The sequence below is a fragment of the Ascidiella aspersa genome, chromosome 6 (assembly GCF_963924565.1).
Source record: "Ascidiella aspersa chromosome 6, kaAscAspe10.2, whole genome shotgun sequence".
NCBI classification, from domain to species: domain Eukaryota; kingdom Metazoa; phylum Chordata; class Ascidiacea; order Phlebobranchia; family Ascidiidae; genus Ascidiella; species Ascidiella aspersa.
In genome coordinates, this window is record NC_139452.1 from 656,042 (window position 1) to 728,130 (window position 72,089).

Here is a 72,089-nt window from a genome sequence, read left to right on the forward strand (position 1 = left end):
GATTGCAACGACAATAGCGACGAGTCCAACTGCACAACTTGTCCCAATGATCGGCCTTTGAAATGTAAAACTGGAAGTGGATGTATTTATCTAAGTGATGTTTGCGACGGATGGAAGGATTGCAACGACAATAGCGACGAGTGGGATTGTGTAACAACTTGCCCCGACCACCAGTGGAAGTGTAAAGATGGAAGTAAATGTATTCAGCAAAGTTGGGTTTGCGACGGATGGAATAGCTGCAACGACAATAGCGACGAGTCCAACTGCACAACTTGTACCGACGAACGACCTTGGAAATGTAAAGCTGGGAGTGGATGTATTCAGCAAATTTTGGTTTGCGATGGAACAATGCAATGCTCAGGTGGATACATTTCCACGAGCGGCATGTGGAATCCCTATCATGAAAATAGCGAAGAGTTAAACTGCACAACTTGCAAAGATGGCGCGGTTATGTGTGGTTGTTCGTTTAACCAAACCACATGCAAACCGACTGGAAAATGTATAAAGGAAAACGAAGTTTTAGATGGAATAAAGGATTGCAAAGATGGAGAAGATGAACCATGTTTGAGATTCGATACCAGAACTCCCGATGTTAACTATTTGTGGCATTGTTTGAACGAGATTAGAAAAAACACCCTAATGTCTTATATAGATGATTTAACTTGCGTCGAGAAGTTTGGACCTTGTGGGAATCGAAGAAATGAACGTTGTGAGACAGGAGAGTGGCTTTGTATTGATAGATTATTTGAAAATTTTTACCAACTCGAGGATGGGCGATATGAGCCTGAATATATTCGCTGTTTCTATGAAACATCTGGATTTGGATTAAAATGTGCGAAATTAAAAATATATATATCACAACATTTTTTATCACAAAGACATAAATCATGCATCTTACCGCAAGCGAATCTTTACGACGATGTTGCTCAATGTGGAGACGAGTCGGATGTGTGCTTCGTTGAAGGTGAATTTAAGTGCTTTTTGTGCTTGGATGAACGACTGGTGATATCTCAACGGCAAGTCTGCGACGGAATTGTGGACTGCTACGATCTTTCCGATGAATGTTTATGTGGAAACCAGACTGTTTGTGAGGCAATATTGGGCGACGCTAGAGACACTTGTCCTCCAAACCAAATGCATTGCCGCAATCTAACGGACTGTGTGGATATGGACAAAGTACTTTGTAACCCAGAAGTCAGTTGTGTGAGACAAAGAACCATTCCGTGCAGTAGTTTACAAAAACAAAACTCGCAAGCTCAAAACACAACCGAATGTGGTGTACGTGGATTGATTGGAGTAGTTACTAGTTCAACGGTCGCTAAATGCGATGGAATACCAGAATGTGTTAATTTCCAGGACGAATGTTGGGACTGCGAAGACCGTCCTCCATTTTGTGACGACCCGTGTTCAAATAATAATGCAAATTATGTAACAGTTTGCGCAGGATTGATTGATCCCAACACTGGTGAAGCATTTTGCAACGAGACTAGAAAGAACCTCTGTCCAAAGCGCCACAATTGTCGCAACAACAAAGTGTACACTAGCATCGACGTCGACCAAGTTTGTGACGGCATAATCCACTGCGACGATGGATCAGATGAACTAGAGTCTCGATGCAAGGACACAAGGTATTACTGCGACAACAAACAACCATTGTCTGTCGACATCAGCTTGGTTGAAGATGGACTGAAGCAGTGTTCGGACGGAAGTGACGAATGCCCGGATGTTAGCAAGTATGACACCGTGTTCTCAAGTGCGAAAGAAATGATTGCAAACCCTTTTTTCAGAGCCATGTTTTGGGTAATGGGTTTTCTAGCTGGGGGTGGAAACTTTATAGTTTTTGTCACCACCATAAAGGAAATGGTCACTGATAAAAAAGCTAAAGTCATTAAAAAAATGAACAATTTGTTTATAATAAATTTATCATGTGCCGATTTTTTGATGGGTGTTTATTTGCTTGGTATAGCTGCTAAAGGTGTCCAACTTTCAGGTAATTATTGCTTAAATGATGCCGCTTGGCGAACCAGTGATACTTGTAATATATTCGGTTTCATTGCTTTATTTGCTTCTGAAGCTAGTGCTTTAATATTGGCCACAATGACTGCTTGTAGACTTTATACCGTCTGTAATCCATTTGCAACTAGAACCTTAAAACTAAAGTGGGCTTACTTGTCTTGTATAACTGTGTGGGCTTCTAGTTTCTTACTGGGTGCTGTACCCTTGTTTTATTACCCATCTGGATACTTTACCTCCCATGTGTGGTTTCCAAACTTGTTTTATAAAACCGACAGAGTTCCCCGAAACGAAACTTTGCTTCTTGCAAAACGAATAATGAAGGAGAATTTTACCGATTTACCCTGGTATGAAGTCAAGCAACTAATAAGCTCGACATTCCCACAATTTCCTATTAAAGGTGAATTTGGTTACTTTGGTGAAACTAGTGTTTGCATGCCGAGGTTATTTGCTTCTGTAAATGAAGCTTCTTGGCAATATTCTATTTTTCTTATCTCTCTTAACTTTGTGTTGTTCATTGTCATGCTTATATCGTATGTTGCCATTTACATTAAAAGCAACAAAATGTCTAAAGCTAAAAAGAAACAAGCTAACACCAAAATGCAAAGGCGTATTTCTCGCTTGCTTATCACTGACTTCTGTTGCTGGATTCCTTTGTGTACTTGTGGCTTTTTAGCTGTTTCTGGTGTTCCCCTTACTAATGATATTTACATTGTCAGTGCTGCTATTTTGCTTCCCATTAACAGTGCTTTGAACCCCTTGCTTTACTCAAATCTGTTTGACAACTTTTACATTCGATGCAAGAGACTTGTAATTGCAAAAACTCAAAACCCTAAAAGTGAAGTCGAAGCTAATGTGAAATAAGTTTCATAAATCAATTTAAAACTTTGTAAAAGTCTTAACTATAACATCATCGGATACGAAAGCATCTTTGTTTTCCATTTTATTGTCTGCGGGAGATTTCTTACTTTCGAAAATGTTTCAGCTTAATTTAATTATTATTATTATTCTTTCACTGCTTAATGTATGCGAACGAAGTCGTTTGCTGATTGCTTTCTTGTTTGTTCTTTTTATCGCGCTTTTTGTTGTTGAATTATACTCAAGAATATTGCATTGCCTGTTTTTATGTTTGCGTATAACTAGATTACTAAATTAAGTCAGACAAGCGAAACCACGAAAGAAATATTTCAGCATTGACCTATTTTTTTTAACGAAACAACAAACTTAAATTAGTGTGCGAAAAGTGATTTTAGAAGTTCCAGGTTATTTAGTGGTTATTATCCTTTACGAGTATTACTGCTAAAAAACATTATTTAAATATAACATGTTTAAAATTGGTGTTACACTGAGTGGTGCAAAACGCATGACTCGACGAGGTTGCCTTTAAGGGATTATTAACATCTTTCAGGGGTTATTCAACCACCATCTTCAACTTTCTTGTTATTTAAATTTCTCATTAGCGAGGGTCAAGCTATTTTTTTTTTTGCTATATGCCTTCACAAGGGAATGGTAATTTAGAATTTTAACATCGTTACTGCGGTTTTATACTAACATAAATTTTTGGTCAACCCTTTAATCATCGGTTCATAACCTTTTTGTGTCGTTAACCCGGAAACTAACCTGATTAACTTTCTTTTGTAAAATAAAAACAACAAGAATGCATAAAGTGTAGGCTACTTGTGGATTCAACCTTCAAAGCATTTCCATATTGAGAGGGAATGTATTCAACAATGTAGTTTGTCGCTGAATGACTTACCAGGTTCCCTATTGCAAAAGTTGAAATAGATAGAAATCGCTCTTCTGGTGTAAACGAAGTATAAACCGACGTTTCGGCAGCACATACCAGCTGACCTCATCAGGGTTAATAATTAAAACAAGAGTGCGTTAGCCATCTTATATACGGAGAAGTAAAAAATTGAAAAAACGTAGATTAATAATTCTAGACGTCGCTGAAGTATGCGATAAGCTGTGACGCGACGGAGTCATCCGGTGCAGAACTGCGCCGTCGGACAACGAGCGTTTATCAGCTATTGCGTATAGCTACAACGATGAGTAGATTGCCGGATACCATGAATCCTTTTTATTCATGGTGTTAGGGCATTTGTCAATCCGGAACGATTCAATGAACCGTCTTTTGTAATAGTGCGGTTCCCAGTCTAGAATTATCCCAACAAATTTCGAAGTTTAACCGCATGCTCTGCCAGAGCTGACCGGGATGCCCTTTCGTGGCGGACATCACGCATATGTTCGACTTTTCCGGTTTATACTTCGTTTACACCAGAAGAGCGATTTGTATCTATTGATATGTTTACTGGTAGAGCTAACTCTATTTCAAAGTTGAAATTTATATTAATATTGGAGTTTTGGAATATATACTGGGCACTTGCCCCACTCTGAAATCAAAAAAGTATAAACTATAAACCAAAACTGGTTTTGTCAAAGAGACCTTTTAAAAATGTTTTAAATCAATTTTACTGCGGAGCATAATGGCTGGAGGTTGTAGTAAGACGTAATAAGAATATCAAAGCCCATTCAGAAGTAGGTATCATTTTGGACGTTTCGAATAACTCTTTATTTATTTTCAACATCAATTTTACTGCCGTTTTAAACACAAAATCATAATGGCGACAGAAAAAATTTAAACAAACGATAAAATTTACAAATTGCAAAACCATCCCACCTAACTAAAAAACAAACAATAATGGTATAAAGTTTGTAGCATGAATGACTAAATATCACTCCATTCTGAATGACCTCAATATAAGTTTTTTGTCCTGGATGAAAGTGGAATAACTTGGCCACCGGAACTATAAAGTTTTTTAAGAAATAACGTTTCAAAGCTACGTCATCACGTGACGTCACGAATCAAGTAACCTTACAAAATTTGCTGATCTCGGACCAGAACGCAATTAATTCAACGGAAATCTTAGGCTGAATAGGCGTACATACATACAAAATGGCGAGCAATGATTTGCGTTTTTTGCAATTAAATTTAATTAAATTGGCGGAATATAATTTTGGCACATAGTCCAATGAAAAACTAAAATCTCTTTGACCGGTATAAACTGGTAGGGCAAATAATAACTGGAAGGTCGCTTACTCTCACCACTATAGGTTTAGGTCCAAATCTAAGTGGAAATAATAGTATTTTCTAGCATTCTAAACTTTATTTCGCTGCTGTGATTGTCTTAACTTTACTTTTGCGAATATTTTGCGATTTTCTAGTCTTTTTTTCATTATGGTGTGCTAATGTTTTTAGCATAAAGAAATATTTTCACCTTGCCTATGTTTCCACCCCAAGGTTAAGCGCTGTCCACAAATTAAGTCAAATTTTTACAAACTTGTCAAAGAACCAAACGTTAACAACCACTTTCTGGTTAATTCAATTTTCTGTCCAGCTTTGCAATTATATTTCTGTTTTTTTGAGCTTCGTACGAATTTTTTACGTATTGCGGTGCAGCCATTCAGCTGTGGGGATAATATAGCGCTAGTTTTTATGCGACAATTATAATGTAAACCTTTTGCCAACTGAAACCAAATAGATGCAATTGTTGTCAATAAACTTGGTTTAGTTGCATGATAGTTTTAGATTTTCCTATTATTTTTTCCATTATGGCCAATGTTTTCAGCATGAAAGCACCTTGTAATATTTTAACCTTTCTTCTTGTCTGCAGAAAAACGCTTTTTGGACATAGATCTTTATGAAAATACAATTTCTGCCAAATTGTTTAGGTAAATTAATTTTCTATACAGCATTGCAAAATGCCTAGTGTATCGTAAGTAACAGTTATTCAACTTTTAAACAACAATGTGTGAAATTTTGCGCTTCGTAAAAACGGTGCGCGTGGTTTTGGTGCGGCCATTAAGCTGCAGAGATATATAATTCTAAGGTAAACGTTTTGTAAACTGAAGTCTATTAGTCGTATTTTTCGCCTCCCGTCTATGCATTGCTTTCTAAAATAGTAAGTCACCTTTGTAATTGTTGATATCATGTATTTCAGTACAATTAAGCATAATTACAGGAGCATTTTTTGGCCGAAAACGCTTTTCTGGTTCAACTCTGTAATCGTTGTTGTTCATAATTAAATCCTGCAAAAGAAAAGCAAAGAACATATTTTTTTGAAGTAACAACTATTTTCATTAACAAATAATTTATTTATTGCAGGACAATTTAAAAACTTAGTTCCGTATAAGTTGACGTCATTTTTTACTAATTTTATTTCAAATTTTTAGTTTTATTGTAAAATTTATAATATTAAATAACTAATATTGTGAAGTCTATTTCTTAAAGATTAAAAAAATAAACATATATATTCAAATTTAAGCTCATTTTTAGGCAAATAATTTATATTTTGAAGCTTTCTGCATTTTCAAAATGTGTTTTATCTAACCTTAATCACTCCTTTTCACCGATAACAACATCATGAAACTCTTGCTCCAACTTTTCGTGATCCAAGTTTTCCCTAAGATCGTTATAAAAACCTGAAAACAGAAATTTCAGGTCACACTGGACTTTTTGTTCTTCACCGAAAAACAACTTGAGGACGTAGTAAGAATATCAAAGCCAGCTAATACAGAAGTATAATTGGAAGCATGTTGAGCGTTCCGAGCAAATCTTAAAATAATGGCTGAATGTTGAAGTTAGATGTATAATGAATATTAAAGCCCATACAGAAGTAGGAAGCATTTTGAAGGTTTCCAATAACTCTTAAGATAATGGATGGAGGTTGTAGCTAGACCAGGGGTTCTTAAACTTTTTTTACCGCGGACCCCTAAAATTTTCTTTTATCACACGTGGACCACTGAAGGCCGAAAAATACGTCACAGTACAAATAGACTTCACCAACTTGCTGATTTTGGTCCAAAAATGTGAAAGTGAAATGGAGTCTAACTACATTTAGTTCAAAACCTTTTTATTTTTAAATAAATTATTTTCTTTGATAAATTGATTACCGCTTAAATATACACTAATGTTTCAATTAGACCTTCATGGACCCCCTAGAACTAGTTTACGGACCCCCAAGGGGTCCATGGAACCCAGTTTAAGAACCCCTGACCTAGACGAAGAATAACTATATAGAAGTAGGAAGCATTTTTAAGTGTTTGCCTTATAAAAATGCATCTAGTTCTTGCGCAGGAAAGCAAATAAACCTTACCCATGCTTTTAAGTTCCATCTCAAGTTGCTTCATGTCTTCATCTCTATAAACAAGAATAAATAATTTAGTAAGTTCATAGCAATATGTATCTATGTAACTAGTATCTTACCAAGCGTTATTAAAGACAGGATTACTTTTGGTAAGACACCTATTAAGATCTGTGGTGCATGAGGCACAATACATTTCAAGGTGAAAATTTTGAAAATTCTTAATTCCCATTGAGGTCTTTAAAAAAATATACGTTCAACTCAAGTACTTTGCAAAATCTAAGTAAAAAAATAACAAAACCAAGCACTTCATTAGTCATTAAACTCATTAAAAAAACTTGATTTAATTATATTTAGGACAAAACATTACTTTTAAAATCTAAGAAAACGTTTAATTTCTTTAAAACTCCAAAAAAGTCTTATTTGAGGTTCCGATTTAATTCTTATCACTTTTTAAACCTAAACCGATGTTTTCCTTACGCGGATGTCAAGAATGACGTAATAACTTACGTCATTTCCTGTGTTTCGTCACCGCGATGACGTCGCGCTCTTCGTCTTTTGACCCATCGTTTAATCCCCTTCACAAGCCCCTTTATTGCCCCCCCAATCAACCTAAAGAAACCCTCACTCTCATCGATGGCCGCCAGTAGTACGCATAACGTCAGGAGCACAGCGATTCGCATGCTTGACTGATTCTAAAGGTTCAAGTGAAAAAATCTGAAAAGTAGCTTCAGTAATTAGGCGGATAAGTTTTTGAGGCTTTTTAGTGGTTCTGAACAGTTGTAGGTTATTTGGCTGTTTCTTATCAGTTATTCTGTAGAATAAATATCAAAGCCCATATAGAAAAATATGTAGGCCCTATGTGAGATGGAAAAAAGTTATTTAATAATTAAAGTTAAATTTTAACTTTTGGAAGAATTATTGCTCACACTTGCATATTTTGTAGTTTCAGAAAAAACGAAAAGTCGTAAATAAAAGGTTTTGTTAAAACTTTTTTAAGTGAACAGTGAATTTCCAACAATATCTTAGTAAATTGAAGGTCAAAACTTGGGTTCATTAGCAAAAGTCTAAATTCGTCTTTTAAAATGCGTAGCGAAAATTTTCATAAATTTGTTAATTTGAATGAAAAACATAAAACCACGGTTGTACAATGGTTCTAGGCGCAAGAGACGCCACAAAATCCTCTCTGCTTTCCATTTATATACACACAAGAGCTTTATTGTTTCTCGTCACCTCGTTTAACCTCTTTGCTTCCACTCTAAAACTTCCGCATTGGTTTCATAGTTTGAAGGGTTAAAATGCCACACTATTCAAAAGGGTCAATAACTACCATTCCTATCGAAACAAACACAATATAATTGTATATCCTATTACTTCAAGAAAAGTCCACACTAGCTATTGATATTTATATAATAAATCCATTTTTAAAACAATCATTGGAAGGATTATGGCTAAAGATATATACCAGGACAATACGCTTGGCCCCGTTAAAGAAAATGCGAAGAATCGTTAAACTATGGTTTAGAATTATAGAGGGTCATACATTTTCATACTTAAGGGGTGAAACAATGTTAACCGCTGTGTGATCTTTACATTATGCTAATTATGGAACCGAAGTAAGTTAAAGAATGAGTAGAGTGGATTTAGATCAGTGGTTCCCGAACTTTTTGGCTCGCGGCACACTAAAAAAATTTCACGGCACACTTTTAACAGAACAACAATAGAATAATTTTACGGTAGCCGTTAACACACGACAAACTATATAAAAATGTCTTAAAACTATTAAAATTGTAACGAATAGTGCGTATTTCGAGCTAAAATGCTTGCGTGTGTATGCCTATTTGTAATACAAATACCGGCACTATGTTTTCCGATATTACAAAAAGTTTCGCGGCACACTTGACAATCTCTCGAGGCACACTTGAGTGCAGCGGCACACAGTTTGGGAAATACTAGTATACATAATCGATTCATTCTTCAAAACTTTCGATGTTCAGTGGGTGAATGTAGTTTCCATATTGAATGGGTGAAACAAAGTTGTTGAACGTTAAGTGATCTTAATAGACGCATTATTGAACAGAAGTAATTAAGTTAAAGAACGCGTACATGTATTTAGATATTGGGTTAACCTTCAAAACATTTGCATGATCAATGAGTGAATGTATAGTTTTCATATTAAATAGGTGAAACAAAGTTGTTGACCGATGTGTGATCTTAACAGGCACCTTTTTAAAAATAACTAAGTTAAAAAATGCTTAAAATATATTTAGGTTGTGTATTAAACTTCGATTTGAATGTGGAGTGAGTAAATGTGTTCAACAAAGTTGTTTACCTCTGTATAATCTTAATACATAATTTTCATTAATAAAACTTTAAGTTTAAATGTTTATATTTATGATGTTCGTATTTATTCACTTGCTTAGAGGGGAGACCATTGTTGCGTCATACCTACAATAGTATGACAACATCGTAAATGAAGAACGACCGAGTTTTGGAATGTATAATCGAGAAGAGATAGCAATAATATTGTGACGTTGCGGTGCCGCCAATAAACGAGCAACTTTAAAGACGAAATTAACTTTTTCTAGTAAAAAAGTAAATGAAATAGCGAAAAGCTGACGTTGCTGAATATAACTGGGCCGAAATATTAATAACAGTTTTTATTAAACCTATAAGTTTCAATTAAGCAAAATTAAACATTTTTTTAAAATACCGATATTTTTTTATATTTCGTTTATCAGCCTTACCTTAATTTGTTAGTTAATGCTCATACTTCAACATGAAACAAATGTTTGTGTTCACACTTCAGTGTTGCTTCCTAAGTGTCAAGTTTTCAACAAACGGATGCAGCTGCAATGATCCACCAACATTATTATCGATAGTGAGTTGCGCCTTCAATAAGAAGCAAAAATTAATAACATTTAAGCATATGTTAAAAAAGTACACATGTTTAAATGGTATTTTATCGAGTAAACACAAAACAAGGTCAGAAAGCGAAGTGGTCGATCAAGTTTGTTTTAAAACGCAATGCAATCTCCCCATCTTTTAATTTCTTGATTATCTTGTGGTATCAACAAATGTTTTGTCATAAAAAAACCCATTCTCCAAAAATCCATAGCAATACACTGTTTTACCAGCAGGAATTAGGGTAAAACTTATCAAATTTTACCAAAAGTATTAAAAACACACATTTCGTAGTACACCGGGAGTCTTTAAAGGATATAAACGAAATCTGTTTACAAAATTTTCCTTGAAAATTAAAATTATTTAACATATCAAGTTGAAAAAAAGATTAGTACCCCATATTGCTTTTTTTTAAATAATAATTGAAATTCCGTTTTTGGCTTAAAATCTGGTTAAAATAACGTTTATGCTTTTCTTGAGAAACTACCTATCATAAAAGTAACAGTGAAAAATGATAAAAGCAACACTAAAAAATGTCAGCTTTTCTCAAAAAGTCAGTCAACTGTTTATTATCCAAAGAATTACAAAGTTTACAGATGAAGAACCAAATAAAGCTAAAGGTAGTAATCTAGTAAAAATATGTTGAAGAAATATCAAATAATATATACAGAAATAATAACATTGTTTTAAAGTTCCAATAGAACAAAGTGCATTATTGACGTCATAATATTCAAGTAAAGCAATAAACAAATCTCGAAGGTGCAGAAAGAAGTGAAATTGTGTGAACTTGTCTATTCACCTTAGAACAGTGGTTCTTAACCTATTTGCAGCCGCGCCCACTATGGTAAATTTCCTATGCTTTGCGGCCCCCTACGAAATGTAATTCGGCTTTTTTAACAACGTGAAAATAGTTAAGTTTATTGTGTCGGTCTAAAAAAATTGAGTTTTATTTTGTTTAATTGGCAAAACTCTAGTTCAGGAGGCTTTTGGCATTGGACACACAACAAATTACTCGAGCTGATTTGACAAACTAGTTGTGAGGGCATGGACTCCACAGTGGTAAGGCTGTGATGTCGAGCGCAAACATAAACATTGCATTATCGTGTTTCAAAAGGTGTGACGACACACAATTCAACGGCAATATTGCAAAACCATTATCGATTCGCGCAAAAATGAGAACCCCTGTTGCTGGCCTGTTATCATATATAAAATATGAATAAAAAATAGTTCGAAAGGGGAATACCTTTTATCGTTTATAAACCTTCGATAATAGACAGAAAACTTGCAATGACCTTCAAAAGTGTAAAAGAAAATAGCCGCGCCAAGCGCGAAATTTTTTGTTCCAATGTTGAAGTTGACAAAAAACAGAGTTTATATAGCTGTAGAAGTGGTGCTTAACCCAAACGAAACCATTAAAATTATAGCAAAACATTTAAATATTGAAGTAGAGCTCGCGCCCCCCTAATAATTGCTTGGCGCCCCCCTCCGGTTAAGAACCGCTGTTTTAGAATGATAAAGAAAGAACAAATAAGAGAAAACAGCGGGTAAATAATTGTAGTAAACAGCGTTTAGGAAATAGTAATAATACAGACACAAGCAGAAAAATAAAAACACATTTAAAATTAACTTCAAACGGATAAACACCTATGTTAAAAACTCTAGTAAAAATGCTATATCATAATCAAGCAAAGAAAACATTTACTTTTACAACGGTGTTTATTACGTTTTTTCTATTTTATGAAATGTTGACTACAAGTAATGCACAAGACAATAACATATTGTTTTCTACATTTCAACTTACTGATTACACTTTTGATTTGGATAATATACTATAACACGAAATTGTCTTAATCACCTGAAATCTTTGTTTTAACTAACGAAGCAGCACAGCAAAAGTTTTCCATTTTCCAAATTAATTCATTGTTTAAACTGAGAATATGAGATATCTAATTAAGCTTGTTTTTATTGAGTTATATGCTTCGTTATATTTTAAAGTTTTATTTTTAGCATAATTGCATTTTCTGGAAGGCGAATTCGGTTGATAAAATTAAATAAAGGCCTTATACAAAAGCACTCCATTTCAAATCCGTTACTATAATACATACGTAGATTGAACAAGGATTAGAAGCATGTCATAACTTAGTAGAACAACATTAAAACGGTGAAGTAAGCAACTTGCTTTCAAAGCAAAAAGAATTCCACTTTCGCTGCAATTGGCCTTAAAAGTATTAAAAGAAAGAATCAACATTTGGTAAGAATATCAAAGCCCATACAGAAGTGGGAAGCAATTTGAACGTTTCGATCAAATCTTAGCATAATGGCTGAAAGTTGTAGTTGGACGTAGAATGAATATCACAGCCGATAAATAAGTAAGCAGCATTTCTAAAGTTTCGAATAAATCTTTATTCATTTTCAATATAGTGAGAAGGCACTGATTCTAAGTGTATACTGTAGAAAACATTTTTTTCAGCAGTTTATATAAACTTAGAAATCAGATATTTGAAAACGAAATCTATATTGAAAATAAACAAAGATTTATTCGAAATGATAAACATGCTGTTTACTCCAACCTTTCACCATTATGTTCCAAAGTTACGACATAATCTTGTACGTTGCTATGTTTTTCCATTATTTGCTCAATTATTGCTTTTATATCGTTTTTGGAAACTTTAAACGTTAACTCGGAAGAAAAAAATACACTTTTTAATTTATTGCAACGTTTTTAAAACACACTTGTTTGTTTCCACTCACCATTTTCACTCTTCCAAGTCAGAGAAGACACATCGAATTGTAGGCAGCCGCAATCATGCCTTTAAACCAAATAAAAGAAGCTATATTTGAAACGTTTTGTGTAATTTCGTTAATATTACGGAACAATTAAAACGCTGAAAACCACTTACGTGTCGCTAAATAGTATAATATTATCTCTGTAGTAAACCGCTGACGCGAAACGTCTATATAAATTCGTGGGCGAAACCAACTTTGTCCAAACCCCACCCGAGCCCATCACTTCACACTGGTCTGCTACTCGACCTGCACCACCTAACATCATAGAATAGAAAAACAACATGGAGAATGCATGAACCCTTATGTTTTATACGTGGCTTCTAGTTTTAGTATTTAATATACATACAACGCTCGATCAATATTAAAGGTGGGTTTAAAAATATGAGCCTACATTTTCTATTTCATAAGAATGCCCAGTGATAGATAGTATTGATATTATCATAACACGCCAATTATTTCAGAGATTTCAGCTATAATTTGACACGCAGTGGAAAAAGGTGAATTTTGTCAGAAAATAGAAAATGACAATTTAAAGCTAAATCAAATTATTTTTTTGCAATTGAGTCTTCATATTTAACCATAGCAAAGGCGTAAGTTGGAATCGGATCAGGCGGTGGTATTTTTTCTACAAAATAACACGTATCTCAATAAAATTTATGGTACACTGCTAATGAGCAAGTCGTGTTTCTAATAAGTTTGCGCGATTGATTAGATAAAGTAACTCATCAATAAACTGTTGATGCAATGGATTGTCTCAATATGATCTTCAGGAAAAATTATTGCAACGTTTTGCCGGGAAAACATTTTTACAATTGAAAGCAACTAAGGGTATTAAGCAATCAATTATGAATAATTCCTTAAAAATGTAATGTTAAATATATTTATTGGATTAAAACAAATTTCCATCTATGTTTACCAAAGACGTAGATTTTTCCAAAAGCTGTAGCAGCTCCAAAATCATTTCTTGCCGTTAAAAGCTTCAATACTTGCAGTATTCGCTAAAAATAAAATCTATTTTCACATTATTTAAAAAATCCTTTAGAATAAAAAAATACTCGCTAGTAGTTCTACTAACTAAATAAAGCAAAATTAATATTTTAAGCTAGTTTGTACATGTTTAGACTTACTACATGTTTTCCTGATAAACTTAAGCTGGTTTCATAACATACTTTTAAATCATTTGACATTTTTACCTGCGCTTATTAAATTGTTGGTACCGGTACTTAAGATTTTTCCTCCCAATATGTAAATTATGCCTGTGAATAAATTACAATCAAATGACATTAAACACATCATTCGTAAAAGATAACCACAGCAGAGTGTGCAACTTTAATCATATATATCTATATATATATAAATTATAAATATCCCAACAACAGCATTTACACAAACCTTCAAAGATGACAATAGAAGCACAGGATCTTGCTTTTCTTAAATCCATCCCAGGAACAGCCACGTTATCTTTTGCATTTGTTCTCTCAGTTTGAGCAACAAAGTTAAGATTCCCAACTTCTCCTCCGAAAATGTAAACCTCATCTGAAGGGTTTTCAAAAAAAAAATTATGGATTAAAAGAAAAGCATATAGTGGTTCAGGTTTACAAATCAAACTTAAATATAATAGTCATAGATATATAAACTATTGCTACCAGGCATAGTATTTAAATAAAAAACAGCTGCTCTGGTAGCAACCTATTCAAGTTGCCTTCATCACTAAACACTCGTACAATGAATGGAAAACACACCTTGGCGAAGGCGACTTGAATAGGCTGCCAAAACATTGGTAAAGAATTATAACTATCAGAGGAGCTGTTTTTTTTATTTATAATAGCCATAGATGTTTGTTTTCTCCAAATTAAAAAAATTAATCGCTTTTATCTGGAAATAGTTTTCTTAAACTGTGAGATATTTTAGCCCAAATAATGAGGCAATATTATAAAAAATATACAATGTGACCAGTGATTGAAAATAAATACTAAAATAAATACTGAAATAAATACTGGGCTAAAAAAACGAAAATCACTTAGTTCAAAAAAATGAATCTATTTTATTCCAAAAAGAGTATCATCAATTGAATAAATCAAAATCTTTCTAACTACTATAATTAGTAAAAAAACCTACCTTTCCAAAATATCGCAGCTGCTTTAAATCGAGGAAACTTTAATTCATTTCCTCTGAACCATTCTGTGCCATTATAACGAAACGTAGACTTCAAAGCCACGCTAGTTTGATTGGTTCCTTTGCATCCACCACAAAAATAAACATCATTTTCTCTCACAGCAACTGCATATGTATGGAGATCTGGTATTGCCATTAATTCCTAAAAACAAAATAGATTTAAGTTTTTTTTTAGTTTTGGTAATCACAAAAAAAGTCGCAAAGACCTGCTTTAAGACAATTTTTTTATTCTCGACTGTAGTTACATAAAGAGATTTTATTTTAAAGGACCATTGGACAAATTTGAGAAACCTTTTTTGTTTCTTAAACACTTTTATTGTGTGTGTGCACATTACAAACAAAAAAAAATAAAAAGTGTAATAGAAAAAGTACTAAAAATGAAAATCACGATTAAAGTTAAAGTTTATGGTGTTTTTAAATGATCTCAAAAAAACTCACAGGTTTAAAAATATATCATTAGTACTGCTTAAAATATGCAAAGACACATTTTGCTATGGTTAAACCTGGTACAGTGGTACTGTAGTAAATAAAAGCAAGAACAACTATGATGAACAAAAGTTAGGTCTTAAACATGTAAACCTTAAAAGAGTATTATTATTTTACCAATTGTTCTTACATGAAGAGGAATCGGTGTTACAACTTCTGTTTGTGCGTTCAGCAAATCAACTGTAGCTTTATGGACAGCAACAATATTTATGCCTGTAGCTAAATAAATCACAAGAGATAAGGTTGTGTGTATTTACTATGAAAATATTTATTAACACTAAAATACCTCGGTTAGTTTGTGATTTAAACATGAAAGGCTGAAAATGAAAGTGAAAAGCATCATCAACAAAGTCTCTGCATTCAACATTGTTTCTCACAAGCTCCTATGACAAAAACACTTTTAGACTAATAAATCGTTTGAAAATATAATGGCTTGAGGCTGTAGTTAGACGTAATAAGAATATCAAAGCCCATACAGAAGTAGGTAGCATTTTGGACGTTTCGAATAAATATTCAAATAATGGCTGAAGAAACATGATATGTTGTATGCTACTTATATGAATGGAGTTTTCGAAGATAGTTTTATATTTTACAATACAGCAGCAAAAGTTTTTTTCAAACCTCATTTTTTATTTCGTTTGTCAAACATTCCTGGGAAACATGTTGTAACCTTATGAGAGAGAAAAGTTTGGGAAAATATTCTTGTCGAACTTCTGGGTCTTTGTTAATCCATTTTAACATCGCATGAAAAACATCATCTTCAGTTCTTGGCTGAAAACAATGTTGTTTTAAATATATGTTTGCCAGTGGAAACATCTAATTGCAAAATGATAAGAAAATTAAGCTTAAATGTTTTACGAAAAAATACAAAGAAAATTTGAGGTAATTTTATTATTTAGAAGTATTAAAAATTAATATATTTTTTATGTATCATTAAAATAGTTCTTTTTAATGTGGCATATTGTTAGCGAGGTAAAAATCAAAAATGTAATTCTAATTGATAAAAACCAAAATTTACCTTCAAATCATCAGATGACAGAAAGTCTGTGATGTCTTCATTTGCCAGATCAAGAAATTTTTGCTGTTTATACAACTTCTGGAAGTTTGACAAAATATATTTCTTTGTGGCTTGCTTTAGAAGAGTCAACGAGTATGTCTTGCTTATTTCCAATAACTCAACAAAAGTTGTTTCGTTCACTTTATAAACCAACATTTCGTCTATTGCTTGAAGCAAGTCTGAGGATAAAAACAATCTAAATGAACTTCAACATTTAAAGTGAACCTGCATCTACACCCTATACCATCATGGTATAGCAGTAAGTTATTTTACTAAGATACCTGGCACTTCAAAATTAATTTTATAGGTAAATTTTTTTTAGTAATTAAAAACGATTGGCCTTTTAAGTTAGTAGCACATATACAAAACTACCATACTATATAGCCAATTGATCCTTAATACATTTTTTTTAAACAACCGGTAAATGAATCCAGATAACCTGTAGTTTTTTCAATCCTCACTTCACAATTTGTTTTTTGATTAGCTTATGAAAATAAAATATGAAATGTTAAAAAACAACTTCTGTCTTACTTTGTATTTGCATCATGGTGACTGCTTTAAGAATTTCAGAAACATGAATTCCATTGAGATCAATTTTACCAGTATACATAAAATCCAGTATTGTTGAGAATACATTAGAAGATATTTCCTTTAACTCAACAGAACTTGCATATTTTTCTTGCATCTAAACATTATATAATTATACTAAAACATCTACTCATAGGATAAGTTCAGCAATCAATATTTGTAAGTACAAATGCTTTTAAAATGAACTTTTTAAGGTTTCGATGAGCACTGTTTGACCTAATTGACTGTTAGCAATTTAATTGTTTAAAATTGATGATTTTTATAATAATCTATAGTGGCAAGGTAAAAAAAAATTTAACTTTAGGTTGTAGCCATATTAACTAATTTTGAAAAAGCTGCGAAAGTAGGGTATACAGTTAACATATATGGATAAATTAGATTTACATTTTTTTATATATTTTGATTTATATTTTTATATAAACATTGCATACATTGTTTATATATGCTATATATCAGTGGTTCTCAACCGCCGGTCCGCGGACCGGCACCAACTTTTCTGCCGGTCCACCAAATATATTACAATTTTATATCTCAATTGCAAAATGCAAGATGTTAAAAGCTTGTTCACCAAATTAAGAACTTCGCTAGTTCCGTAATTGGCAGCATTGTGACGTAACATAAAGTTAATGGTCTACTTTGGACTTATCGTACCTTAACAATGCTCAAGCGTTGCGCCCAACTGTTTAAAAGCTACAAGTCGTTGAAGTCTTCAACTTTAAGACCAGTTGTATGTGAAAAACTTTCGTATACCACGTATGATATAAAAAATACTGCAGAAAATTGCCAGTTAAATTGAAGTTTCCATTCTTTGCTTTTAAGTTGCATACTTTTGTCGTAATTACATTTTGGGTTGATTTTGATTTTCAAGGTCCACCGGTCTGCAAAATTTGTTTTAAAATTTCACCGGTCCGTAAGCTAAAAAAGGTTGAGAACCACTGCTATATATGTTTATTATCTGTGGGTTTACTAAGTAGATCCTATTGTATTTACGTTGGTTTCAAACATGGCTGTGAAATAATCGCTGCTCGCCACCAAAACAACTCTGTGAGCTGGAAATTCATCTTCTCCAACTATAATTGTGATGTCACACAATGATTTATCCTTCTGAAGCCTGGAAATTTAACAAAAAAGTAGAAACTAAATAAAAAGTGTGAATTAGGGCATCATTTGGTAACGAACACCTTTAAAAATGTCATTAAATACTGTTTATATGGTTGATATTTGTCTATTTTGATTTTATTTGCAAAAAATAAAATATGTAAGAAAAACATTACATGCCAAATGTTTTCTATTTGTTTATTATTTGCAAGGTTCCTAAATTTATAAAACTTTACCTGTTTAGCTTTTCGAAACATGTTTCAGCATGCTGACTTACATTTAATGGCTCAAGGTAATCCATCAAAAACTCTTAAACATACACTATTACACTATAACAAAAAATAATCACAAGTTCACTAGTTAGCCCAATTATTTATGACACATTGCTTTAATAGATCTTAAATAAAATTCAACCAACCAAACAAAATTAACAAAAAATCTATTTACTTTGTTAGCTGTGTAAATAATCCCAGGAGGATCTATAGGCTATTTGACCGAATCGCCCTTTGACGGTTGCACCCGCTAGTGAATGACAATTCAAACTAACTTACTTTACAACCTGGAATTCTGTAATAGAATTTCCTCGCAAATAAGAAGTACATTCTTGTACTGTGCCACCAAAGCGTTGAAACAAACATAGGTGGCGCTGGTCTAGAATCCTACCACAATTATTAAATCAACGCACAATATTTGGGTTAGGGTGCGAGTTAGCATTTATGTGTTGATGGGTCAAATGTTAGGCGCTCTCTCACTATTGTACGTGAAAAGTTGTGCAAAAAAAAATAATAATAATACTGCATACCACAACGCATCATGTTTGGGTTAGGGTTAGCGTTTGGGTGAGGGTGGGTCAAGTAATATTATGTTTATTATTAATAATAACTTGACCCACCCTCAACCAAACGCTAACCCGCACCCTAACCCAAACAATATGTGTTGTGGTATGCGGCATTTTAAGAAAAAAAATTTTTATTAATTTTTACGTACAATAGTGAAAGAGCGCCAAATGTTATTATATTTATTATTTATTAACAATACTTGACCAACCCTAACCAAAACGCTAACCCGCATCCTAACCAAAATAACAGGGCTTGTGGTAGGATTCTAGACGAGCGCCCAAAAGTATTTTACCAAGTTTAAGGTATATTTCTTGAATCTGTGTAAACAAAATTAAAAAGCTCCTAACACAACAGTTAACTATCTGTTAACAAATTCAATCAAACAAAATGTGGAAATTAAGAAAAAAAATAAAACCTTTGACAAATTTCTTTGGAGCAAGCTATTCACCCAGACACCAAAGTAGTTTAAATCGACATATAATCACTAACGGGTGCAAGCGTAAAATAGCGATCCGGTCAAATAGCTACTTCCCGTTTCTTTTCTGTGTGGGAAATAAGGGGAAGTACCTATAAGCTGCACTACAACAGCACTATGGGTATCTCCCTAATATTTAGTGGCGCGGTAACTAAAATGGGTGCATCTAAAATATACAAAATATACAGGATCGCAAGTATCGCAAGGGTCACAAGGATCGCCAGGATAGCCGGGATCGCCGGGATCGCCGGGATCGCCGGGATCGCAAGGATCGCTAGGATCGCTAGGATCGCAAGGATCGCTAGGATCGCTAGGATCGCTAGGATCGCCAGGGTCGCTAGGATCGCAAGGATCGCTCGCAAGGCTAAGGATCGCAAGGGTCGCAAGGATCGCCAGGAGGATCGCAAGGATCGCCAGGATCGCCAGGATCGCTAGAATCGCTTTTAGGGCGGCCAATTATTACTTGCCAATACCCTTCACCTATAATCATTAAGTGTTCGACGAATGACGTTAGGCGAGAAACTAGTGTGTGAGGGTGCAACGGTTTGCAACTTCTTTTAAGAGCGTTCAGTTGCAAAAGAAACATTTCATCATAAAACGCATAAAGTAACCTATACCGAGGTATTCAAAAGGTCATTTTTAGGACAACATTCAGCGGTTTATTTAACGGGTTTATAAAACTTAAATCGAGTATAATCATCTCGACGAATGTAGTGTCATCGCTTGGCTCAAAGCAGATCCGTATATAAAAAATACCTTGTCGGCGTCGAAGAACAAGATTTGTCCTTGCGATCCTTGCGATCCTGTATACTTTAGATGTACCGACTAAAATAACTTCAATGTGAATAAGGATAAAAACATTTCCATTTCTGATAATTTTGATGTTTATTAAGTAATGTTAAATATTTTACATAATAAATGCTTTATTTTTCCCCAAATTTGGCATTTTACACTTTTCGTGGCATCCTAGACGCGCTTAGTTTTTAACCTCAAATGTATATATATTCAAAATTATTAAACATGCTTATAGAAGTTTAATTTCGATTTGTTGTCCAATTAGTTTTCACCTTTGGAAAAGGTTACCCAATATGCACTTTTAAGTAACTATGCAAATTTCTCCCAGAATCATCCCTATTGTTATATTTAACTGAAATAAATACTTCATTTGAGTTTCAAAATTGAGGATATCCGTATTTAGCAATAGCTGGAAAGCTCTGACAAGAAGCTGAAAAATATTTAAACCTGTGGTTCTCAGAATTATTTCACCTGAAGGCTCTGTTTCTTTAATAGTAGGGAAAATTCACGGCAAAACTATTACTCCGACATGAAAGACAGTAGGCTATCTATATTGTTTACTTACTGTAAAAGTCGTGATTTGGTAATTAGAACTATCCCTAAATGTATTTTAAATGTTGTATAAACTTCCTCACGGAATCCCCTGATTACACCAATGTCAAAAAAGGCTTTTCCACCGTCGTACAAAGTAAGCGCACTTGTTACTCAACTTTGATATTAAGCAGCATTTGTTTATAACAACACACAATCATTTATGAACCAACAAACAGCAAACGGTTGCACAAATTCGGAAGTAGTGTTATGGTGCAAAAAGCATAAATGCAAAACATTCATAGATAGGCAGCTAATACAGCGAAATGACTTTAGTAATCATACAAAAAAATAGCAGTTTCTGTTTCTCACATCTTGCCAAACAACGCAGTAGATGGAGCGTAAAGCTTAAATAATTGCAAAACATTCATGGATATGCAATTCAAAGAAAAAAATACTTGCAAACAATTATACAAAGAAGCAGCACTTGTGATATATGTTTGCCAGCAGCGCAGTTAATGGCTTGTAGAAGGTAATTGACCGAAGTCCAACCTTTTTGGGGTGAAGCAAGTACTAGAAGAAATAAGTTAGTACGCAGTAATAGTTATATTTTAGACTGAACTTTGTCGGCCCAAACAAAACACAAATCCGAGAACAACATAAAGAAAAAAAAAGTTTTGTAAATGTGAGCATTGTTTTTATATTAACGCACATTTTAGTCAAGTTTTAAAGCAATATTTGTGTTGAAACAATCGTAATGAACTATGCACAGATCTGTAATGTAGCTTGATAATGAATTGCCAAGCTAAGAGGTTAAGTAGAATCAAGAAGATCGACATCGTTTTGATAAAAACAAAAAGATGATACAAGTTCGTATCGAAACGACTTTATTAAGATGATGTCGATCTACTCGACCTTTTTGGCGTTGTTATTTATTAGAATCAATAGTAACGGCAACAACAATTCTTGACTAAATGCAAAGTGTCTTTACACTATTTGGTAAGTCATGGAACGAAATATCGAAGTTACACAAACTAAAAGTTTCGTCTGTAGTGTTACTTTGGTTTCCGTTTTAAACCATTCCTTAACTCCAGGTGATTGATGTCATTTCACTAATTTTACCAACCACCAATGCAATGAATAAATATAAAAGTCGGTTTGGTAAACAAGGGTTGTAACTTTAAAGAAAAAGTACATAGGAAATGATATACAACAATATTAACCATTAAAACAAATTATATCGTGATTTACGTAAAAAGCAGAAACACCCCATAGTTCGGTAGCAGAAAATTATAAGGTTTTTTCACAAAACTTTCAGGGATTTTAAACAAGAATAATAATTGCAACAAACTTAGAAGTTGTACCAAAGGGAATCGAAATATTTTCACGAAATAAAACTCATCATTTATACTTAATCACAGTTACAATTTGAAATATTTGTCAGCGTATAATGTTAATATGGAACTTGATGATAAAAACCTTAATGTGCAAAATACCATTTCAATAAACCTAGGTAAAAAATTACAAAAAAATAGGAAAAAAATTAGTTGAATTTAAACTCTTATAAAAAAAAAGGTTTTAGGTCTGATCAACTAGGTTTGCAAAATGACAAAAAATAAATAAGCAACAAGTTGAATACTAAATAAATAATTTGCAAAGATTTTCCGAGTTCTTCTGTCTGATATTTTGAATATACTCGTTTGAGGCTAAATTATAGGTAAATACAAAAAAAACATAGACATTTTGAAATACAAAAAAAATGGCAAATCGTTTAACTTTTAAAGCCAGAAATAAAAAAAACTTTGTGTGTGCCATAATAACATAACAATAGCATATGGCATATTTATTTCCTAAAGGCCTGCAATGCGTACGTAACATGAAAAGAATATAAACGTTTTAAAATTTTGTCATTCGGGAGCCTTAAGTCTTTTATTGGCAACCTAGGTTTCGTAAAGCAAAATTGCCAGGTCTTTGCCCCTTTACAAATTGTAGCATCTATATTCCGCATATTGGTGTTATATTGTGTAAATATGGCCCTGTTGTACTATTTAGAATAAAAATCATATATACCTATGAGAGTTGTGCTTTATATTTGAGAACGAAGCTATTAAAACTCATCTGCAAATTTCGTTTGTAAATCAAAGCCTCTATTATTTAGTTTCAAAAACATCAAAAACAGAGAAAAAAAAAAAATTAAAAAAACATTAAGCAGAATTTGTATTGACCATTTTTTTCCAAAACTGAAAAATCTTCGTTAAACTTCAGAACCAGAGGTTCGAAAAGGTTGATTTAATTGACGCAGAAAATGCGGCAGTCGGGCGAGATGCTTCCAAGCGAACAAGTCCCTGGCTTTTCTGGGGAAGACAAAAATATAAGAAAGGAATAAATGGAAGAAAATGGTAAAAAAAGCATTTTGATTGCTGATATTATCTACTAAAAAGTCTTGTTAAAATAAAGATGTGTTGCTCTCAATGCGATTTAAACGTAAATCATTTTTTAAAACAGTAACCGACTATAATGTTTAAATTTTTTCGAACGTGTGAAAACGTTTAAACCATTAGTTTGGTGTCACCAAAACATTTAAAATTTTTATAAATCTAATTGTTTTCTAAAAGTGCACACTAACTAAGATTCTAAAGCCCTTCTAAAGTCGTTCTTTTGATATTAAATTAAAAAAACTCAATTTTATATAAAGCAAAAAAACAACTGTTTCACCCCAAGTTAATTACAACAACCAAATAAAAACAACTAAAACTCACCTTTTGAAGAATGTTTTTGCCTCCGTTCGTATTTCTGAACTTCGGTTTCCCAAGTCAAGGTCGAAAGGTCAAACGCGAGCAGCTTCCCTGACCTTGGGAACACGTGGAAGGTCACAAGGTTAAAGTGACCTTGGAAACACGTGGAAGGTCACAAGGTCAAAATAGTTTTCTACTTTAATCGGAGATTTAATTTAAATATAGAGTTTTTGGTTTGAATATTGTCACAGTCGAATAATTTATATTTGTAACTGAGATGAGTTAGGGATTGCTAGACTTTTATTAACTGTGTATTTAGTATTTACATTGCCTACAACAAAACACGACGCAAGTAAACAGAATAAAATGAACAACATATACAGCATAAAGTAAGGTGCGCAACACAAATTTACCACATTAACGTATTTATTTTAAAAGATCGCGTTGAGACTAGGAAGCAATCGCAGTTCGCTTGAAATGACACCGGCTCAAGCGATAGTTTAATAGATGTCTGTCTCCTTATTTTATAGAAAAAATGAACAGAAAGTAGCCGAATTTTTCAGAAATGCCTCTTTTCCAAATTAAAAAAAAATCACAAATTTAAATAGCGAAAATTGCAATTTTAAGTTAAATTTGGGATTTATTACCTAAAAAAATCTTACTTTGTTTTACAGCAATTTGGAGTAAAAATAATACTTTTCGTCTGAAAAATAGAAAAAGCACTTCTTACTTTCCAGCCAGCACTACTTGGTTATTTGAAAACATCGCCGCAGAGGTCAAACCCAAGGTTATTGGAGCTTGCTTCAGACTTGTCCACACGAGTCCATCTGCGGTCGTGTCACAAAACTCAGCGCTTAAAAGTCGCTGACTGCTGTTGCCGATTCCACCTGCGACACAATATAATGGTGGGTACTTTCCATGCGTTTATACTTTATATATATTTGAAAAGTTTATTGATACTTTTTTATACCTTAGCTAACCTTTGTCTTTCACTTTATATTTTTTTCACTCTTTTTATAAGTTTATAAAGTTAATTCATAATGTTTTTATAACTTAGATGTTTTTTGGTATTTTGTTACTGTGAAAACACTTTTATTTTTTACCCTTTTCTTTCACTTTATATTTTTAGTACTGGTTTTAATACTTTTGAATTTTCTAAAGTTTTAATTCTTTTTTTAAACTTGAGTTTTCTACAACTTTTATGGCTTCTCAAGTTTCCATAATAATTTTGAGATGTCGAAACTTAAGATAGTAGCCTATAATTAAACTTCTGATATAGAGGGTGAAAAAATCAACAAGTTTACATGATGCCATTTTTATTTCATATTACATCTAAATTATTAGCACACGGATCAAAATTCATAAAAAAATGTTGATAAAGCTACAAAAATAATGAAACTTACCAAAAACAAATATCTTTGATTCTTTGGTGGCAAGCCCAAACGAAGCTCGAGCCTCACGAAGGTTGGAAAGAGTTTCCTTCTTATCAACCAAGTTGATGGAAATCGCGTCGCTGTGGACTAATATACAAGTGTGTAAGGTAAATAGACTCTTATAACCGTGGTCGGCAAGTTTGTGGCGGCTTAAAATAATATTTCCAGAGCTACTGAAGGCCCACTATGCAAATGAAAGCAGGGGTAGCACACCAATGTTCCCACTATTATATAATGCGTGCGATGGACAAGACTCCAAAAATGAATTTGATACCGCAATGTACACTGTGTACAGGCAAGTTTTAGTTGCTAAAATTATGGACTGTCCTTTAATCGAGATAGTAGTTTAACGAACAGGATGCGGCAGGCAGCAGTTCTATGGTTGGTTCTATGGTTGGTTCTATGGTTGGTTCTATGGTTGGTTTTCTACTTGCTTCACCAATAAGCCTACATAGCTCAGTTACATATAAATAGCAAAATTATACAACAAAAAACTATTCAATGAACAACACTTTTTTAATGTTTAAATAAATTTAAATTTGTAAAATATTTAAAATGAAAGCGGAAGCCATACAAATAATAAAGATCAATACTCTCTGTTGCAAATATTCAATATTCATTTACAGCAAAGAAATACTTTTTGTGTCCAACAATAATTTAAACCTGTTCTAACAACACACTTGCCTTTCTTATATTGGATGCTGTCGTACAAGGTTCTTGGTCTTGGAACAACATTCTGGAAACCACCGATAAAATGGAGGCGATCTGACAATTATAAACAGCAAATGTGAAGTTGTTATGAAATATTACAATTTCACATGTATATAGATTTATAACGGGGCGGTGGAGCCGGACTCAGGATTCATTGGAGTCTGTTTATTGGGCTCAAGTAAGACTATGTAAGACTCCCGAACCCCTATAGTCCACTGTGCGCATGCGCAGTACCAAATTTGGGTTTGCAAAACTGGAAATTGTAAAGGTTGAATAGCTTGTGGACGAGTGAGTTATATAAACAGCTGTGAGTGGATTGTTGTATATAGCATTTGTATCGTTAATGGGTGGAATAAGGACTGCAGAGAATTAACTTGCCTGAGGTCAAACTTAACTATATTTTCGCCTCTGCAGCCCTGTAAATTTAGTATTAATAGCTCGAATTTATACACTTATTATCAATAATTTTTTAAATCTTAAATGATTCATTTTGCATAATGTTTATTTACTTGTAAAGCACATCGCGGATTAATGGAGAGTTAAAATGCAAATAAGAGCTGTATAACAAAATAAACTGAATGTAATTAACTTTATGTTCAATACTTGAGTTAATAGTACTCAGATATATGAAAGGCTCAATGATTGGTACCGAGTATAGGTTGGAAAAAAGCATAAAAAATCAGTTGTGGGTATCTTACCAGTAAAAAAGTGGCATCAGTTAACCTTCACTGAGCACATTGAGTGCTACATATTTAAAATACCTTATAATCAAAGTCAAAGAGACAAAGTGATGATTTGTTACTAACCTTTGTAGCAGACGACCCCCGAACTACTTCTTCCACAAGGCAACTTAATATCATCAACTTCTTCACAAACCCCATCTTTCAACTTCTCAGTGGTAAGTATCATGTTGCTGCTGCACTCACCACCGAATATGTACAGCGCGTCTGGGAAAGATTTAAAATAATTGTTAATACACTCTCTATTACAAGAAATAATAAACTTTAAAACAAAAATCAGCAGTTTGTTTAGATCAGTTGTTCTTAACCTCATTTATTTCATGACCCACTAATCTTTTTAAAAGCAAAAACTATAAAGTAGGCTAAGAACAAAAAACGCAGAACTTATTTCAAGACAGATTATTTATTTGACCGAGCATTAGTGGATACTTACTGCTGAACAATAAATTTACATTCCTTCTCAAAAGTTAATAAGATAAAGATATGAGGTGAAAAAATATACTCTCAAAGAAGTTAACTAAACTGTTTCGTGTTTAGTTTGACCTTATCACCAGAATCGTTATTTAAAAAAAAGAGAAAAAATAATAAATATATTAGCTGGATATTTATTCAAACAATGATCAAACATTAAATGTAAAAAATTATATTGCTCGGAATCGAAACCAACTTGTTTTTAAATATACCTGGGATTTGGTAACTGGTATTATTTCAATTAATAGATAATAAAATCCAAATAACATTACAGTTTATTTACTTATATTAATATAACTCTTGCTTTGCATTTTAACTTTGCAGGATGCTAAACAAAATCGGTAGCAGCGGAATACCGATGGATATTAAGACGGTCTACATCTACATAATACTCACCCCCAATAAACACAGCCAATGCGTGTGCACGTCCTGTCTTCAATTCAGCTACCAAATTCCAACTTTCACCGTCGAATGAAATTATATCTTTTGTGACGTTGTAGCTTGTCCCTTCATAATATCCACCACAGAAGTAAACAGTGTTTTTGTGTAGAGCAATCGCACTTGTAAGGCTCACGCTCATTTTTGGTTGACGAATCTGTAACAGGCTATAATTAAGGCAATTATTTTTGACCTACAAAACGAGAATTTTTGACCCATAATTTTTTTTTATAAAAAATGAAAATGTGACAAATTTTGCCTAGTCAAAATATAATCGCTAAAAGTTTTAAAGTTTTAGCATATTCATTGAAATGGTTCTTAAAACTTTGTTTAACTTGTGACACAAACATATTATTGACTTGCAATAATTTATAAAACAACAAAAAAATATATAACATTTTGCCTGGTGACAACAGCTTACATTTTGTTTGTAATACTTGCATGCTTATTTGCAATAAATTTTTTTTTAAGTTACAAACAGTTCTGCGACACACTTTAGCTTAATGTACACAATATATTATGTAAAGCCAATAAAAACATTTTAATAAACTACAAAGCCTTTTTGCCAGACTAGAAATATTTCACCGTGCAATACGACGCGGTACCAGCCGCTTCCAGCTACACTATTCGCGTCTCGCTGAGCACAGGGACCTTGGTCAGTGAGTTAAGCACAACCAACACCTCGTACCAATTCACTGGTCTGGCGCCGTCTGATAACCAGTACCTAGTCAGCGTGGCCTACCACACCTGGACTGGAAGCACCAGTGCCTTCCCAAACAACGTCACCTCAAGTAAGGACTTTTGATGTTAACTTGGCACGAAATATTTGCAGAAAGTGTCTGCATTAATCAGGTCTTTAATTTGATTAAAAACAACACTTTATTAAATTACATTTTAATTGAAATTTATTGCTTGGTTATTATTTCTGGACCCCCAAAAAATCTGGGATTTTATAAAACAAAATACCTTTTTAGTCTCGGTTGATTCTTTGAAGTACAAAGTCTCGACGAAACCTGGAGGTCCATAGTTGAGCAAATACATTCTTTTGAAACCTGAAAAGTAAATGAACAACTTATCACAAAGTTTCATTTTGTGTATCAAAATAGCCACTATACAAAATTTTACAAAACCTTCGCTAAAAAATACACAAAATACAGGCAATTAAATATTTGTTTACAATTTTTGTTCAGTTTATCTTTGTATTAATATTGTTACAACAAGTTTAAGTTAGAAAGGTATTTTAAGTGATAAATGTTAATTTAAAGGTTGTAACTGTATTTCACCGTTTAACATTTTTTATAAAGAGAAATTTAAACTGGGCATAAAATGCTTCCTACTTCTGTATGGGTTTAGATATTCATTCTACGTCTAACTACAATCTCAAGCCATTATCTTAAGATTTATTCGAACCGTTTACAAAATGCTTCCTACTTCTGTATGGGCTTTCATATTCATTCCACATAGCTCACTAAAACCTCCAGTCATTATTATTTTTTTTTTAGTTTTTAAACAAAATAATGCAAATAAACAAACCCACTTCTGTCGTAATGTAGAGGAAATCCGTAGGGTTTAAAGTGAAAATGGAAAACATCTTCAACAATATCCCGGCATCTGTGATCAGATTTGACCATCGGCTGAAAACAATTGATAAAACTAATACTGATTTAAAACTTTAAGTTAACGTACAGCGAATTACATATGCAACAATACAAGCAAATGTGACAATTCCAACTTTGTATTTTGTACAACAATCTAGATAACTTTATGTTTGCCACAACTTGTCTATTTTTGCTCATTTAACCATATTTATGCAGTCATATGTAATGCACCATATTAGCCTTTGAAAAATTTGAGCCTATTTACAAAATGAAAACTGCACATTTACTTCAAAGTCCATACAAAAAGTAGGTAGCATTTTGAATTTAAATAAAGAAATATTTCAAATGTTCAAATGTTACCTACTTCTGTATGAGCTTTGATATCCATTCTACATGTCTAACTACAACCTCCAGACATTATCTTAAGTTTTAATTAAAAAAATTATATAACCTCAACCATTACGCTCCAATATGCATCTATCTATTTAAAAAAAAATGTCATTTACCTCTTTTCTTACGGTTTCGTAGAGAAATCGTTGCGAAACCAACTGAAGGCGAAGACAGGAGAAAAGTTCATAAAAATGTTTTCCTCGGTTTTCTGGGTCTTTTGAAATCCAACTAATAATGACGTCAAACAGCATTTCTTCGTATTTAACCTGAAATATAACTTAAGACAGTTAACGAAGGAAGGGTTGTCAAAAAAATGTAGAAAACATTCAAATAAATATTTATGGTTTTTAAAGGCCTGAAATTTGATCAAAAGATTGGTTTAAAACATAATTTAAAAACAAAACAGTATAGTTGCCATGGTCAACAGAATAAATAATATTAAAACATTTGTTTTATTATTACACAACCTAAACACATAACACCGGCTACACATGAATTTTATTCAAAGACATTAAAATACTTTGTGGCTGCCCTTTCAGTGAAGTGTACGATGAGTAAAATGTTTTGGATATTAATGATGATAATTATTTGGTACTTTAGGAATCTCTTTTAGAAATTTAACAGTTAATTATTTTTATAGTTTACATTTTTTCTTGAATTTATAACTATATAAAAATTTTTTATCTTTTTTAGTTAAAAAAGTACTAGATATTGATATACACTTTTATGTGGAAAATATACAGGACTAAAAATTAACCAAATTGCATTTTAGTGTCTGCACAATAGAAGACAATCATCTGTTCATTGTGGTAGAACTTGTGTTTAAAGTCTCTTGAGAATTGTCTAGTTATCAGTTATCGCGCCAGCTGCATTGTTCTCTAGTTAATCACAAATCAACTGTAAATGGCGAATCATAGTTAAGGAAATGCAAAAACTGACTAACTGAGATATTGCACAATATAAATCGAACTACTCATATTCAACCTTGAACCAAAGTAGTAATAATAAATATTACAAGCCAAGGCTGGTAAATAACTTTAGGAAAAATAAACTGTTGAACTAAGTTAGTATGTAAAATAACTATTTAATTTTAATATCAAATATATTGCTATTTTATATTCTTGTTTAATATTTTTTAGAAAAAGAAGTAAATATGCCATTTAAAAATCAACAGGGGAAATATTGAACAGATATTCCAGGCTGATAAACATAACTTCACATCTAACAAGGTTGAAAAATGAAAATAATATATAGTTAAAAAAGAAAAAAACAACTAAATATACATTACACAACTATTCATAGGAGCTTATTTTTGAGCTATTCATTGAATGATTCTTTTAAAAAGAAAATAAAGTTAATCGAGAGAAAACATTACATAAACAGTTGAAAAAATACCTCGTTTTTGTCATTATCCACATAGAATTTAATGTCATCGACGGATAAATCATTAAACTTTTCTTGGCTGCTAACAATTGCAAAGTTAGACAGAATGCATTCTTCAACACTTTTCTTTAACGAAGCCAGGGAAAATAAAATACTGATTTCTCGGAAGTTCAAACAGTTTTCTGGACAAACTGATTCAAGTAAAAAAAAGTCAATCTCCTTTAAAAGACCTAAATAAAAATAAAATTATATATAAAAAAATAAAATAAATGCATTAAAATTACATAATAAAAAAATAAACACTATCACTATGCACAAAATAAAAAACTATGCAAGTTTATGAACAACAAAAATAAAAATTATTAGCAGGCTAAATTCAACAAAAAGACTAATGTAGAATAAAATATACAAAGCTCATACACAAGTAATCGACACCAATTAAATATTATCGGGCATCCCTAGTTTTGACATTTGTATTTCAAAATATAAAGTGCGATTATAAACTTATAAAGGCGTAACCTCCAGTTTAGAAAGACATGAAAGGGAAAAATATTGATTGATTGATTGATTGATTAAGGTTTCATTTTAACAAAAGCTCAGATGTTGTTACATTTAATAAAAATAAGTGCCTACTTTTAATCAACATTATGGAGGCTGTCTGCAAGATGTTGGTTATGTTCGCTTCAGTTAAATAAATACATCCGGTGTAAATATATTCCAGCACTTCTTCAACAGCAACTTCATTCAACTGTTTAAGTTCGACTTTCTGGGAATTTTGCTCCAACATCTTAAAAAAAAAAAAAAAAAGGTTCTATTAATTATTTCAATGCTTTTAAAATGCTTTAAGTTGAAATATTAATACATGCTAAGGCTAAGGCGTAAATAATAAACAAAAACTTTAGGTGATAAGCAAGTTTTACCGGCTCACAATTCACATCATTGAAGTTTATTGATAATAAATATTTTAACAGCTTGTGCACAGAAAATGGTTTGTTCGATTTAATCGGAGATTGTTTTGTTTTTTTCTAAATTAATGGGTCCTTCCAATATTAAGTAGGCAAAAAAAGTTTGAACCACAACCTTAGCCCATTAAATAAAATGTTATATAAAATCGAAAAGTTTCTAAAACAAAATACTCAATTTTTTCTAAGCCCATACAGAAGTAGGTATCATTTTGGACGTTTCGAATAACTCTTTATTCATTTTCAACATCATATTATTACGGCTTTGATATTCTTATTACGTCTTACTACAACCTCCAACCATTATGCTCCAAAGTCAATTTTTTCTATTATTAAATTCCAAAAGTGAATATATGTTTTTTGGAATAATGGTTGGAGTTGGACATAGTAGGAATGTGAAATCCCATATAAAGGTGGAAAGCATTTTCATGTACATTGCCAGAAAATGAAATAAACACATATTCGCAATATTAAAATGTTACCTACTTAAAATAGTAGATTATATCTATCAAGAGGAATCGTTTGACATAATTAACGCCCATTGTCCGAGGCGCCAAAGCAATTGCGCTTCTAGTCGACAATTGACATGGCCTGTATTTCAAAGATCACATTGTTTCGAATTCTGTAACAATAGCAATAGGCTTTGGGGAATTTTTTTTAAGATAAACAAAATATAAAGTTGCGAATACAGGGGTTTTGTGAAAAAAAAAAAAGAAAGCTACTTGCATACCACCTGAAAAACCTTGGCGTACTAGTGGTACGCATATCACAGGTTGGGAATCCCCTGTTCTATGGGCTTTATACATGCCTTTATGCCTTTATGTGCTACTGTACCTTTATCAGAGAACTTGTCTAAATAAATTAAACTCACATTTGAACAAAACATTGCGTTGAAATATTCACTGCTTGAAGAAAGTACATTTCTATGAACCGGGAAAATTTTTCCGTTGACAAGGATCTCCACATCGCAAAACAAACCGATCGACCTTTGCCTTTAAAAACAAAAATCTTGAAATTTGAGTTAACTAAAGGTTTGTAATATTTTTGTGATTGGGCTTAAGACAGGGTTATTAGTTGTCTTACAACCTGCATTGTTTTATTGCCTATTATTTTAAACCACAATGTCCTAGAAATAAAACGTATAACTACTAGGGATGTTCAAAGTAGAATCCCAAGGCATTCTAGAATAATAGGTTTTGAATCTAGAATAACGAATCCAGAATAGCGAATCCTAGTATATTTTTATTAAATTATTTAACCTCGGTTTTGTTTGGGGAAGGGATTAATCTTAATCTACCCCACAGGACAGGGCCCACAATCACAGCAATAAAACGCCAAACAATTTGCTAACGAGTGTACATTATAATAAAAAAATCTCTCATATGTTTAACATTCTTAACAACTGTCATCTGAAGCAGTTCTGTAAACTGTAATATGTCAACTGTCCAGGTTGTGTCCAAAACTTATATTTTTGCCAAAAGTGAGCAAATGCAACACTGCACACAGAAGTCTTAAGCAATTCGGTCCTGATTTTGAAAGCATTGTTAAGTCCTATTGCTTCTTTTTTGACTAACATGATCTGTTATGCAGTCAAATCATGTACTGCAAAGAATACTAAGTTATTATTGACATAACAAATTCTTGACAATTACGCTGTGCATAACTGCATAACTTCCCTGAATATTGGCCTAAAGTTGACCTTAAGTAACCCCATAGCGCATTTTGTGGACGGCCAGCACGTTTTGCAACGCTGTGTTACTTTTGCAACTTAACGCATTTAGGGAAATTGCGAACTCCACACCAGACATTACACGTTAGCCGATCGCCCAAGAACGCTCGATTGACACTTAATTATTAGACAAACGTTAACGCGAGACGCGGTAATTGGTCGCCCGAAAAAACGCTGACACTGCACTACGAGGTTACATTTAAAGCAAGCACTGTAAATTGGTCGCCGCGGCGACAGGCCAACTTACCACACGCGTTTGTGCAATTAGGCGCAACCATTCGCGGTAAAACATTAAATTATATCGGTTCCAATTACCCGAAATAAATGGCAGAATTGGATTCGAATCCCATCTGGATTCGAATCCAAGGATTTGATATTCTACTTTGAGCATCCCTAATAACTACACAAAAGCAATAGATTGCAGTTACTTAAGAGTAAACAATTTTGGAAAGTTTAACGGGATTTTATGGACTCCAGCCTTAAGGCCGAAATAAGAGAAACATTAATGTTGGAATAAACCACAGTTTGGAATAAAACCAAAATAGGACTGATATTCAGAATAATTTCTAACTGGAATAATTCCCAATCCTTTGGAAAGAACCTAAATGGCCAGAATTAGGCCGATAAAACCTGTCACCTTAACCCCAATACCAAGAACTTATTGCAAATCTTGATATTTTAGGTATTATTTTGTTGTGGTGATTACTGTGTATAACTTCTTATTGTGTTGCGATTCAATTTTATGACTAGATATTGCATAAGAGATGGTAATGTAATCTGTATTTTTCCAATTATTGAAATCAGGCATTGGTCCTAAAGAAGCTTTCAATGATAGCACTCAACCTGCACACAATTATCACAAATCTAAAAATATAAATGAACTTTTATTTGCTAGGACACCTGTTTCAATTTAGTAGTATACATAAAATTTAAATCAATACTTACTCGTTCAGTTTCTGAAGAAGTTCGCAAGAATGATCTTCAACAAAAACACTTTTTTCTTTTAAATTAAATTCCGAACAACTTTTAAAATCAACCTCCATAATTACAATTATAATTTGTCTGTGTTGTAAAATTAAATAGTTATTAATAAAATGTACTTATTTCAATGCTAGTACAATTTACTGCGTCATGATGCTCTTTTCATAGCCTAATTAAAGTTGTTTTTATTTATTTATTTTTTAGTTATTGTTGTAGTTCTGTCGTTATTGAAACCTAATAAGTTTAAAATAAAAACAATTTGACAGGTGAGTGAACAAAGACAAATATACAAACAGCATACAAAAAATATGTCCCTTGTCTAGAATCCTACGACAACTCACATTGTTTGATTTAGGGTGGGTCGCGTGTTGTTATTGAATTTTGAATACATTAATACTTGACCCAAGTACCCAACCACACCCAAAAGCTAACTCGCAACCTAATCCAAATATTGTGTGTTGATTTAATAATTGCGCCTACGAGCAGGTCTAGAATCCTACCACATATTTAGCTAACATTATTTTGGTTTAAGTGCCATTTAGCGTTTATTTCCCATATTTCTTTTCTTTCACCAGCGCCTGTCTACGCTAACAACTTGGTCATTCGAACGTACTGACCTTAATTTAATACAGGCCGCAAGATTATTCATATAACTGAACAGATTTTGGAAAGTCGCCCATTTATTAAAAGCACTTAACATTATGCTTTGAACTATGTTTTGGGGAATACCCAGTACTATTACTACACAGGGGTTTTAAAATCCATGGGAATTTATTTTATTGTAAAAATACGACGCCATTTTTTATCTAATTATACTAAACATGTTGGGTTTCTAAACTGTTTCTCGGTAAACCACGTATTAAGTTTCGCGCGAGATTCAGGTTAAAAATAAAACCGTTAATTACTTTCAGTTAAGTGTAAAGAAAACTGGGCAAACAGAATTAGAAAAAGCAAGCTGGGCTCCCTAAACTCAATCTTGTTGTAGGCCTACTGGATTCAAGTCTGCTTTGTAAAACTGCAATTTTGGCCTCAAGCTGTAAATTTCCGTTTTATGATGATGACTCTCTGTTAAGTGTATCGGCGCCGATTCGATGCCAAATTGATTTAGGAATTTCAGCTATCGTTTGAAATGCAACACAGCGTTTGAATTTTATTACAAAAAATACCGCATTGCTTTGTATTTGAAAAACGATTGGAACAAACAATAATTATTTACAATATTGTTTTTCGCATAATAATAAAAATTAAAGCATAAAATAGAAAAACGAAAAAAAGGATTTAAAAAATATCCAAACAACACTTGTTTAACAAGAAGTGCATCTTTCTCAATATTTACAATGCTGTATTTTTGACACTGTAAAAAAATAAAGCATAACAGAAATGCGCTCAAAGGCTTAAAAAATCACACATATCCCGAAAAAAAAAAACTTACTTGATCTGCATCTTTATCAATTGCATGTTATGCACCAATTTATAATAGAAATTACCGAAAAAAACAAAATGGGTATAAACAAGATCTCACATTTTCAGAAAAATTTCCCAAAATTTCCCCTGTTTACACAATTTGTTGGAGTCGAAATAATTTTCCACTTGCAACAGTAGCAATGCTCAAAGAACACAAACGAACATCATCGCTTTGCTGAGCAGCTGGAAACATAAAAATACTTGGAATTTACATTTTACTAACTCTCCTTAAAAAAAAGTGATTCATTAAAAGCAAGTAAAAGCAAACTATAATTCAACCTATTGGAAATTATAGAGTCATACAACTTGATTATAACTAATTTTTTTATAATATTCTTCAATGTTTATTTTTTTCTACTCACAAAATATTAGATGTATTTTGAAAATACCAGATGTAGATTTAATCCGACTGGTGGCTTGTTTTTTAAAACTTTTTCAAACAAAAATAAGTCTATTTCCATCTTTTAGGATATGTTGGTAAATAAATTACACTTGTAATGTATCCTCACCTATTCCTACTATTATCAGCTTGTCAAGGAAATTGATAGATTTTAAAGAAAATCGCACTTAATATTAGGTCCAAGACGTTTTAAGTTTCTAGAGCGGCACTTTGTCTAAAATAATTGCGCATTTGTTTTAAAACACCATAGATTCAGTAGATGCTGGTTACCTGTTGAACTTCTGGTAAGATTATTTGTCCAACGTTGGCTCGAAACATCAAAGCATAGAGCTGTACCAGATCTACACAAACGCATAACACGTAGTACTAAATATATACAATTGTTAAATATAACAAAATTGCCTAAAAAACTATGAAGTCTAAAATACGTTACATAAAAAATATCCTAATCATAACACAATATTAGGTATTTCTTTAAGGTTATAAGAAAACACTGGTTTATATTGTAAATATATGGGCCAAAAATTTATTTTCGGGACATATCTTGTTTTTGCCGCTATTCTTTTTTGGTTTGCTATGGTTTCCTATGGTTTCCTAGGTTTGCTATGGTTTGCTTTCAGACCGATTTTTGTCCGAAGTTTTATAGAAAACGTATACATCGTAGAACCTTCAAATTTTCAGACATGACGTAGAGTGGCTTTGTAGAAGTTTATGAGGCTGCACCCCCAGGGGCCTTTGCTTGGGGGGCAAAAACCTGAAATATTGCGTTTTAGCTCTCTGTAGCTAACGTCTGCCATCTAGCAGCAGAAAAACTTCCATACAGAATTCGTTCATATTCGTTTGCTTTGTCCAGCTTGTGAAGTGAAATGCGCTACTGTCCCGCGCGTGAGACTTTCATTGTGACTTGTCCAAAACTGGGCGCGTGCGACTTGCATTTTAAAAAGAGGATTCTCTTTAGTAAAATTACTTAATGCTGTTAAGAAACAACATATTTTACCGCCGCAAATTTAAATGCGAAATCTGGTAGCAACTCCAATCCAACATATCAACACCAGGCCTACACAACTTAAAATTGTGTGTTGATATGTTGGATTGGAGTAACATACTATACAGGTGCAAATAGCAAATATTCTTTAAATACGATTTTTTCAAATATTCTTTAAATCGTATTTCATCGTATTGTCGCGGTAATACACAAAGAGGTAAGGCCGTGAATAAAGTTTCACCCACCGTACAATTAACGCAGGGAAGCATTTCGAGTAGAGATGTTCAAGGCAGAATATCGGCGACTCATTTATAATGCTTGCTTTCAATGCGGGGTGAGCGTTTTTTCGGGTGACCAATTATTTCGCGATAAGCTTCGCCTAATAATCAAGTGTTAATAGGGCGTCCCCCAAAGCGACGGCGGCTGGCATTCTGCTGCGCTTTATTATCCCACACGTGCAACGTTCATTGTGCGAAGGAGCTGTCTTAGTAACAGTGGGCTCGTGCGAGTTGCATTTTAGAAAAAGGCTTCTCTTAGTAAAATAACTTATTGCTCTTACTGAACAGCATATTTTACTGTCTCAAATTTAAATGCGAAACCTTAGGGCAGTGTACACCTCTCCGTTTACACCTGTTTCGTATCTTACTACAATCAAACATATCAACACCAGGCCTGCACGGCTTAAATTGTACAAGGGCGCAGCGAGCAAAACACTCAAGTTAATTGCATTTTTAGCGACGACGTTACACAGTCACGTCATAACATGGTGCCTTACAAAAATAAGTCCTAAAAACACTGCGTTTATTTTGTCTAAATTTTCTTTAAAAGGTGGCGTATTGGGCACATAAAGAGTTTTTCGTATTGCTCGAAACAACGGATTTAAAGTCTGTTTAAACGGTGATTGCTCGGACAAAGACATGGTAGAAATTTCCCGAGTAAAAGTTGGCAAAAGTGTAGGAAACCATAGGCGTTAAACCATTTTAAGAGAATGATAATGTTTTCTTTTTGAACTATTAGCTGGTCAAAATGGCCGTACGCATTATCTAGGTAAATTCTATTTATCTAATATATGTTTCGATCATTCCCCAAATATTACGCAATATATGAACCCCTTTCGCACCAAAGCTATATGTTAAGTGGGGAAATTTTCGGCCCATATCTGTTTTGCCTGCAGAAACAAGTTAAGAAAAAAAATAAAATATCAAATATATAATATAAAATATAACATAGTAAAAATTAAAAATATTAAAAAAAAAAAATAAAAAAAAAAAATAAAAAAATAAACACCAATCCCTGAAAATAGACCCCCTGACAAAATATACAACAACCGCACCCCCGTCTAGTTATACATTTATCTTTATCAAGTTTTTGAAGTATTCACAAATATTACAACTCACCGTCCAAGAACCAACACTTGGTTGTCTGAGTAAAACTCTGCAGAAGTAATTCCAAGTGGAACATTTGGTGGGGTTAACTTTGTGTAGCGGCTGTTTTTACCAGGATTATTACAGAACTCAGCTGTATTCAATTGCTGGTTGTAGTTTCCAACACCACCTGAAGGAATATAGGTTTCAAATGATGGAGACATCCTCATAGAAGTATTGCTACTAGTCCGATATAAGGGAGGTTTTAGTGCCGACTTTTTCTTTCTTGTTTTGTTTGTCCAGAAGGAAGAAAAGATTTATCTTCAGCAAATAACAAGAAGATAAAGGAATTACAGACGTCAAAAAGCAGAAGAAAATAGCTATCGATGACCTAGTTAAGCTTTTTATTAACTCTTTCAAATGTTAAACTTCATACTTACCGAATAGAAATATTGTTGTGCCATTTACAGCACATCCAAAGTTAGCCCTCCCTTCATTAAAATTGGAAAAATAACCAGTACGATCGCCAGTTGGTTGTAGAAGTTCGACGTTACTATATGCACTGACTAAAAATAAAATGCACGATTACTTGGTTGTGTAAAAAATTAAGATGAACAAAAAAATGCTTCAAACCTTGTCCTTGATTTGGAGCATTAGCAAACCCTCCAATAATATGAATCAAACCTGAAGTAAAGCACATGATATATTTTTCATATATTTTCATTTGCTTTGGATAAATTATTATATAAACTATAATTACAACCGTTTAAATATACAGCTGATCCACATCTTCTGTAATTCTGCGAATTTTTATTTGTGTGAGTTTTACAAGTTCCATTTTTAAATTCTTCAGTGACATTCAGAAACTGTCCATTGTTTTCACCACTGAATATAAAAAGGCTCTCTGCAAATTATGCAAGCAATTATTTAAAACAAAACTTACAGAGAGTATTGTCGGATTAAAATGGCTACATGTGTTACTGGCAAAAAATAATTTTCAAAAAGTAGCTTGTAAATAAACACATTTTGCAATTTCAACAAAACATTAACTAAAGGTACCTGGTCATAAGTCATAATTATTGAAACTAATTATCGCTTTGTTAACTTCAAGAAAACATAGAGTTCTAAGCAATCGATAATATATAATTTAAAAGAATATCTACTAATTAAATAACGTAATTAGATTTCCGGGTTTTAAATAACTGCATATGTTTAAAGATTACGTACAACTTTATGTGGCAGCAAAATACTGCAGTTACGACATAAAGGTATGAGTTCTATTTAGCAAAAATCAGCAACTTATATTATGTCTGTAACCTAAGTCAGATGTACACCGAAAAGCCATCGCAGACTCGCCGAATCTGTCGATCTATGATGCAAGCAGAGCAAGCCAAAAAAACAACTGGCCTGCAGTGAGGTCAATTGATACGGAAGCCGTAATCGTTGGTCATAAAGCAACTTCCGAGGGGCTAGATCACAGATGTTATTAAACACATATGTTTGTGTGTGTCTTTCATTGATTGATACGGACTGATGATCCCCCAGTGTGAAGTTGCTTGTACTAACAAAATGTGCAAGTATTGGCGCATGGTTGTTTCTCGACTCGCTCCTCTCTGAGCCTGCATATCTCAGTTGGTAGAGCGACGGTCCCGGCTTGACCGGAGGTCGTGAGTTCGGACCTCACTGCAGGCTAGTTGTTTTTCTGGCTTGCTCTGCTTGCATCATAGATCGACAGATTCGGCGAGTCTGCGATGGCTTTTCGGTGTACTATTGATACGGAAGCCGTAATCGTTGGTCATAAAGCAACTTCCGAGGGGTTAGATCACAGATGTTATTAAACACATATGTTTGTGTGTGTCTTTCGTTTCACTAACTCAGATGTGTTACATTTTGTGAATTTTAGACAACAAATTGAGAAAAGGTAAACCATTGGCATTATTTCAATCTTGGTTATTTTTCAATGAGAAAAAACATGACAAGCTAAATTAAATTAAAAAACAAAATTAGTGTTTCCCATTGATATTTTATTCTTGTCTTTTGTTAGTAAGAGATCAAAACAAAACAAAAAAGGCCTGTTTAAAAAATAGATTAACAACAAAACAATAAACAAGAATATGTTTTGTAGATACCTCCAACAAACACAACCATTGCATTAGCTCTTGCATACGTCATAGTACCAACTACTTTCCATGTTTGACCATCAAATGAAATGATGGTGTTTGAAGCTTGTGTGTTGCTGTCTTTCACAAAACCACCACAAAAGTAAACAACATTTCCTCGAACAGCAACCGCACTTGAGTAACTTATGTGCATTTCGGGAACGATTTCCTGTGAAACACTCATTTAAAATACTAAAAGGTAAATTTATAGTTATTAAAAAATCAGGCTTTCTTATTGCAGATATCTGCTTACACACCCAGACCAATTAGTAGCATTTAGGCTTGATGTAAACAGACAAAAAATAAAAAAGTATTCCCTTGATTGTGTCTAGATCAGTGGTTTTCAACCTGGGGGTCGCAACCCCCAGGTGGGTCGTTTGCCTTTTCTCTGGGGGTCGCGGAGACGACAATAAATTACCAATCAATCACTATTACAAAAATGCCAATTATTTGCCATAAAAAAATATCTGTAAAGATATTAGTGAGTTTTAAGAACTTGAATAAAAGTTAAATGTTCAAACACGGAGCAGCCAGAAGTTCCGAGATGGACCTTTTTCGGAACATTACACACTTTTGCGTTTACTGAAGAACTTATACACACCAGCCCTCGCAATTTGTCCAATAACTAAGTGAAAACTCTAACCTGTAATTCAAGTTGCGATTATTTATATTGCACTATGTTTATCCTCAGATTTAATAAAGACAGAAATTACAAGCTAAAGTGTTTACTGTACTGCAAAAAAACTATTAACGTTGTGCCGAGACAGTTATCACAAATAACGATTATTATTACATCACAGTATGACAGGGGTCGGCAACCTTTCGTACTCACTGTGCCAGATAATGAATAATGTCAAAATATTAACAACTCGCGTGCCAAACAATTTTCTATGTTTAGCTTTGCACTGGCAACCAGGGCTGCGGAGTCGGTTAAAAACAACCCGAGTCCGACTCCAGCCGAATATGCGATTTCATCGAGTCCCTCTGTACAACCTGTATTTCACCAATTTACGTAACTTAAACAAGATGGTTATTCCGCAATATATTTATACGGCTTATGGAAAATATGCCACCAGCATATGCTATTGCACCTTAGAAATTTACAGTTTGCTGCCTAATCAGTTTCGAAATTTAGTACTGCGCATGCCGCACACGTCCGCCCCGAGTCTGACTCCGCAGCCCTACTGTGATCTGACATCTAATTACCTATCTTTTTGAAACATACTTCGATGCTTTTAAGCTGATACCTAGAAGTGTTAACTATCAGTTTCGTTTTTGTTGGTTTCTCAGTCGCACAAAAACACACGTGCTTACTTTTAATGTAGAACAGTAGTTCTCAACCTTTTTAGCTTACAGACCGGTCAAACTTTAAATCAAGTTTTGCGGACCGTTTGACCTTCAAAAATTAAAAAAAAAAATAAGCCAAAATGTAATTACCATAAAAGTATTCAACTTAAAAGCAAATACCGGAAACTTCAATGTAATGAGCAATTTGCTGCTGTCTTTTTGATATCATACGTGTTATACGTGGTTCTATTGAAGTTTTTTAGGTACAACTGGTCCTAAAGTTTAAGACTTAAACGAGTTTAGCCTAATTTTAAACAGTTGGGCACTACACTTACAGCATTGTGACGTAAGATAAAGTCCAAAGTAGTCCTTTAACTCTATGTTACGTCACAATGCTGCCAATTACGGAACAGGCGAATTACGGAACTGATGTTTTAAATTTGATGTACAAGCAGCCTTCAGCATCTTGCATTTCGCAATTGAGATATAAGATTGAAATATATATTGCGGACCGGCAGGAAATTGACGCGAACCTGCGGTTGAGAACCACTGATGTAGAATGTCCTGCTTTGTCACGCCACTTATGGGGCATTGTGACGTAATACGAACGGTTAGTCGTAAACATCAAGTTTAACGCGCACAAAAAAGTTAAATACAACAGTTAAGACACTTATTCGTGACATAAACTGAAATTATGTGCAACCATTTAGTTCATTTTAGTTTGGCACGCGTGCCAGGGGTTGCTGACCCCTGCAGTATAACGATTATCACCAGAAATATTTAGTTATGATGTCACAAGTAAAACGTAGTATCTTACTACTATATCACTTAAATAAATGTTTGTGCATTTTTGTGCCTTTGGGCACAAACGTATTATGCCTGAAAGGGGTCGTTAGATAGATTGGGTTGTTAAAATGGGTCGCGTCATAAAAAAGGTTGAAAACCACTGGCCTAGATGATTTAAATGATATGCCAACAATAAAGTTTAAAGGGAGCTAACTGAAAACTTATTAAAGCATTTGTTTTGATAAAAAATACTTCCATTTCCTCAAATTTATTTAGACCTTATTTCAGTTTCACATTTGTTGGCTCGTTCTAAACAAGAATCATGTAAGGAAAAACTTTTTAGTGGTCTGTTGTTAAAAAAAAGTAACAAATTTAGGATGATCAAAGGGTTATGAGGGTATTTTTGTGTATTTTTAACAGAACTTATATATTCTAGTTCTTTACCTCCCCAGTTTGCAAAGTATCTCTGAAGTGCAAACGATGTATTGCTGATTGTTCGGTCAGTGAATACATACAATTGGGATCTAAAAATGGTAAAAAAGTTCTTTTAAACAAAAAAAAAGTTTGCAAAAATAAATATTACATGAAATAGAAGTTGTGCTTGAAACCCATTTTTTAAATAAACCAATCCTCCAATAAACACAATATATTAACAGGAATATAATATGAAAGTAGCACACCATTGTCAGGAAAACATCTTCTTTTCTGCTTTGCAAATTTATCAGGTTGAAATTGAAAGTGCAAAGCATCGTCAACCAAATCTCTACAGCCATGGTCACCCTTAACAAGTTTCTACAAAGCGGTTACAAAAGATTATGTTAGAGTAAAGATGTCAATTGGTATGGCTTTCACATAAAGCTTTTTAATTCATAGTTAATTATTAACAAGTTTGACAACGTTCACAACTTAAAGAGTGAAATGTTTAATGGTATCCATAATTACCAACAACGTAATTGATATTCAACACTAAACAAACTATGCTTTTAATATTTATGTATTTGAAAAATGACCACAAACTTCTAACTCTGATAAATACCTCATTCCTGATGGTGTTGAGCAGAAAATCTTTGGTGACATGTTGCAGACGAATAAAGCGAAAAAGCTCGCGGAAATGTTCTTGTCTTTTCTTCAAATCACTTGAAATCCAACTCATGAGTGCTTTGTACATGACATCTTCAGTTTCAACCTAAAAAACACAAATACAATAGGATACAGAAAAAAGAAATATATTTCTGTTGGTCGAAACTTTATTTTCTAAATGCAATTAAAAAAAATGCAGTTAGGTTTTAATTTTTATTCATTTTCAAACAAACTAAATAAAGATTTATTTGAAATGTTTATAATCCTACCTACTTCTGTATGGGTTTTGATATTCATTTAAATCTTACTACAAACTCCAGCCATCATGATACAAATATGACTCCCATTATGTATAGCACAAGCTTTTGCATGAAGTGTATGACTTCGATATACCGCATTTTTTCAGCTAAGTTTTTTTTTTTGAGCTAACGTTTTTTTTTTATGTAATAATGTTTTTCTATTGATGAATTTTAATCTAAATGCGGACTTTTTGTGTATTTGCAACTTAACAACAAAATAGGAGTTTCCATAAATATGATTTTTTAGGCAGTTGTTTTTTATGTTTAACTTTTTGAGCTGTACATCTCTTATATCGCATATGGCGGCCCACGAAAACAAATTTTGTTGCAGCCCTCATACAACTTTAACCAGGCCAGCTTAAAATAGACTTATTAAACTTTTAATGTGAAATTTAAGTTTAGAATATTTATCAATTAACACTGTGGACAAAAAATTCAAGTTGTTATTATTAAAACGAAATAAAAATAAAATTACTTAACCTGTATTTCATTGGAGGCAAAATAAACTTTCACATCGTGAAGTGACAATTGTTTGAATTCTTCCTGGTCACTAACAACAGCAAAGTTTTCCAGAATGCAATCTTCAACTTTCTTCTGAAGTGAATCCAATGAAAACAAAATCCCTATTTTTCTAAATTTCAGGCAATTTTCAGGACAAACAGATTTGAGCAAAAAGTTGTCGATTTCTTTCAATAAATCTAAAACAATATAAAAGTTATTACTATCAATAGTTGTTATAAAATACAAATACTATAAACATTTAATAACCAAATGCAATGTCATGTTGCTTCAAAACATGTGCACATATTCCTGGATTAATCATTATACAATGCAAAGACATTTAATCTTTTTAATAATATAATTGTGAATTGGTAAAACAATTTTATTTATTGCCACTAGAACATTATATTCTCATAATCTATGACAGGGTTATAACAGTTACTTAAAAAATTAATGAAAATACAATGTATATCAAAACATGTGCACATATTTCTGATTAGTTTGAAACAATGTAAAATAATTAATTTTTTAGCAATACAGTGTGTGGGTTGAAAGGAATATTGCCACTACAACATCCGAGTTTAGAATATAATCTCATTCTCTAGGACAGGTTTATACAATGTTACCAGCATATAGGGCCACCATAGTGTTTACCAATTGTTTGCGGGTAACACACAGCATGCTTTATGAGTGCTAAGCAAACATAAACAGCTTATTTCACACTCAGTTTCTATTCAACAGTTAAAGACAAGGGACAAATTGAACTATTTTACAAATTTAAACACCAAAAACAACTCAGTTGAATGATAAATTTTAACAGTTACTTTTACCCGATATAAATGGAAGATTTGGCATCTAATGCCTCAGGGAACAAATCCAAAAGATACTATATTAATTTTAACATCCCAACATTTTAACTTAAATACACAGTGTTATCGGCACTTGTCAGGTAAATTGTGATGCTTTGGCAAATACTTCTTATCTGTAGTGAGTTTTTTGTGCAAGACTTTGTTTCAGCAGAGTTACAAAACACCAACATAAGCTGGTTTGCATTGTTTGCATCACTAGCAATATTGGGAGTTTAGAAAAACTTGTTACAGCTACAGTCATATTCTCGATCGGTTGCATGAAATCCAAAACTAAAAAGGGCCAGTAAAGTTAATGCAAATAAAATATAATAGCGGCTGTCAGAAGATAAATTCTTATTTTGTCACAATAAATTGACACATAACTTAAATTTGAGACGGGTGCTGAAAGTAATTTCATTTTAATAATTTACACAGAGACAAAAGGTCAAGAACCGCTACTCTAAACTTGTAGTCAAACTAAAAGTATATTGTTAACCAACAATGAAACATTTTTTACGTCATTCAACAGAACCAAGCAATTTGAAGTAGTTTCAAAAATGTTGGCAAACAATTAGCATTACCATTGGAGCTGTTTTAGAGTATTATATAACTGCATATTCAACAGCTGGTAATTACACAATCAACAACAACTTACAAATTTAAACATTTTTACTGAACAATAATGCATACTTTAGTCTGTAACAATAATTTTAATGTAGTGGTTCTCAACCTGTGGTACGAGAATAATTTTTAGGTCTTACGCTAAAAATTAAAGTGTAATGTTATTAACTTAAGAAGCACATCGCTTCAAACAACCGTCATTCAGAAAGATCAAAACTTTTAATATAGATATGCATTCTGTCAGATAAATATCAGTTTATCTATACAAATAAATAGTACAAAAATATTAAAAACACCAACCATTAAAATAAAAAAGAATAAGAAATAAGTGTAATGTTATTGTTAAAAGAGGTTTAGAACTACTGCTCTAAATGGTAAGTGGACTAAAAGTAAACTTGAAATCCGAACTAAATAATGTTTCGCGGGCAACAGATATGATGTGCTTAGACCACCCTGGTGTAATTCATCACAAACTCACTTTTGAGTAGCATTACAGATGCAGCTTGAAGTAAGTCAGAAGCATTGCTCTCACTAATTGTGGTTGTTCCAGTGTAAACGTAATCAAGAACCTCTTTCACAGCATTTTCATTCAATTGCTTCAGCTCAACTTTGCCCGAATACTTTTCTTTCATCTGAATTGTGATGATATAAGTAAAACACGAGTTTTTGTGACATTAGCTGAACACGAGTACTACCAAGTAGTTAGCCAAGATTCAACATTTACTCTTAACAGCTCAAACAATTTTGTCTTTAATGAATCTTCTAGAGACGATAAACAAAAGATTCTTGTTTTAAATAAATTGAACATTTAGACCGCCAGTGCTTAATGCCATGATGAGCGAACTTAGTTTATTACAAACTAGACGAAATACCCGGCGTTGCCCAGGTGAAATAGAATATTTACCGGTTATTCGTAAGATCTTAGTAAAAGACATAAATAATGCAAACATATTTTTCTAAATGTCATAACCAATTTGCTTATGCCTAAATGTTTGAACTGAGTGTCACTAAATAGAAATTTCAAATCATGTGATGTGTTTCAAACCATGGCATATAGCGTGTCTAAAGTCGGTTAACCTAATGCTCCCCCACAATCAGAGTATCACCCCACTGCCTGTGTGGAAGCGACATTAATGTAAAAGCGGAATCGCGTATGTAATATGGGACTTATTTGCGTGGCTCTAAAGATCGAATTCTTTGTCTCTGTCGAACGCACTGTGACCATATTTAATCACTAATTCACATGTTACCAGCATTGTATAAGCTTGCTGAAGCCGCATGTTATAGCCGATGATTTTAAAAAACATAAAACGTTTTCAGGGGGTCCACAAAAACTTCTCAATATACCTATATTAAATCAACTAATGCTGGGGCCTGGGATACATGCTTAAACACAATCTTGGTAAATGATAAAATCACATTGTAACATGTTGTAAATGGTAACATTGTACCATGTTGTAAATCGCATTGAGTGTGACATAACATTTCCAGTGTGACGTAACATTGGGCGAACATGTTGCCACACACACACACACACATCTCTAGACAAAATACCCGGCGTTGCCCAGGTTACAAAGAATAGGGTAACACTAATTTACGGAATGATGAATGGTCGGAACGCTCACAGTATTATTATTAAATATAATAACACTTGACCCACCTTCACCCAAACGCTAACCCCCACCCTAACCCAAATATTGTGCGAATAGTTTTAGTTTTGCAAATAAATAGAGTTTTGAGAACACCTGTTTTCATTTGAGGAACTATATTTATGTACATTCTTAAAAAATCCTATTCATTACATATTTTTATTAAACATTCAAAATATATTAAATTCCAATAATCAAATATTTAATGTTATAATAAAATACTTGAATATAAAAAATAGGTAAACCTACATTTGTGCTAAACATGGTCCTGAAGTATTCACTGCTGGCCGATAAGACAATTTTGTGAGCTGGAAAACTTTTGCCATTTACAACAATTTCCGCATCGCACAAAAAGCCGGAAGACCTTTTTCTGAAAACACTAAGTGTCAAATTCTATTCAAAGTAAATCAACTATAAAATTGCTATGTTACATAACGCATTGGCATCTTCATTCTGGTTTTTATTGCTTTTTATTGGAAAACACAACTGAGGTGCATTATGTTTAAAAAAAACAAAAAAAACATAATGCACCTCCGTTATGTTTCCCAAATGCCTTATCATATGGGAAATGAACAATTAAAATTTGAAATGATGCTTCATAACCAAAATCTAAATAACATTATTTATAATTGAATGCGGTCATTAACTTACTCATTCAGTTCTTGCAAAAAATTTATTGCGTAACCATCCACTTTTAAATCTTCTTTTCTTTCATCTTTGTCAGCTGTTTTTTCAGGAAAAGTCTCCATTATTTAAAGTTTTTACCAAGGTTTAGAAATACTAGAGTGTAAAAGAACAATAAAATAACAAAAATAGCCTTTAGGAATTACTAGCACAACTTTATAGATGTGCAATTGCAAGTGTTTTATCTTTTTACATGTGTGTTTAAAAGTGTTATATAGTTGGCATACCATAAGCACACTTTTTGGCTCTGGTCTGGAATCCTACCACATTTTCGTGTTGTGATTAAGTATTATTGTTATTCTTATTCTCATATATTATTTCGGCGCTCTTTCACTATTGTACGTGAAAAAAAAAATTCTTCAAATGCCGCATACTTCAACACAAATTGTTTGGGTTAGGGTGCGGGTTAGCGTTTGGGTGAGGGTGGGTCAAGTAATATGGTGAGGGTGGGTCAAGTAATATTATGTTTATTATTAATAATACTTGACCCACCCTCAACCAAACTCTAACCCGCACCCTAACCCAAACAATTTGTGTTGTGGTATGCGGCATTTAAAGAAAAAAAAATTTTTATTAATTTTTACGTACAATAGTGAAAGAGCGCGGCGCTGGTCTAGAATCCTACCACAACGAAACACCATTTGGGTTAGGGTGCGGGTTAGCGTTTGGGTTAAGGTGGGTCAAGTAACATTATGTTTATTATTAATAATACTTGACCCACCCTCAACCAAACGCTAACCGCACCCTAACCCAAACAATTTGTGTTGAAGTATGCGGCATTTGAAGAATTTTTTTTTTTATTAATTTTTACGTACAATAGTGAAAGAGCGCCATTATTTCTTCCTTGCAATTTCAATTTTGACAACTCGTTTCGTTACTGTAAAAAAGTGGTTGGATTCTAAACAAACCTCAAAAAGTGTTGCATCTTTTCTTTAATACCAAGTTCTGAGATAAAAAGCAGTTTTAAGCTTCAGATAAAACTCCTAACATCACCAACTGGAAACAACTCAACTTTTATTTGAGTCAACAGGAAGTTCTGAATTAGCTGCTCGAAGTGCAAATAATAAAACGCCTTTTACAAAATTAAAGCAACTACAAAAGATATAATAACATTGTTTCCAAAATGGTAAAATGGTGTGGTTCAGTTTTTTTAGTATATTGGCAATCTACAAAGGCGTTGTTTTTCTTAATTTTTCATTGTAACGTAATGGGGGAATTCCCTAGTAGCTTCAGTTAGATTTCCTTTAAGGAATTCCCGGGTAATTAGGCAGAGAAGTGATTTTTAAAGTAATTATAAAAAAATAGCAAAAGTTTACGAAAGATATATTTTAATTAACAGAAAGCCATATTAGGCTAATTGCATATAAACATTTTATTTATAAAAGTATAGCGTCCAAACTGGTTTATCTTGTATTAGTTTGGAGCCAAAACGTGTTCAATAAGGTGAATAGCCTTGAAATCCAAGCAAGCATCCAACAAGCTCGACTGTTAGAGTCAGAAAATAAGCAACTCTACATCATTATTATTCAAAACCAGCAAATTCCATAATTAAAAACTAAAGGGCCACATGTTATCTTTGCTCTACGGTTGGTCTGTAAGTAAGCAAAATCTCACCAAAATTGTTAGATTTTTTATAAAGCTTATTAAGGAAATACAATGATTGGTTTTACCTCAATATAGGACACTTGCTGATAACTTGGACGTCATTTTCTGGTTGCTATGGCAGCGGTGACATCACCTGTTTTATAGCGCGTCATAATGACGTAACTAGACCAGCTCTGTTGTCTAAAAGAATTCCTAGTTATTACAAACAATATTAAGCTTTTATAAACACCATTGGTGATTTGCATCATCAAGAGACTAAATACAGTTGTCAATGTAGAGAGGCAAGCTGTAAATAAAAATAACAATATTACACTGACAACAATGCTTATAAACATCGGCCAACATGCCACTAGCCACCTGCCACCTGCCAACATAACACAGACAACATAACACTGCCAACATGGCACTGGCCACCTGGTAATGACAGCGACCACCTGCCAACATAACACAGGCAACATAACACTGCCAACATGGCACTGACCATCTGGTAATGACAGCGACCACCAGCCACCTGCCAACATAACACTGCCAACATGGCACTGGCCACCTGGTAATGACAGCGACCACCAGCCAACATAACAGACAACATAACACTGCCAACATGGCACTGGCCACCTGGTAATGACAGCGACCACCTGCAAACATAACACTGACAACATAACACTGCCAACATGGCTCTGGCCATCTGGTAATGACAGCGACCACCTGCCAACATAACACAGACAACATAACACTGCCAACATGGCACTGGCCACCTGGTAATGACAGCGACCACCAGCCAAAAAACACTGCCAACCGGCAAACGATGCCCAACATTTCTCAAAACATGAAACCTGCAAACTGCTAACATGACACTGGACACCTGCCAACTAAAAAAATGACACCACAACCCGCACACGAACACCTTCCATCTACGACCACCTGCCAACTACCACCTGACACCTGCCAACTTGACTTCGGACATAAAAATAAAACATGACACCACAACCTGCCCACGACCACCTGCCACCTGCCAACAAGACACCACTAAAAGCCAACAAGACACCACTAAAAGCCAACATAACACTTGCCATCTGCCAACTTGACTATGAACATAAAACATGACATCGGCAACCTGCCATTGACACCGCTAACATGACATATAACAAAATGCCAACATACTGGCACATGACAATGATCACAAGCTGCTAACTGACCAAATGGGGTCCCCCACGTATAACTTAGCTAAACGTATTTCTTTAATTTTATCCCCTCTTTTAGGTCAAACAGAATATCATGTTAAAAACTCGATTGGTTTCGTTGAAGAAATTACAAATTTTCAAATAAAAGAAGATGAAAGCATGGTCTCGTTCGACGTTACCTCCCTGTTCACCAATGTCCCCGCTAACCTGGCTATACAAGTAGCTAAAGAACGTCTTAACCAAGACAACACACTGGAAAACAGGACTAAGTTTAATATTAATGACATACTAGAAGGGTTAACTATATGCCTAGAATCTACATACCTTAAATTCAAAGGAAAACATTACAAACAGATATTTGGAACAGCTATGGGATCACCGGTTTCAGTAACTGTGGCAAACTTGGTTATGGAGGACATCGAACAACGGGCCATGAATTCATTCCATACCCCCCCGCGAATGTGGCGAAGATACGTAGATGATACGTTTGTCATAATAAAAACAAACTTGATACAGCAGTTCCTGGACCACTTGAACAGCTTGGAACCTACCATTAAATTCACTATGGAAACAGAGAACAAATGCTCAATTTCATTCTTGGATTCATTAATCACTCGTAACCGGTCAGGTAAATTATCTTCCAAGGTATTTAGAAAATTAACACATTCAGATCGCTACTTGAATTTCAGATCAGACCACCCTTTACAACACAAACGCTCGGTTGTGAGTTCCCTGCTACACCGAGCTTCAAAACTTTGCAGTAACTATCAGGACGAAGGCAACGAAATTAAACATGTTAAGAAGGCCATGAGATTAAACGGATACCCCGACTGGTTGTTCAAACCTCGTAACACAACCAACCATTTAACATCTAAACCAGAATCTAAAGGTCTGGCCATTATTCCCTACATTCCAGGTCTGGGAGAAAAATTAAAACGCATTTTGAAGGGCCACCACATCTCTACAGCTTTTAAACCAGCCAGAAAAATTGGAAATATTTTACCTTCAACTAAAGATCCAGTCAAACCAGAAAAACGTCAAGGGGCAGTTTATGAGATTCCCTGTGGAGGTTGTTCAGCAACATACATAGGGGAAACTAAACGTTCCTTTCATACCAGGAAACTCGAACACATGCGTGATGTCCGCCACGAAAAGGCATCCCGGTCAGCTCTGGCAGAGCATGCGGTTGAACTCCGACACGGAATTGATTGGGATAACTGTAAAATTCTAGACTGGGAACCGCACTATTACAAAAGACGGTTCATTGAATCATTCCGGATTGACAAATCTCCTAACACCATGAATAAAATGGATTCATGGTATCCGGCAATCTACTCGTCGTTGTAGCTATACGCAATAGCTGATAAACGCCCGTTGTACGACGGCGCAGTTCTGCACCGGATGACTCCGGCGCGTCACAGCTTATCGCATACTTCATCGACGTCTAGAATTATTAATTTTAATCTACGCTTTTACAATTTTTTACTTCTCAGTATATAATATGGCTAACGCATTCTCGTTTTAATTATTAACCCTGATGAGGTCAGCTGGTATCTGCTGCCGAAACGTCGGTTTATACTTCGTTTACACCAGAAGACCGATTTATATTTATTTATTATTAAAACTGACCGTCGTGAATTCGTTCAACAATAGCAACTGATCTTCTGTAAGCCACAGAAATCTGACAACAACTTCCACAAGTTTTGGTTATAATAATAAATGTATAAAAGTTGGTTGTATTCACCTTGTCTCCATCCATTGAATGAAACTTGTTGAGTTCACTTGGATTCCATCTTGTTCATGAAACGCCAGGAATCTTCAAACAAAAGTGGAAACATATAAAAAGGTTTAACCCGACAATAATTACCCGATGCTGAATCTTGGTCTTTGTTTACGATCTTGGTTGAAATCCTTCATGTTGGTGATCTGCAATTTTAATTTAATTTTAAAACAAAATGGTCGCACGATTAGCGGACTTGATTTCCTTATGCTATAAGGTTGTCATGATAGTAAATCATAGACTCTCATTCCACACTTTCCTATTGCTACAATCAGTTAGTCCACGTAAAAACTTCAGGATAAATTGAAAAAAAGTTTTCAAAATGTTGATAAGTTATTATATTGACCTTGTCTTCTTGCATGAAGAGAAGTTTAACTTCTTGAACTCGCGTTGATTCCAACTTTTCCAGGAAAAAATCTTAAAACAAAACTGAATAAATACTGGTTTTAAACCTGGCAATTATCACCTGATACTTAATCTTGGCCTTGTTTGGAATGTTGGCTGGATTCTAGTTGAAGAAGTCGAACTCTGAAATGAAATGAAAAAACATTATTGAGTAAATATTCCAGCTTTCTTTGTATGAAAAGAGCTTGGGTTTAGCAACACTTAAAAGGCAAAAAACATGATTTAAAATCCGTGGAAATTTTACTTAAAATACAATATAAGAATTTAAGTTTTCTAAATAGTATTCTAATGTGTGGACATTGATAACATGGTAAAATATTTTAGTAACATGTAGCATTTAACATGCAAAATTACTAGGTTTTGCCTAATTTGACGTCACTATGCACGTGACCGTTGTCCACTGATGCGTGACCTAGCGCCGAACTGTGTGCATTCGGCTGGAGATACGTATTAAATATTGGCGACCTGAATTGCCGCTTCGTTACATCGTTGTGTTTCTGAGATTTGTAAATATATACTCAACGGACAATATCTACCGAGTGAAGTGACTTTGTCTCAGTACAAGAAGTTAAGGGTTAAGAGGTAATTAGCGACCTGCTCCCCTGGAGTCAGAAAATGACGTGTAAGCTACTTAGGCAGCCGTCGGCTCTCGCATTAAGAGCCAGAGCCTACTTACCGTAACTACATCACCCACAATCGCTAAAAACAAAAAAAAAATATTTTAATGAAATCCAACATTTGTCAGCAACCCAAGGTTAAATTGTGCGGGTTGGCGCTCAATACTTATTAGGGAATGAAAATCTAACGAACTTAAGAATAATCTACTTACGGACTGTGAAGGTCATTTGATGTCTTACATGTGCAAGCATAATAATGATGGAAAGTTATTCTTTAGAATTGTTTTTATTTAATCGCGATATGTTTGTGCTTAATTATTCAAGGGGTGCGTCATAAACATGGAATGTAGCTGAAAATAGCTTTGGTCTAGTATCTGGAGGTTTCTTCATGTACAGATTTATTTCATGAGAGGGAAGTTATTTATTTTTACCTTCTTGGGAATCAGGTGTGTCCGGTAGGTGGCAGCAGTGGGAACATGTCGAATCTGAAAAACAAAATAAAATACGCGAGAAATTTGATGCAGTTTGCAACTAAAGTTAAAACGAAACTTACCCGAGCTCATATGATGACTCAGCAACTTCGGTGGTAGTGCTTTCTTGCTGACTCAGCGGAATTTATCTGAAACTTACTTTTAGCAAAACATCACTTTTACTAAAAATCTTTTCTACAATAATCCTGAATCGACAGCAACGAAATAAACTGCCTGCAATTTTATGATTCTGTTTGCGCCTGTTCTTTCGTAATCTTTTAAAACCTTCATAACTTTGAATATTTCGGACATTGTCATTTCTAATCAAGCAACATCTTTTTAACCAATTGGTTCCTAAGTTGTCGCTATCCACCGCCATTATTGGTCCGCGATTATAATTTAAAAAAATAAAGACAATTTAATAAAGCTAATTCCCACAATTTGATAAGTTAAAAATTGTAAATGGAAATCTATCTTACTGGACGCGATTTACAATCTAAAATATAAAAAGTATGATAACCTGGTGATTTAAAAGCTTGACTATTCACAAAAAGTAAATAAAAGCTGTAACGCGCCCATGGTTGTACTTTACTCATTATCATTAACATCGAATTTGTGTGAAAAGTTTTTAAATTATTATCAATTACAACAAATGTCAACTTCACTTGTGGGACAAAAATATTGATAATGATATTTGTTTATAGGGTTTTAAGGGGTTTGCAAAATTTGTTGAAAAAACGAGTATGGTGCGAAATTTGTTACGCATAGTAAAGGTATTCCTTCTGAATAAATCTTTGTCTCAAGAATCTGAGTAAAACTACAACTGAATCTGAAATAACTGGGTTTAGGTGAGAAAATTACGCAATACGAAACCGGAATTACGCAACCTAGAACAGAGATTATGCAATGATGAACCGACTTTACGCAGTATGGAACTGAAATTGCGTAATATTATACCAAGATTACGCAATAAATGACCGATTTTACGCAGCGCAGATGCGACGAAATGTAGAACCGGTGTTGCGCAATGCTTAACCGATATTGCGCAACATACGAACGAGATTACGCGATGTTTGTGCTTTTAACACATAAATATAAAATCCCACAAGCGAGGTTGACGCGCGCTACAGCCAATTCACTATTGTTACGTCACTTGGTTAAAGACGATGCTTTATGACGTCATGAGAAGTTGTTGTTGAATTTGAAGGAGAGTCGTCTTGGTGAACAAACTACAAAAAGAACAAACACTGAATAATTTTAAATTTTGTTGTTGCAAATAACATTTAAAACTTAAAACTCGACACCGAATTATTTCTGTGTAAAACGAAGTTTGCGAATAATTAATCTTCCAACAAGCCCCACAATACAACAATAATTAATGCATGTGGTAGATGAAATGCGGGTCTGCTACATAAACGCCATTTAATTAAAGTTTGGCGTGTGACGTCAATGTTCAAAGTTAACTTGAGATTTCAGTCTTGTGGTTGTTACATTTTAAATTATTTGGGATGATAAAAATTCTTCATTTTCGGACTCACAAACATTGCTGTTGTATGGGCAGTCGAAAAAATATCAAATTTTACAATTGCTGCAAAATAAAAAAATTAAAAATTTGCAAATTTACACAAAAAACTTCACTAGGGATTAATGGATTTAGTTAAAGTAAACATGCTTTGTATAGAACTAACCCTGCTTGTCCTTTCATTACATACTGATGTCTTATCACTCTTCAGTGCCACCTTGTGGGATATATCCTGTAGTCAAGGATTGCCTTTTCTTGCTTGCATCTGCGATATTAATATAGTCATATTGGAATATGTTTAGGATTGTTGTTCTATCAGGGCTGGCATTTTCCTCGCTCGCAAATTTAAAGTGTCGCCAATAATAATCTTGTTCCATGGACAACCCGTAAGCTAACGCATGTTTATAAACAACAAGTAAACGTCCACGTTGGTCGAAAAAAGGCAACTTGAACTAGGACTTTGGTTCTTAGATGTTTAAAGACACGTTTGCTGTCAGTTGGTTGGTTTAGCAAAATCATAAGAATGGTTAAGTTTAATATGACTTGACGCTCAATCACCAGACTGGCGAGAGAGAAAACTTGGCAAATTATGTCAAACGCAAAATACCGATTATTGCGTAAATCGCTAACCATACACGTAACTCTTAAATTAAACAAGCACAATCCAACCTATCCACAAAATGGCGTTTTACAATACAGTTAAATGATTAAGTTTGACAAAGTAATGTTCCTTTACACACAAATATTAAACGTATGCGTTCCGATCTCATTCTAAAAGCATTTGTGTAAAAATGTAACTCCGTTGAAAAAGCAAATTTCAAACAAACAAAGGTGTAACAAAAAAACTTAAAGTAGAGGATGATGTTTCTAATACCAGAAACCTTTCTTCACTACATTTTGCACTACTTTATTACATTTTGCACTACTTATTTATGTATTAAGAGTATTGTACTACATTATTCAGTAAGTTATTTAAGTGAGCGATTGTCACAAATCCTTTGGCACTGGCATATTAGGCACAATGTTTGATTCGCTTCTTCACAGTTATTGCTTACTTGGGTAGGAAGTTTGTTCAGATATGTGACTTGAAATGAGACTTCCCTTATTATAGCCCGTGTTTATTCTGAGGTAATTACAGCACTTGAAATTCTAAAACCAAAGTTTTCATTTACCGTGATCGTAATACATTATGATTCCGTTGTAGAGTTGCTCCATCTTTATCAAAGCGCAGGCGCTTTAATCTGCGTATTTGAAAAGAATGTTACATGTAAAACAAAGTGTTGTGGTCCACGCAGGAAAACTTACCAGCTGCTGTGTGCTCCGCTAAACTTGCTGCTCTTTCCTTGTTGGCTGCAGTCTTCGGTAGGAAGTTGATGCTCTGCGCAGAAAAAAAGCTTGTTGAGCTTTCTGTGAGAATATATATTTGTGGTAGGTTACAAAAAACAATAAGGCTTAATATAAGCTAGGGTTAGATACATTTGACTGCACAATTTGAAATATTTTTTAAGCCTGGAGCACAACTTTTACGACCACAAAATAGTTTGCAGCGGAAACATACACAGGCCATACTTTGGGATTTTTTTTATAAATTTTGACAAATTACGCTAACAATAAAACTATTCCGTAAATGCCAAAAGCAATTTACATACAATAAAAAAACATTAAGCTAAAAATTATATCTAAACAAATGGCAAAATAAACAAAAACAAAAAGGTTAGAACAACAAAATCATTCATCATCCAAAAGTTCTAAACAAAATATTGCATACAAATAACCATAAAATGTAAAAGAACAAAATCCTTTAAAGAACCGAAAAAGACAAGAACAAAATCCTTCAACAAAATATTGCATAAAATAATTATAAAATCTGAAAACAAAACCCTTCAAACAACGATAAAAGACAAAAAACAGAATCCTTCAAACACCCAAAAAAGACATAAAAAATACGTTAAACAACCGAAAAAGACAAAATAAATATTTAAAAGAACCAAAAATCAGACAAAAAGAAAAATCTACAAACAACCAAAAAGACAACAAATTCTTTCAAAAAAACAAAATACAAAAACAATCTTGACAAGAACAAAATCCTTCAAATAACCAAAAAAGACAAAAACAAAATATTTGAAAGAACCAAAAAAACAGACAAGAACAAAATCTTTCACACAACAAAAATACAAAAAAAAATCATTCAAACAAAAGGAAAAACAGACAATAGCAAAATATTTCAAACAACCTAAAATACAAGAACAAAACATTAAAGCAACTAAAAACGACAAAAACAAAATCCTTTAAACAGCGAAATTACAAAAACAAAATCCTTCAAACAACCAAAAAAACAGACAAGAACAAGAAATTTTTTAAACACTTAAAAATACAAGAACAAATCCTTCAAACAAACAGAAAAACTGAGAAGAGCAAAATATTTTAAACAACCAAAAATGCCAGAACAAAATATTCAAGCAACTAAAGAGACATCAACAAAATCCTTTAAACAACCAAAAACACAAAAACAAAACTCTTCAAACAACCGAAAACAGACAAGAAAAACTCTTTCAAACCACTTAAAACGACAAGAACAAAATATTTCAAACAACCAAAAAGAAAAAGAAACAGCTTACAACCCAAAAGATGTCAATGAAGCCTTAATCTTACGACCCAGGTATAATGACAATCAACCACAAACATACATAATTTAATCCGTCTTTCATAAGCTTTTAACATTTTCTCCTACATAGTTTTAAATATCTTCAAATATGTATGTAACGTCTTTTTATATATTTTTTTATACAGTTCCTTATATTTCGACAGTGCAATTCTTTTAACATAAAATTATACATAACAGCAAAATCAACAGCAAAATTTTGGTAGATAAAAACATCAGGTGACAAAAAAGTGGCGATACATCTAGAGTTGTACAATCTTTGATACAATACGTCAGCTATGCAATGTATCAACAGAATATATTGATAACCAACAGGTCATCATAAATTTAGACTTTTCAGCACTTAAGTTACTGTTACAACTCTTTCTTTAACCAAGGCCCGCTGTAAAAACGCTCAAATGAACAAGGTTTGTAGGATTGTTGCAACAAACTGACTTCTTTGCAGCCCAAAGCATGCTGAAAGCCACAAGAGCGCAATGGTAGATTGGCAATTAATTGATTGCCTTGAGGTGAGTTTCGAGTGAATTTTGTGGAATTTAGTTTATTGCTGTTTATTTTAAAGTGCGTGTGTGAAGATCAATTAATGTGACTTACAGGAAACTGACATAATAATGTATAATATAACTCATATGATGTTTTCCATCTTTGAGTTTAAAATAACTTTAAGGTCGACATATGACACAACTTAACCCACACTAGTTAAACTGTGGAGCATTATGGTTGGAGGTTTTAGTTAGCATTTCTAAAATTAGTTAAACATTATACGAAGCTAAAGCGGCACTAGTTATTAAGCCAAGTATGTGCTTTTGTGCACAGCTGTTATGTTATTTGTAACCTTCGACATTAATTGTCAGTAAATGTTAATTTTACTCTAGTTGTCTGAGAGCTACGGCCCATACTAAAGTAACTGCAGCAGAGTATATCAGGCTATAGCTACAGTAAACGAGGTTTATAGGCGCTTTTAGAAGGTTATATTATTTAACTGCACAATATTTGAATTCCAAACCGCACATTGCACTACAATTAGGCACCTTTATATTGTTGAGTTATTTTAAGGTAAACATGTTAAATAATAATTGACAGCATAGTATTCGACAGTGCTTCCCAACCTTTTTCATTTCGCGACCCACTTTTAATGCAAGTTTTATTGTGCGCCCCACAATGAGATATGATTAAGCGAATAAAAAACAAACGTATGACAAAAGAAACAATACGTACACATGCAATTTACTATTAATACGAAAGTTGTGCTTGCATATCGGATATTATCGGATCAAGAACTTTAACGTTCAGAACTGTTTCGCGACCCACTGGTTGGGAAGCACTACAATACGGGACACATGCCAAATTTAAATATAATAAGAATATCAAAGCCAATAAGTAGGTATCATTTTACAACGTTTAAAACCTACCTACTTCTGTATGGGCTTTGATATTCTTATTACGTCTTACTACAACCTCCAACCATTATGCTCCAAAATTTTAATTTAATTATTGGATAATTTTAAAATAAGATGAATGAATGTTTGTCCGCTAGACGATGATCAAGATCCACAAGACACAAAAATTTTAGCAATTAAGTTTAAAACAAAAAGTTTGGTTTAACGAGAAAGAAACATCAAACATTAGTTCTAAACACCATCATGTTACAAACAGCATTGAATGTTAAATTTTATAATGTACAAACAGTTCAATATGCGCATATATATCTCTCTATATATAATAAAATATTTTATAAAGATAATAAAGCTTAAACAGTTTGATTTAAAAAGTGATTACCACCGCAAAAATATCCCTTAAGTACATGTGAATTAAATCAACTGTTTTAACCAAATTTGTGACAATTACAAAATGTCAATAACAAAAATGGGAAATTTAAGTTACGTTTATGTTTACCAAGTTGCCAGTGAGTCACAATTTACTTCCAAAATAACAAGAACTTACAGTTAACGCATTTAATTATATTTATTCCATTAACTTATAAATAGTTGTGAACTTTGCCTTATTTTTAATAGTCGAAAGGAACAATTGAAAACCGTTATCCCAAAATATATTTATCCAAACTACAAGTTGTTGCTTCGCCCAGAAACATTTTCGTTCCGGTTTGAAACAAACATCACTGGGATTATGTTTGCTTGTTGCTCGCTTCGACAAACAATGGCTGAAGGTCCATGTTTATTCTCGCGTCATAATCGAGTATTGTCGCGTCACAACCAGCCTACTTGTATATGTGTAAGCTTAATGTTGAGCTGTAGTTGTAATGTAGACTGAATTACAGTCAGTAGCACTTGGTTGCTTGTAGTTCAGGCGTCGTTATTTAGTTCAGAAATGCGGTAAACAGGTAAATAACAAGATTGATTTTAATCTGAGTTTTACTGTTTTACAGAAATTGCTCTTTAAGAAATTTACAAACAGTTGAACATGCAAGGATGCTCAGATAATAAATCTAGTGTTTACAAAGCTAAAACTTTTGAACTTGCGAAGGAGTTAAAATCATTATGTTACGCAAACGGAAAGGAACGTGATGTAAAACAATCCGCCAAAGTTATTCATCAACTCGGCCAGGCATATCACGAAATAGCTGATGAATTACCCGAGGGTAGACACAAGAAAATATCTCTCATTCGCAGCGCCGTGTTGTTAAATGCAGCTATCGTGAGGAAACCTGACAACGTTGCTGAGGTTGAGAAAGATCTCGATGAGCTTTGTTCGGGTGTTCTTCAACTTGCTGGCAGCCATGACACCAGTGTGGACAGTTTGAAGCAACTGGTTGAAGCATCTGTCACTAAAGTGAAAGACTTTCGGTGTTGGATAAACGATATTGCGTTAAAAGCAATTTCACTTGCACAAACCGATCAACGTAGAGCTAGTCTGATAGAGAGTTTACAAAAAATCATCACAGAAAAATACAAATGGCTCATGGCAGATATAATGGAGTTTTGTGTGGAAGCTACAGGTCCAGCTCCTTGTAAATATGCTTTGGTTGGAATGGGATCACTTGCTAGAAATGAAATCACTCCTTATTTAGATTTCGAGCACATCCATTTGTTGGAAGAAGGTGTTCAAAATCGTTCAGATTATGACGAAATACTTGAATATTTCCGTTGGGTGTCTGTGATGTTTCAAGTTGTGGTTGTAAACTTTGGTGAAACCATAATACCTAGCGTAGCTTTGCCTTTTATTAATGATCAGAAAGACGACCAAGATTGGTTGTTTGATGCGCACACACCTCGTGGCATTTCGTTTGATGGAATGATGCCACATGCTTGCAAGTTCCCACTTGGTAGGTCAGCTACACCGAACAAACCCTGGGATACTGAGCTGATCAAACCTGTTTCTGAAATGCTTGAATATCTTGGACGAGATATTGACCTTCAAAACGGTTACCACTTGGGCGATATCTTAACTAAAATATGCTTTGTTTGTGGCGATGATGCAATCTACGATCAAATGAAAATGAAAACAATTGACATTTTACAACAACCTCGTTTCGATGGCAATCTAGAAAAACAACTTAAAGAGGATACTGATAAATTTAACATCGTACAATGCTTGTATTTGATGCATAAAGAAAATTCAGTAAACATCAAAAGCGTCGTATTTCGAAGCGTCACTTTATTTATAGCAGCACTTGGTAGACGATATAATTGCAAATCGTCGTCTTCTTTCGATATTCTGCGGGAATTGACTCCAAGCCAAATATCACAGCAACAATCGGATGATTTTATGTTCGCACTTGCTTTTGCCTGTGAAGTTAGGTTGCGGGTTTACTTCAAATACTCCACCCAGTGTGATTATCTTGACAAAAGATTCGAACCTTTTCATGATTTGTTGCTCGAAGTATTTAGAAAATCGAAAATTGTGGAATTTTTTTCTTTAGCTTCCTCTTTGCAAATATTCACCATAAGTGGAGCTGACACAAAAGAATCGGCTTGGTTTCGTGTCATATTTTCGCTTATATCTTCACGTTTGTATAACGAAGCAATTAAGGTCATAAAAAAATGCAGAAGCAGAAATATATTTGAGTTAAAAGAAACAAATGCAGATATATTCTTCTGCGAAGGCTTGTGTCAGTTTGAAATCGATCAGCATGAAACGGCTTTGAATTGCTTTCAACGTGCATCGAAAGACGAACATACAAATCGGCATATCACGTTGCATATGATCGGACTTTGTTACCACATGCTCGGGAAGAACTTGGATGCGATTAAAAGCTTCGAAGTAACCAGCAGCACAGAAATCGGAACCCGGGAAATCCAATGCGATTTGTTCGGGTTGTATGCTACAGAGCATATGTTTACGGAGGCTGATAACATGATTGATCTTGTTCTAAATGATAATTTTTCGAAAAACGCACAACTATATATTGCGCAATATTACCGCAATGTTAATAAATGGAAAGAAAGCATAGAATACGGCGAGAAATATCTACTGCAATGTCGTAAAAAGGCCTTCGATGAAACTTCAGATCACGACACAGCAGTTGCGTTGCTGGATCTTGCTCTAACTTACTTTGAGATGGAAAACTACACAGAAGCTGAAAAAGCAATTGAAATTGGGGAAAATATTTCAAAAACAAAGCATTACGTTCCAGACAACAAATGTCACCTCCCTGTTGAATGCAAAGTATTCCGGGCAAAAATTCAGGCAAAAAAGAAAAACCTTCTACGAGCAAGTGATTTGTTTAAGGAAGCTTATGAGCTCTATCCCTCAAGTGAACAATTTCAGCTGCGCAAGGTTCTTGTCAAAGCTCAAATGTATTTGTGTATTGGAGTAAATAATGAAAACAACAATAACTACAAATTAGCGTTAGATCAGTTTAAAGAAGCAATCTCAACATGTGATGGACATCAGGGATATGTCTTTATGCGGTTTGTTGCAAATGCGCAATATAACGCTGGAGATTGTCTCTACAAACTTGAGCGATACGAGGAAGCTTATAACACACTGGAAATCTGTTTGGGAATGTGTTTGAGTTTTTATAAAAATGTAGAGATATATAACACGATAGGAGTTATTTGGATCTCATTGATTGTAGCTTTAAATTAAACAGACATGAGCAGGTTGTTGATTACTTCAAAAAAGGGCAAGAATATATAAAACTTCTTCCACTAAAGGATCGTACATATTTGTTTTATGATGTAGGATGCTTGTATCAACAACTTGGCAAGTTTGAAAATGCGGTGAAATGCTTCGAACAAGAAATCGAACTTTATTCGACGTCGAATCTTGATAAAAAAGTAGCGATATTTGTCGCAGAATGTCACTTGCGAATCGGTAAATGTTATTTGCAGATGAAGCAACATGACAAAGCAATGCAGAGTTCGAAAACAGCAATCAAGTTGTGGAGAAAAATCGACCATCCTTTGACGAGTGAAAAAATTAAAGAATGCGACAAAATTATAAAACTTGCAAGACGTGGTTTGAAATCGAAAAAATGAACATCTTTCTAATTGTTGTCACTCTTTAAAAATTAATTGCAACCATGATATAGACTTGGTGTGGCATTTAAATATATAATTGTAGTTTATTGGTATATCTAACTTTCGCGTTGTAGTAAATGATAATTGTACATATGGGTTATTTTTGTATAAAATCAAAGTACATAAATTATATAAATCGGCAAAACTATTTTAAAATGACAAGAAATACATAGGTCAGAAAACAAGATTACATTTGAAATACCATATAACTTCCGTAGAACAAACTGTTGTGTGTTCAAGGGACTCCAACCGCTTGGTTATATACCATGATATCTGCAATAATTAGCCTAACCCACAATTAAACCCATTAATTTCCTGCAAGACTGTTTAATTTATCTAAAAAACTTTTTAAAGCAAATTACCTTGTTAGTGTTCAATACATTGTTTCGTCTAATCACGTGACTAATAATAACCAATCAGCAAAGTTGATTCTTCAAAGGTTATTTGAGACTGTAAAACCAAAATAAAAAATAAAATAAAAAAGCATAGTTAGTTATTTACTGGAAGCAGGTTTAAAAGTTATTTTCAGTGTGAGATTTAAGCAAAGTTTTAGAATTGGTTTATTTTAGCATCTAATTAGTATTATGTCTTTTGCTGCCTAAATAGTTTTTTGAGTAACTAATACTACGTACTTCGTTATTTGCAAAGTTAAGCCGAAAAACAATATTTTGTGTAACTGCAATGTAAACAAACAAAACATATACTTTAATGAAAACAAGAGTTCATTACCTTTACCCATGATGTTGGCAGAAAACAAAAGCTTTCAAATAAGTATTCCAGTCGGCATTTTATGATTTGGGTTACCAATTGTTTAATTATTTTCGTGAACTGACCGTAGTTTTAATGCTGAAAACTAGTAAATATTTACAGAGCGTCTGTTGAGTACAGTTACAGGAATTAGTTGTAAATATGCAATATATCACGATTTTATCTAGAAATAGTGAGTAACCAAGGCATTAAATATATATTTCCACGTTTGTTTTAACGTTGCGTTGCATACCGCGTTTATTGAGAAGCAGTGTGTTTAGAGTTTAAATTAAAATATATGTTTTGCATCCGATAGGTAAATTAGTATGTAGGATAATATCAAAGGTTAGGTTAAAATTTGAAATTAAACACTTTAGTTGGTATTTTGAGAAAGTAGGGTGCTGTATTTCACAACGTAACGATTTTTTGTTCTATTTCATGAATGCTAAAACTGAACCTACATAAAGGACAATAGTGTCCAAAAGTTGTTGTTGCCTAGAATTCCTTACATTATGTAGAAATATTAGGACTCAGAGCCAGAGCAACTTCTACATTGGTTTTAAGGTTGCGTTGCAGACAGCTTTAGAGTCACACACATCACCACATTTCACAGCTGGCATCTTTGCACGTGGACAGCCTAACAAAAGCCGCTTGTTGGAATGTGCTCACCTTGGGCGCACAGACCTGTGCTTTTTTTCCTCCCAGAATTTCTTGTCATTTAAAGCGTCTCTTAAAAGCTGCGAAGCGTATCAAGTGCTTCAGGTTCACAACGTCCAATGAATTCCTGCATTTTTGCGCTCGGCAGGTTTTTTGTAAAGTGGAGTTTGTGTTTAAAATTGCTGTAAGATAAATCTGTTACATACTTTTAGTTTGATAAGGGGTCACATGTGGCTTCAAACAAGGTATTTCGACAATAGGAATATGTTAGGGCGTTGGCCAACAGTTAATGAAGTTAATTAAACAATTTTAGTTTAACATTTGGGTAAATTGGGCCATAATTCAGAGTATTACGCATAATAATGTTTTAGGGAACCGACCCTAATAATAATAACCGCATTCTTTAAACTATACATACTTCTGTTTTAAAGAAAGCTGTTTTAAATCTAATTTCCTTTCTTTGCTTCGACCCAAACCTAACTTATTTCAATTTGAAAATATTTAAGTTACAGTTAATAATATAACGACTCTTTCGTTTAACAAAAATACGTTCGAGTGAAACAAGCAATAATTTGAACTAATATTGGACCAGAAATGTGATTCATTCGCTTTACTTATTCCTAACATCCGTCTGAGATGTGCACTGGCCAACAAAAAAATTTTGGCATGGAATGTAAGACTGATTTTAGAGTATATCCGGAGCGCTGAGCTCGAAAATGCCATTAGTTTTTGCCAATTGGCTCTAGTTTTTAAGATATGATCGAATTTAGATAATTTTTGTGTACTTTTAAAATTTGAAGTAATGCTACATTTTATCTTAAGGAACAGACTATATTAAATGTTGTGGTAAGTATATATGCCCTAAAACCACAAGAATATGATAAAGGTAAAGACACAATGAGATTAGCTAAATGAATATAAGTGCTGCATTAATAAAATTTTTTCCATATATTCAACACAAAAATGCCCCATTTATTCGTATTTTCATTAAATTCTGAAAGTAAGCTTCCTATATCACATTAAAACTTGCTTGAAGTGAACAAAAAATAGCATTAAATTGATAACAACAAACCAAGTATCTCTAAGCCTACACAAGAAGATCACAATTTGTATAAACAGACAAAATGAAGTATTGTTGTGGACAGCTTCGCATTAGGCACCAGCAGTAATCTGTCATCATATGAGTATCCCATCTACCGTGATATCTCTCTTCCATTAATTTCATATCTTGGTGAAATCTTTTACCTTGACCCTCACTCATATTTGCGAGGTTTTCAGGAAAGCAATCCGAGCCTTTGCACGTGGACAGCCTTAACAATAGCCGCTTGTTGGAATGTGCTCACGTTGGGCGCACAGACCCGCGCTTTATTGTCTTCCCTGCCAGAATCTCTTGTCATTTAAAGCGGCTCTTAAAAACTGCGAAGCGTATCAAGTGCTTCGCAGGTTTACAACGTCCAATGAATTCCTGCGTTTTTGCGCCGAGCAGGTTTTTTCGTAAAGTGGAATTTGTGCTTAAAATTGCTCTAAGAATGTCTAAGTTACAGTTAATGAGGTAAAATATAACGACTCTTAGTTTAAAAAGGGTCATTGGTGGCTTAATACGAGGCATTGAGACTTTTAGTCTAACAATTGACAATTTATGCCATATTTCAGAGTATTAGGCAAAATAATGTTTTAGGGCGCCGGTCCAAGTTAGAATTACCACTTGCTTTAAAATGTTCATACGTGTGTTTGTTGGTGGATTTTCTAAGCGGCATTTGAGCCGAAATCGTTTTGAAAACCTCTAAGTTTTTAACGACTTTTAGTTTAACACGAATAACTTGTGTCATATTACATGGTTTACGCAAATAAGAATGTTTTATCGCGATAATACTATTTAAATTATCGCTTGCTTAAAGATGTACAACTTATATTTGTAAAAACGCTAAAAATGGTAATTTTAAGCTATTTTTTTGATGCCAATCAAGTCTCGAACTGATTATTAGGTGACCAATCAACGCAGTAATTTCCACTTCGGTAAATAAGCAGTAAAGTTGACAAAGAAAGCAAACCAACTCGCTTGACGTTAAATCATGTTTAGGCAGAATGAACTAAAAACTGCCTTTAAAAGTTTTAATTTAATCTATTATGCTTGCTGGTGATTTTTGTTTGTTGGTAATAGTAATGACTTCTATCGAATAGTGGTGATTTTTGTTCGAAATATCGATTATTTATTATCGGTGTCGCAAATCCCAAGCCAAGGATGTGGTTCCAACAAGTTCACCTTTGGGTTTTAATATTTCTCGTCAGCTGTTTGAAGCATTGAGTTTCACGGTAGAATAAACCATTCCACCCTTTCGTTTTATCATTATTGTTTTACCAAAAATACGTTTGAATAATACAAGCAATTATTTGAGCTTATATTGGACCAGAAAAGTGATTTATTTGCTTTTAATGTTCCTATCCATTAAACCTCTTGCAACACCCCGTCTGAGATGTGATGTAGTGTCGACCAGTAAAGCGTGGCCATGATAATGATCTGTGCGGTTTAACAATAACATCCATCGCTGTTGTGTTGATTAATTGATACTGGAAAACAATTCAGCGAGTGCGTTATCGGTTTTGTGGCACACGAGTTTGTTGATGGTAATATTGAAGTAATTGCCTTGTATTATTGCAATAAAACACGCGTTATTTAGGCTGTTTTTTTTACTTAACGATGATAGCAATACTGGTTTTCATGAAAGTTGTTCATTTCATAAAATCTAATTGGATCTATATATGTTAATAAACCAGGCTTTAAAGGTAGTATCACGTGATAAAAAAAATTTACCATTCAGTTAATAAATAAGATGTTTTACCAATAAAACACAGAACAGACAAAAATGATTTTTATCTTTAACGAGTTTACCAAAACTATTCCCTAAAAGTTGAACCTTATGTAAAATATTTTGCAAAAAACAGGGATGCCGTACACCTTATGTGGTTATATCATTCGTTTTTAAGTTGTTTTAGGTTTAAATAGGAATAATCCAAATGCAACAAATCTCATTTTTTCTGACTGGTTTTGTTTTGAAACACTGTTTATATTGTCTATAGTGTTGTAATAATAATCCAGGTATAATTTGGAGGATTTTAAGAACACGAGTAGGGTAATGAAAAAACAAACGTAAATGCGAAAATGGGACTGCTTGCTTTATTGTTGTTGGTGGGGATTTGCATGTAAGCTGACTATTCTATAAAACTGATTTGTAAATCTGAAGTGCTTTGTTTATATATCAATTGTTTACACAAAATATTGTTTTTGACAGACCTAATCCAGTATTTAGGTGCTTCTAAATAGAAAAATTTTGCCAATATTTTGTCAATCGCTCATAGGCGCTGCAGTTAGAAGTAGCTTTAGTGGGCGTTATTTTCTCGTTCATTGTAGCGAAAAACGCGTGTTGTGTAACTCAATGTTGTTAAGCGACCGTGGACTAATGGATATTGATTGCGGCTAAAGCAAGGTTGGTGTTGTGGTGAGATATAATGTGTAGGGTGGCCGGTCACTGTTTAAAAGCGGCGTAGCCACTACAAATTAGAAAATGTGTCAATAGTAAAGGCAATTTATGCGGTAAACTACAAAACATCGAAGTATTTGTGTAAAAAATAAGGTGTTTGTTGATTTAGTATTCGGTAGGTGTATTAGCAACTAACCCTCAAATATGCTTTTATTCAATTAACTTATGACAAATGACGAATTTCTTGTGGCGATTATATACATTTATAACTCTACACACTATGTATAAATATATATAGATGACGTCATGCCGTGTTAGACATCATAATTTATTTAAAGGGGGTGCGTGCCCCTATCCAATCTATTCTTTCGCAACTTTTTAAAAGTTTTAATCATTTAAGTGGATTCAAATGATTGTGACATGTTCATTGAAGGGTGGGAGGCCGGGATGGTAATTGGGCCGAGAACATTATAGGGGCATTTCTGACATATTTTACTTAATACGTTGCGTACAATGCTGCAAAGGCATTTATTGTGAACAATTATCGGAATATTTCTGCAGAAAAAGATTTAATACAAATGATAGAAAATAAATATTTTAGAAAATGTCGCCTTCTACAATAATCGGCCGGTTAAACATTACTTTTATTAATAGTAGAAATAAAATATTAGATGTAAATATAATTAAAAGTCAACTAAAAAGTCAAATAGTTTCGATGCGTTATTAGAAAAGTTGTTGTTGCTTATGATTATAGTTTGTAATTTATCAAATTAGGCTTGTAATTAACAATATAACCTAAATAAAATGCATGTTATATGAGCACCAATTGTTATCGCATATTTCCTTTTCGAAAAGTATGTTTTTTAAAATAATGCAAAATTCTTTAAAAAAGATAAATAAACTCAATTAAAACGTTAACATTATCACAAAAAACTTTTCATTCTTTAAAATCTCCTTCAAAACATAAACAACGGCCAGTGCTTGCGTTACGCGAAGCGACATCGTGGAATTACAGCGATGCTTGAGCCAAGACATTACGAAAATACCTGAAAGTTCTCGGTGATGTAAACTGTTTTTCGCCGGACGAGCTGATGTTTTCATTGGCCTCAGCAGCTTGTGCGTCAAACTGCTATCTCCTCGCGTCAGCCAATGCAGGCCGACAATGGATTCTTTGCACAAGGCTAGATGTAATCGAATTAGGTGGGCCCGAATATAAGCCAAGCATGTTATCGGCGAGCCTGTGTGCTTGCTTGCAGTTAGCTGGGGTCGCCTCTCCAACCGCTAACTGGTTTTCTCTAGCACCTGTTTCACCACATTTGCGCTGCTGGCTTTTAATTAGCGGTCGTTTCGACGTCGCTGTCGCCTCTGTGATGTAACAGAGGGAGGCGCGCGTGTTTGTGAGATTTCGCTGATTATAACGAGCGACCAAATTGACGATACTAAGTATTGTTACATGACTCTATGTGTTTTTAATTATGGTTTGCAGCCTTCTGCATTATATGCCAAAGTGCATTACATAATTATGATTGTTCGAACGTTCTAAATCTAATAAAACACTATGCACTTTGACGTCATAAAAGTTGTAGTTTGAGTGAATGAGCAATAAAGTTATGCGTTATAATGGCACAAAATATTTTAAATTAAGTTAAATATTGTATTTTTTTTTAATGGAATTTTGAATTTAATCGACGTTAATATGGCTTTGTTCTGGGTTTCGTTTCTAAACAGATGTTGTTTTTTTAGTAACTCGTAATAATTACTATAAAATCGCAAGTGTGATTTTCAATGCTATAATATCGGAGTATTTAAAAGCTAGACATCGCATTTAAAAAGCAGTATATTACGAATGTTCAGTATTTACTTGATCAAACAGGGGTGACCTGCACCCTAATTACCCATTTCCTTCCCCCTTAGGTTTGGGTTCAACTGAAATCGAGCGTGGCTTGAAGCGACATCTGTGGCTCGAAACACGCTTGTAACTGAAACCTGCTTAACATGAAAACATGGCGCCAACTGGCCACGTTTTGTGGCCGAAATAAAGCGGTCGGCTCTTGTTTACAAACAGATTTCGGCTCAATTTTATGGCCAGTCTGTGTTTTTTACCTGAAAGTAGTCCTATAATAAGTAAATTATCGTTTTACTTAAATTGGGTCTGAAGTTTTACAAGTTTTGTCTCAAATGTGTTAATAAGTGCGGCCGGCCTTCTTTTTCGGCCGTTTAGGGCGCCTAAAGGTTTGCGTCATTTCTAAATATGGACTCCAGTGTGCAACTCATTGCCTGGTTGCGTTGCGTGTTCAACATCAACGTTAGCCAGCATGTCACTTGTCATATTTAAGCTTGTGCAGATCAGGGGAGCTATACAAGTTGCTGGGAAGGACTTTTCGATATTCGTAGCAGAGATTAGTCTTAAGTTTGATTTTCTTGTTCGAATATTTGTTTTAAATTATGAAGTGAGTTTACTGAATGCAATTTTTTCCACTTTTTGTTTTGTTTGCGAGATTGATGACAATTATTATCAGAATTAGTCGGTAAATATAATTAATTGGGTTAGTTGTTAAATATCATTGGTTTTCATTTTTTTAACTTGAAAATAAGAATAATTGAAATAACAAAAAGAAATGCAGTCGTTTACCACGTTTGTCGAAAAATGTTAATTGCAATAAATTTAAATAGTGTTAGCTTTAATGGCGGCTAAATAGCAATTTATTGATTGGTAACTCTAAGCTACCCCTACTCTTAACGAGCCTGATTAGAACATAATAACGCAACCAATAAACAGTGCCTTAAATCGATATTTCTTACAACACCTTTAAGCTCAAGTAAGCCCATAGATCTAAATGCACTCACGTTTATGAACACAACACCGGATTAGGGGTTCGGTAGCATTCTGT

The 72,089-nt window shown here is 33.7% G+C and overlaps 4 protein-coding genes across 4 annotated transcripts; 1 reads left to right on the forward strand and 3 right to left on the reverse strand.

Annotated features, from left to right (window-relative positions):
* Positions 1-13,393: 13,393 nt before the first annotated feature.
* On the reverse strand, positions 13,394-18,582 carry LOC146139053 (kelch-like protein 12). The gene is made up of 10 exons (XM_083391597.1): positions 18,489-18,582; positions 18,145-18,265; positions 17,098-17,251; positions 16,528-16,745; positions 16,131-16,280; positions 15,796-15,892; positions 15,640-15,728; positions 14,967-15,165; positions 14,241-14,384; positions 13,394-13,473 (listed from the first exon to the last, which is right to left on the reverse strand). The coding sequence occupies exons 1-10, from the start codon at positions 18,551-18,553 to the stop codon at positions 13,394-13,396; spliced, it is 1,317 nt and encodes a 438-aa protein (XP_083247723.1). The 5' UTR covers positions 18,554-18,582.
* Positions 18,583-21,139: 2,557 nt separating this feature from the next.
* On the reverse strand, positions 21,140-34,539 carry LOC146139054 (kelch-like protein 38). The gene is made up of 14 exons (XM_083391920.1): positions 34,428-34,539; positions 32,625-32,745; positions 31,425-31,578; positions 30,804-31,021; positions 29,525-29,674; positions 28,958-29,054; positions 28,387-28,472; positions 27,379-27,577; positions 26,578-26,718; positions 25,745-25,825; positions 25,031-25,147; positions 24,358-24,514; positions 23,652-23,743; positions 21,140-23,246 (listed from the first exon to the last, which is right to left on the reverse strand). Exons 1-14 carry the CDS (start codon positions 34,523-34,525, stop codon positions 23,182-23,184), a joined length of 1,776 nt encoding a protein of 591 aa, XP_083248046.1. The 5' UTR covers positions 34,526-34,539; the 3' UTR covers positions 21,140-23,181.
* Positions 34,540-35,626: 1,087 nt separating this feature from the next.
* Positions 35,627-48,669, reverse strand: LOC146139055 (kelch-like protein 28). The gene is made up of 14 exons (XM_083392108.1): positions 48,558-48,669; positions 48,156-48,276; positions 46,736-46,889; positions 44,768-44,985; positions 43,945-44,094; positions 43,589-43,700; positions 43,353-43,432; positions 40,806-41,004; positions 39,440-39,580; positions 39,310-39,360; positions 39,117-39,242; positions 38,710-38,866; positions 36,598-36,668; positions 35,627-36,110 (listed from the first exon to the last, which is right to left on the reverse strand). The coding sequence occupies exons 1-14, from the start codon at positions 48,653-48,655 to the stop codon at positions 36,019-36,021; spliced, it is 1,770 nt and encodes a 589-aa protein (XP_083248234.1). The 5' UTR covers positions 48,656-48,669; the 3' UTR covers positions 35,627-36,018.
* A 2,501-nt stretch (positions 48,670-51,170) lies between these two features.
* Positions 51,171-52,723, forward strand: LOC146139056 (uncharacterized). Its single transcript, XM_083391598.1, has 4 exons — positions 51,171-51,270; positions 51,456-51,595; positions 51,731-51,861; positions 52,066-52,723. Exons 1-4 carry the CDS (start codon positions 51,171-51,173, stop codon positions 52,721-52,723), a joined length of 1,029 nt encoding a protein of 342 aa, XP_083247724.1.
* Positions 52,724-72,089: the final 19,366 nt, after the last annotated feature.

Coding starts and splice junctions, on each gene's coding strand:
- LOC146139053 (XM_083391597.1), bottom strand. CDS start 18,553: ATGGATTACCTTGAGCCATTAAATGTAAGTCAGCATGCTGAAACATGT. Junction 18,266..18,488: donor TGTTTCGAAAAGCTAAACAG/GTAAAGTTTTAT, acceptor TTAAATTTCCAG/GCTTCAGAAGGATAAATCAT. Junction 15,893..16,130: donor CAAACGAAATAAAAAATGAG/GTTTGAAAAAAA, acceptor TTTTTGTCATAG/GAGCTTGTGAGAAACAATGT.
- LOC146139055 (XM_083392108.1), bottom strand. CDS start 48,655: ATGGAGACTTTTCCTGAAAAAACAGCTGACAAAGATGAAAGAAAAGAA. Junction 46,890..48,155: donor GGACCATGTTTAGCACAAAT/GTAGGTTTACCT, acceptor ATCACAATTCAG/ATGAAAGAAAAGTATTCGGG. Junction 36,111..36,597: donor TCTTACCAGAAGTTCAACAG/GTAACCAGCATC, acceptor TTATGTTTCCAG/CTGCTCAGCAAAGCGATGAT.
- LOC146139056 (XM_083391598.1), top strand. CDS start 51,171: ATGACACCACAACCTGCCCACGACCACCTGCCACCTGCCAACAAGACA. Junction 51,271..51,455: donor CAACATAACACTTGCCATCT/GCCAACTTGACT, acceptor CCCCTCTTTTAG/GTCAAACAGAATATCATGTT. Junction 51,862..52,065: donor CGAAGATACGTAGATGATAC/GTTTGTCATAAT, acceptor CTTGAATTTCAG/ATCAGACCACCCTTTACAAC.
- LOC146139054 (XM_083391920.1), bottom strand. CDS start 34,525: ATGGAGGTTGATTTTAAAAGTTGTTCGGAATTTAATTTAAAAGAAAAA. Junction 29,055..29,524: donor ACGAAACCGTAAGAAAAGAG/GTAAATGACATT, acceptor AATTGTTTTCAG/CCGATGGTCAAATCTGATCA. Junction 25,826..26,577: donor GGGGGTCGTCTGCTACAAAG/GTTAGTAACAAA, acceptor TATAATTGTCAG/ATCGCCTCCATTTTATCGGT.